This window comes from Rutidosis leptorrhynchoides, chromosome 1, assembly GCF_046630445.1.
Source record: "Rutidosis leptorrhynchoides isolate AG116_Rl617_1_P2 chromosome 1, CSIRO_AGI_Rlap_v1, whole genome shotgun sequence".
Lineage (NCBI taxonomy): Eukaryota > Viridiplantae > Streptophyta > Magnoliopsida > Asterales > Asteraceae > Rutidosis > Rutidosis leptorrhynchoides.
In genome coordinates this window covers 387198869-387270957 of record NC_092333.1, presented here as the reverse complement: position 1 = coordinate 387270957, position 72089 = coordinate 387198869, and positions in this window count along the sequence as shown.

The window sequence follows — 72089 nt, the reverse complement described above, 5'->3', positions numbered from 1 at the left end:
TTCATGGCTTCCTGCCATTTATCCTTATCAATCCTTAATAAAGCATCTTGGTAGTTTGTTGGTTCATCCAAATCAACCACATAGCAACCATCCATGAGAAACCCATATCTCTCAGGAGGATTACTAATCCTACCAGATCTGCGAACGTCTTATGTATTTTGATCATCCATTTGATCACTCTCAACATTTTCATGTTGAGTGCTAGTGTCAACCAATTGTGTATCATCTACTTGATCTTGAACCTCTTCAAGATCTATCTTCCTTTCACTATTTCCTTCTATTAGGAACTTAGTTTCAAGGAATTTAGCCTTTTAAGCAACAAATACATTTTGCTCGGTTGGATCATAGAAATAGTATCCCATATCATCCTTGGGATATCCTATGAAGATACACTTTGTGGATCGAGCATTCAACTTATTAGGGACGTAACGCTTAGGATAAGCTTCACATCCCCATACCTTTAAGTATGATAGAGATGGAGGTTTTCCAAACCACATCTAATGAGGAGTTCGTTCCACTTTCTTGGTTGGGGCCATATTTAGAATACGAGCCGCGGAGCATAGACAATAACCCCAAAATGATAGAGGCAACGAGTTTCTAGCCATCATAGATCGAACCATATCCATTAGGGTTCGATACCTCCTTTCGGAAACTCCATTAAGTTGGGGTGTTCCAGGAGGAGTGAGTTGCGAGATAATCCCGCAACTTTTAAGATGATCTTGGAAATCATCGCTTAGGTATTCACCTCCTCTATCGGTACGAAGTACCTTGATTGTCTTATTAAGTTGATTTTGTACTTTGTTTTGATATTCCTTGAATGCTTCAAAAGTTTTGTCCTTATGTCTTAACAAGTAGACATATCCGAAACGACTAAAGTCATCAATGAAAGTGACGACGTATCTTTCACCTTTCCTAGTCATGGGCTTAAAGGGTCCACATACATCTGAATGTATTAATCCCAATAAGTCTTTGGCCCTTTCATAGGTCCCTTTGAAAGGTGCTTTAGTCATTTTACCTTGTAAACAAGATTCACATACATCAAACGAGTCTAGTTCATTTGATTTCAAAAGTCCATTCTTTTGAAGTGTATGCATTCGATTCTTATTTATGTGACCAAGGTGACAATGCCATAAGTAGGAATCACTCAAATCCCTTTTGAGTTTCTTGGTGTTTGCATGGTATATTGAGCTATTGTATGATGTGTCATCATGAACCAATTCATAAATACCATTCACAGGCGAAGCCTTGAAATAGAACACATTATCTAAAGAAACATGGATATCATCATTAATGAAATTAAGATTAAAACCACATTGTTTCAAACGGGATACAGAAATAATGTTTCGAGATAAATCGGGTGCATACAAAACATTTTTCAAAATAAGCTCCAAACCACTTGGTAGCTTCAAAACAAAGTCTCCTTGAGCTTTCACTTGCACCCTTGCTCCATTTCCCATGAAGAGACTTGTTGTTCCCGCATCTTGATCACTTCTTTTGAACCCCTGCAAAGAATTGCAAATATGAGTTCCACATCCTGTGTCTAATACCCATACATTAGACGAAGTAATACTAAGCTCAATGTATACCATATATACATTACCTGAGGTTTGCCCTGCATCCCTCTTTTCTTTCAACTCCTTCAGGTAGACCGGGCAGTTGCGTTTTCAGTTACCCATTTCACCGCAACCGAAGCACGGATCTTCCTTGGGGTTAGCTTTACCGGCAACCTTTTGCTTCTTGTTGTTGTTGGTTGGGGTAACCATCTTCCCCTTTCCCTTGCCCTTGCCTTGGTAGGCGAGTCCTTTCCTCTTAGCCGCCTTCGGCTTAGAAGTGTTATTGTTTTTGGACCCACCTTCATTGATCATAAACATGGGTGAAGCCTTTTTACCCATGCAAGCTTCGGCCGTCTTAAGCATGGCATGTAATTCGCCAATGCTCTTATCTCATCCATTCATGTTGTAATTCATTACAAATGTGTCAAACCTCTTTGACAAGGAATTAAGGATAAGGTCCGTGGCTAATTCATTAGACACGTTGCAGTTTAGACAGTTCGCTAGATCAATTAGGGTTTTCATCTTAAGGACATAAGATGAAACGGATTAGAAGTCGTCTATCCGACATGCATGAAGTGCTCGGACCGTTTCAAAGCGCTCGACACGAGCTTGTTGAAGGAACATCTCCTTCAACTGTGTGATCATGTCATATGCACTATGATGCTCGAAATCCTTTTGGAGTTCTGGTATCATAGTCCCAAGCATGAGGCAAGAAACTTGCACCGAATCGGTGCAATATTTCTCCCAATAAGACATGCCTTCCGTATCATCCTCGTCCGGTTGATCGGGAATGGGGTCTTCCAACACATACGCCATATCCTCTAGTTTGAGGACTATTCTTAGATTGCGAAACCAATCCATGAAGTTCGTATGGTTGAGTTTTTCCTTTTCGAGGATTGAACTCAACGATAGGTTGTTAAAGTTGATTGGTGCGTTTAGAATGTTGTTGTTATTGGCGGCCATTTACAAAATTTAGCAAAGTTGTTTAAGTATTAATTTTAATTTAACAATCAATACCCTTCAAATTCCATTGATATTTATTAAATTTTAGAATCCAACGGTAAACCAAATTTCAGTTAGGTGACCTTTATCCCGTCATTTGATTTAGCTAGGTAGTCATTATATGACAATTGCAATCCTTTTGCAACTTCTAAGTTATGGGATCATGCAATCCTTTTGCATGGCATATTTATCCCATCAACGCCTATTTGTTCCTCATGCTTTGGTGACCCTAAGTTCATGATTCCCAAATCAAGTCGTCCTACTTGTGTAAACGTGTAAATTCAACATACAAGTGGTTAGGTGACCTTTATCCCACAAGTGTGCGAAATTCACCTTAATCATATTAGTTTGCTCATAATGGTTAGGTGACCTTTATCCCATCATGAGTTCCCTAATATGCCTAAGCGTCACACAATAAGGATGGCGTTTAACTTGTTTACCTTGTTAATTAAGGGATTTTAAGTTTTCATTAAATCTAGTTTGAGAAAACTTTTATGCCACACACCAACATGCATTTAGTGTATGGTTCATTTGAAATCCATTTTCAAGTCTTGTAATTAAGCCAATTACTTGATATAAACCATTTTATATGTGTGATCCTTTTAGTGTTCTTAATAACCATTTATTAATGTCCTTTTGCCATTTCAATTTAACCATTTAAATTGTCGTTTTGCATGTAGTTAATAATGTCTAATTTAACCAATTAAATTGTCATTTTGCTTGTTGTTAACTTGTGATATACTTGTAGCAACCAAACATACAAACACAATAAACAACCATGCATGCAAAACAAATATGTTCACAATCAAGCCATTTAGGTAGACATTTGTTTAACCGAAAACAAATGCCACCGGTTAAAGGGTTATAACATAAAGTAGGAGATTTTAAATCTCCCACTTAATCTTTCATCCAAATGCTTCTTCTTGTGTTCTTCAAGTCTTCATCATCTTCATCATTTTTTACAAAATATATCCTAATACATTTTTCTCTAAAAAATGAAATTACAACCTAATCAATTTTACATACCAAATATAAAATAAATTACATAACTAAAATAATATTATTACAAACCAAATGAATGAATTAATATTACATACCAAATAAATGAATTAATTCAACCAAACATGCAACCATTCAAACACAAGGTTAAGGCTTGATTGTGAACTTTAACATACAACAAATATGACCAAAATGGAACAACCCAAAACCCATTTTGGGTGTCTAAGAATTCAGCCAAAAAACAACACCCACCCAAACCCTTTAATTTTTGCATTTTTCATTCATGCATGTACATAAAATGCAAAAAATAGTGGGTTTAAAAAAATCATCTCGAACCATATTCCATCAACTTCGGCTCTAGATACCATTGTTGGGATTTAACAAGTTTCATAATACTTAAAACATTTTAAGAATCAAATTAAGGCGGATGCATGTAAGTATTACTATTTAGAACTTGTTAATGTTCAACCAATTAAAGTTAAATCCCAATTAGGATCAAATTGTGAAACATACTTACAAACTACAAGCAAGTAAAGGGTTTATACCTACTCCAAGCTAGGTAGTGAATGATGAAGATGATGATGAAGAATGGAGCCTCAAATGGATGAAACCTCAAGTTGTTATACCCCAAGCTTATCACCAATGTAGTGACCCGAACTTTTCCATGTTTATATATATTAATTGAGATTGATATTTACATGATTAAATGTTTCCAACATGTTAAGCAATCAAACTTGTTAAGACTTGATTAATTGAAATATGTTTCATATAGACAATTGACCACCCAAGTTGATCGGTGATTCACGAACGTTAAAACTTGTAAAAACTATATGATGACATATATATGGATATATATATATATATAGTTAACATGATACTATGATAAGAAAACATATCATAAAGTATATTAACAATGAACTACATATGTAAAAACAAGACTACTAACTTAATGATTTTTAAACGAGACATATATGTAACGATTATCGTTGTAAAGACATTTAATGTATATATATCATATTAAGAGATATTCATACATGATAATATCATGATAATATAATAATTTAAAATCTCATTTGATATTATAAACATTGGGTTAACAACATTTAACAAGATCGTTAACCTAAAGGTTTCAAAACAACACTTACATGTAACGACTAACGATGACTTAACGACTCAGTTAAAATGTATATACATGTAGTGTTTTAATATGTATTTATACACTTTTAAAAGACTTCAATACACTTATCAAAATACTTCTACTTAACAAAAATGCTTACAATTACATCCTCGTTCAGTTTCATCAACAATTCTACTCGTATGCACCCGTATTCGTACTCGTACAATACACAGCTTTTAGATGTATGTACTATTGGTATATACACTCCAATGATCAGCTCTTAGCAGCCCATGTGAGTCACCTAACACATGTGGGAACCATCATTTGGCAACTAGCATGAAATATCTCATAAAATTACAAAAATATGAGTAATCATTCATGACTTATTTACATGAAAACAAAATTACATATCCTTTATATCTAATCCATACACCAACGACCAAAAACACATACAAACACTTTCATTCTTCAATTTTATTCATCTAATTGATCTCTCTCAAGTTCTATCTTCAACTTCTAAGTGTTCTTCATAAATTCCAAAAGTTCTAGTTTCATAAAATCAAGAATACTTTCAAGTTTGCTAGCTCACTTCCAATCTTGTAAGGTGATCATCCAACCTCAAGAAATCTTTGTTTCTTATAGTAGGTTATCATTCTAATACAAGGTAATAATCATATTCAAACTTTGGTTCAATTTCTATAACTATAACAATCTTATTTCAAGTGATGATCTTACTTGAACTTGTTTTCGTGTCATGATTCTGCTTCAAGAACTTCGAGCCATCCAAGGATCCATTGAAGCTAGATCCATTTTTCTCTTTTCCAGTAGGTTTATCCAAGCAACTTAAGGTAGTAATGATGTTCATAACATCATTCGATTCATACATATAAAGCTATCTTATTCGAAGGTTTAAACTTGTAATCACTAGAACATAGTTTAGTTAATTCTAAACTTGTTCGCAAACAAAAGTTAATCCTTCTAACTTGACTTTTAAAATCAACTAAACACATGTTCTATATCTATATGATATGCTAACTTAATGATTTAAAACCTGGAAACACGAAAAACACCGTAAAACCGGATTTACGCCGTCGTAGTAACACCGCGGGCTGTTTTGGGTTAGTTAATTAAAAACTATGATAAACTTTGATTTTAAAGTTGTTATTCTGAGAAAATGATTTTTATTATGAACATGAAACTATATCCAAAAATTATGATTAAACTCAAAGTGAAAGTATGTTTTCTAAAATGGTCATCTAGACGTCGTTCTTTCGACTGAAATGACTACCTTTACAAAAACGACTTGTAACTTATTTTTCCGACTATAAACCTATACTTTTCTGTTTAGATTCATAATATAGAGTTCAATATGAAACCATAGCAATTTGATTCACTCAAAACGGATTTAAAATGAAGAAGTTATGGGTAAAACAAGATTGGATAATTTTTCTCATTTTAGCTACGTGAAAATTGGTAACAAATCTATTCCAACCATAACTTAATCAACTTGTATTGTATATTATGTAATATTGAGGTACCATAGACACGTATACAATGTTTCGACCTATCATGTCGACACATCTATATATATTTCGGAACAACCATAGACACTCTATATGTGAATGTTGGAGTTAGCTATACAGGGTTGAGGTTGATTCCAAAATATATATAGTTTGAGTTGTGATCAATACTGAGATACGTATACACTGGGTCGTGGATTGATTCAAGATAATATTTATCGATTTATTTCTGTACATCTAACTGTGGACAACTAGTTGTAGGTTACTAACGAGGACAGCTGACTTAATAAACTTAAAACATCAAAATATATTAAAAGTGTTGTAAATATATTTTGAACATACTTTAATATATATGTATATATTGTTATAGGTTCGTGAATCAACAGTGGCCAAGTCTTACTTCCCGACGAAGTAAAAATCTGTGAAAGTGAGTTATAGTCCCACTTTTAAAATCTAATATTTTTGGGATGAGAATACATGCAGGTTTTATAAATGATTTACAAAATAGACACAAGTACGTGAAACTACATTCTATGGTTGAATTATCGAAATCGAATATGCCCCTTTTTATTAAGTCTGGTAATCTAAGAATTAGGGAACAGACACCCTAATTGACGCGAATCCTAAAGATAGATCTATTGGGTCTAACAAACCCCATCCAAAGTACCGGATGCTTTAGTACTTCGAAATTTATATCATATCCGAAGGGTGTCCCGGAATGATGGGGATATTCTTATATATGCATCTTGTTAATGTCGGTTACCAGGTGTTCACCATATGAATGATTTTTATCTCTATGTATGGGATGTGTATTGAAATATGAAATCTTGTGGTCTATTGTTACGATTTGATATATATAGGTTAAACCTATAACTCACCAACATTTTTGTTGACGTTTAAAGCATGTTTATTCTCAGGTGAATATTAAGAGCTTCCGCTGTTGCATACTAAAATAAGGACAAGATTTGGAGTCCATGTTTGTATGATATTGTGTAAAAACTGCATTCAAGAAACTGATTTCGATGTAACATATTTGTATTGTAAACCATTATGTAATGGTCGTGTGTAAACAGGATATTTTAGATTATCATTATTTGATAATCTACGTAAAGCTTTTTAAACCTTTATTTATGAAATAAAGGTTATGGTTTGTTTTAAAAATGAATGCAGTCTTTAAAAAATGTCTCATATAGAGGTCAAAACCTCGCAACGAAATCAATTAATATGGAACGTTTTTAATCAATAAGAACGGGACATTTCAGTTGGTATCCGAGCGTTGGTCTTAGAGAACCAGAAAATTTGCATTAGTGTGTCTTATCGAGTTTGTTAGGATGCATTAGTGAGTCTGGACTTCGACCGTGTTTTCTTTAAAAATGATTGCTTAACATTTTTGTTGGAAACTATATATTTTTAACATATGAATATTATGTGATATATTAATCTCTTAACGTGTTTGATATTATGTGATAGATGTCTACCTCTAGAACAAGTCCCATTGACTCACCTAATAATAATGAAGAGTCAAATGTAAATTGGAATGATTTGTGGACTGATTCACAAGTTCTCGAAGAGGAACCGGAAGAAGAGTCAGAACCGGAAGAAGAATCGGAACCGGAAGAAGAATCGGAACCGGATGAAGAAATAGAACCGGTGGGGGAAATAATAAAACGGTTAAGTAAAAGAAAATCCTTAACCAACCGACCAAAGTTAATTATGGTCAATGGTGTTTCCGCCAAGGAAGCAAAATATTGGGAGGATTACCAATTCTCCGATGATTCGGATTCCGACGAGAATTCCGATGATGTTATAGAAATTACCCCAACTGAATTTAAAAAGGCAAAAGAAAATAATAAGGGAAAGGGCATAAAAATAGAGAAATCTAATTCCAACCCCGATGAACTTTATATGTATCGTCAACCCCCGAAGTCCTTAAGTTGTAACAATGACCCGGGAACCTCTAAACCACCAGGTTTTTCTAAACCAATGTGGACAACGACGGATCGTATTAGGGGAACATCATATATCCCTAGAAACTTGGCAAAACAAACCAAAACCGAAGAAGAAGAAACGAGCGAGTCGGAATAAGATAGTTGTATTCGTGTGGTGTAATATATGTAATATAGTGTTCGTATGCTTTATAATATATATGTAAAAATTGCTTGTATTAATAAGTATTTTTTTATGAATCTAACTCTTGTCTATTTTACAGTTTAAAAGAACAAAATGGATAGACAACCCAATATTTTAAGAGACCTACCCGGAGACATGATTGATGAAATCTTGTCTAGAGTCGGCCAGAATTCCTCGGCACAACTATTTAAGGCGAGATCAGTTTGTAAGACATTCGAAGAACGTTCCAAGAATGTCTTGGTTTATAAGAGACTTTCGTTTGAAAGATGGGGGATATCACATTGGGAAACCCATAAGTTACGATGTGTTTACTTTGACGCATATATTGCGGGGAACCCAAATGCTATTTTACGCAACGGGTTAAGAAATTATTTTGACTCAATATATCCGAATATTGGACTTCGTGATTTAGAAAAAGCGGCTAACATGCAACATAAAGAAGCATGTTATGCTTACGGATTAGTAATGTTCGCTTCTCACCAAAGTGAGAACAAGAACATCGGGCTACAACTATTAAACAAAACGTTTCCACAAGTGACGGAGTCGGTAATTGGGGTAAGAAATGAGGTTTTTAGATTATTACGGGACTGTTGGACATTACGTAACCCTCATCCCTTTGATGATGTTACAACACGCTGTCTTATCAACGGCCATAACGGTTATGTTGCACAAGACCAAGGATGGGAAGTAGTCCTAGTAAAACCAGAATGCATGACTTGTTTCTGGACGTATGAATTACGTGTCTTTATTGCCTTTGCTGAACGACTTGTGTACTAGCTAGAATTGTCTTCACAACTATCTTGTATCAAAGTTATTGTGTGCTATATTTCATGCTTTATGTAAAATAAGCGGTATTGTAAGTTTGTAAAATATTGTATAAAAGTTTGAACGCGAAATATTATTATAATCAGTTTTTCATATAGAATTGTAGTAGTTGAATTGTATATTAGCTACTAAGTATGAACTTAACGGGTAGGTACTACCCGAATTTAAACTTATAAAACGCTAATATGAAGAAAAAGCTTTTATAAATGAGTTCATATTATGCTACGAAATACTATTAACTACTCTTAATATTCTGTATGATTAACTTGTTCCATTTAACTATTTTGAAGGAAATGGCACCGACTACTCGACACACCGTGAATATGAATGAAGAGGAATTCCGTACTTTTCTAGCTTCAAACATAGCCGCAGTACAGGCTGCGCTACATACCAACAATAACCTTGGATCTAGCAGTACAGGAAATCGTGTAGGATGCACCTACAAAGAATTCACTGCCTACAAACCTTTGGAATTTGATGGAACCGAAGGACCGATCGGATTGAAACGGTGGACCGAGAAGGTTGAATCGGTGTTTGCCATAAGTAAGTGTACTGAAGAGGACAAAGTGAAGTACGCTACGCATACCTTCACAGGTTCTGCGTTAACATGGTGGAATACCTATCTAGAGCAAGTGGGACAAGATGATGCGTACGCACTACCGTGGTCAGCATTCAAGCACTTGATGAACGAGAAGTACCGTCCCAGAACCGAGGTCAATAAGCTCAAGACAGAACTTAGAGGGTTACGAACCCAAGGATTTGATATTACCACGTACGAAAGACGATTCACAGAATTGTGCCTATTGTGTCCGGGAGCATTCAAAGATGAGGAAGAGAAGATCGACGCGTTTGTGAAAGGATTACCGGAAAGAATCCAAGAAGATATAAGTTCACACGAGCCCGCCTCCATACAACAGGCATGTAGAATGGCTCACAAACTAGTGAACCAGATTGAAGAAAGAATTAAAGAACAGACTGCTGAAGAGGCCAATGTGAAGCAAGTCAAAAGAAAGTGGGAGGAAAAGGGTGATAAGAATCACCAATACAACAACAACAGCAATTACAACAATAATCGCAACAATTATCCCAACAATCGCAACATCAATCGCAACTACAACAAACGGCCCAACAACAACAACAACAACAACAACAACAGCAACTACAATAATCATCCCAACAACAATAATAACCGCAACAACAACAACAATCAGAAGCAGCTATGCCAAAGGTGTGAAAAGAATCACTCGGGGTTCTGCACCAAATTTTGCAACAAGTGTAAAAGAAATGGTCATAGCGCGGCTAAGTGTGAGGTCTACGGACCAGGGGTTAATAGAACGAAAGGAACAAATGGTGTCGGAACGAGTAATGGCAGAGCAAGTAGTGTCGGAGCAAGTTATGCCAATGTAGTTTGTTATAAATGTGGAAAACCAGGCCACATTATTAGAAATTGCCCGAACCAGGAGAACACGAATGGACAAGGACGTGGAAGAGTTTTCAATATTAATGCGGTAGAGGCACAGGAAGACCCGGAGCTTGTTACGGGTACGTTTCTTATTGACAATAAATCTGCTTACGTTTTATTTGATTCGGGTGCTGATAGAAGCTATATGAGTAGAGATTTTTGTGCTAAATTAAGTTGTCCATTGACGCCTTTGGATAGTAAATTTTTACTCGAATTAGCAAATGGTAAATTAATTTCAGCAGATAATATATGTCGGAATCGAGAAATTAAACTGGTTAGCGAAATATTTAAGATTGATTTGATACCAGTAGAGTTAGGGAGTTTTGATGTGATAATCGGTATGGACTGGTTGAAAGAAGTGAAAGCGGAGATCGTTTGTTACAAAAATGCAATTCGCATTATACGAGAAAAAGGAAAACCCTTAATGGTGTACGGAGAAAAGGGCAACACGAAGCTACATCTTATTAGTAATTTGAAGGCACAAAAACTAATAAGAAAAGGTTGCTATGCTGTTCTAGCACACGTCGAGAAAGTACAAACTGAAGAAAAGAGCATCAATGATGTTCCCATTGCAAAAGAATTTCCCGATGTATTTCCGAAAGAATTACCGGGATTACCCCCACATCGATCCGTTGAATTTCAAATAGATCTTGTACCAGGAGCTGCACCAATAGCTCGTGCTCCTTACAGACTCGCACCCAGCGAGATGAAAGAACTACAAAGCCAATTACAAGAACTTTTAGAGCGTGGTTTCATTCGACCAAGCACATCACCGTGGGGAGCTCCTGTTTTGTTTGTCAAGAAGAAAGATGGTACATTCAGGTTGTGTATCGACTACCGAGAGTTGAACAAACTTACCATCAAGAACCGCTACCTACTACCGAGAATCGATGACTTATTTGATCAACTACAAGGCTCGTCTGTTTATTCAAAGATTGACTTACGTTCCGGGTATCATCAAATGCGGGTGAAAGAAGATGATATTCCAAAGACTGCTTTCAGAACACGTTACGGTCATTACGAGTTTATGGTCATGCCGTTTGGTTTAACTAATGCACCAGCTGTGTTCATGGACCTTATGAACCGAGTGTGTGGACCATACCTTGACAAGTTTGTCATTGTTTTCATTGATGACATACTTATTTACTCAAAGAATGACCAAGAACACGGTGAACATTTGAGAAAGGTGTTAGAAGTATTGAGGAAGGAAGAATTGTACGCTAAGTTTTCAAAGTGTGCATTTTGGTTGGAAGAAGTTCAATTCCTCGGTCACATAGTGAACAAAGAAGGTATTAAGGTGGATCCGGCAAAGATAGAAACTGTTGAAAAGTGGGAAACCCCGAAAACTCCGAAACACATACGCCAGTTTTTAGGACTAGCTGGTTACTACAGAAGGTTCATCCAAGACTTTTCCAGAATAGCAAAACCCTTGACTGCATTAACGCATAAAGGGAAGAAATTTGAATGGAATGATGAACAAGAGAAAGCGTTTCAGTTATTGAAGAAAAAGCTAACTACGGCACCTATATTGTCATTGCCTGAAGGGAATGATGATTTTGTGATTTATTGTGATGCATCAAAGCAAGGTCTCGGTTGTGTATTAATGCAACGAATGAAGGTGATTGCTTATGCGTCTAGACAATTGAAGATTCACGAACAAAATTATACGACGCATGATTTGGAATTAGGCGCGGTTGTTTTTGCATTAAAGACTTGGAGGCACTACTTATATGGGGTCAAAAGTATTATATATACCGACCACAAAAGTCTTCAACACATATTTAATCAGAAACAACTGAATATGAGGCAGCGTAGGTGGATTGAATTATTGAATGATTACGACTTTGAGATTCGCTACCACCCGGGGAAGGCAAATGTGGTAGCCGATGCCTTGAGCAGGAAGGACAGAGAACCCATTCGAGTAAAATCTATGAATATAATGATTCATAATAACATTACTACTCAAATAAAGGAGGTGCAACAAGGAGTTTTAAAAGAGGGAAATTTAAAGGATGAAATACCCAAAGGATCGGAGAAGCATCTTAATATTCGGGAAGACGGAACCCGGTATAGGGCTGAAAGGATTTGGGTACCAAAATTTGGAGATATGAGAGAAATGGTACTTAGAGAAGCTCATAAAACCAGATACTCAATACATCCTGGAACGGGGAAGATGTACAAGGATCTCAAGAAACATTTTTGGTGGCCGGGTATGAAAGCCGATGTTGCTAAATACGTAGGAGAATGTTTGACGTGTTCTAAGGTCAAAGCTGAGCATCAGAAACCATCAGGTCTACTTCAACAACCCGAAATCCCGGAATGGAAATGGGAAAACATTACCATGGATTTCATCACTAAATTGCCAAGGACTGCAAGTGGTTTTGATACTATTTGGGTAATAGTTGATCGTCTCACCAAATCAGCACACTTCCTACCAATAAGAGAAGATGACAAGATGGAGAAGTTAGCACGACTGTATTTGAAGGAAGTCGTCTCCAGACATGGAATACCAATCTCTATTATCTCTGATAGGGATGGCAGATTTATTTCAAGATTCTGGCAGACATTACAGCAAGCATTAGGAACTCGTCTAGACATGAGTACTGACTATCATCCACAAACTGATGGGCAGAGCGAAAGGACGATACAAACGCTTGAAGACATGCTACGAGCATGTGTTATTGATTTCGGAAACAGTTGGGATCGACATCTACCGTTAGCAGAATTTTCCTACAACAACAGCTACCATTCAAGCATTGAGATGGCACCGTTTGAAGCACTTTATGGTAGAAAGTGCAGGTCTCCGATTTGTTGGAGTGAAGTGGGGGATAGACAGATTACGGGTCCGGAGATTATACAAGAAACTACCGAGAAGATCATCCAAATTCAACAACGGTTGAAAACCGCCCAAAGTCGACAAAAGAGCTACGCTGATATTAAAAGAAAAGATATAGAATTTGAAATTGGAGAGATGTTCATGCTTAAAGTTGCACCTTGGAAAGGCGTTGTTCGATTTGGTAAACGAGGGAAATTAAATCCAAGGTATATTGGACCATTCAAGATTATTGATCGTGTCGGACCAGTAGCTTACCGACTAGAGTTACCTCAACAACTCGCGGCTGTACATAACACTTTCCATGTCTCGAATTTAAAGAAATGTTTTGCTAAAGAAGATCTCACTATTCCGTTAGATGAAATCCAAATCAACAAAAAACTTCAATTCATCAAAGAACCCGTCGAAATAATGGATCGTGAGGTTAAAAGACTTAAGCAAAACATGATACCAATTGTTAAGGTTCGATGGAATGCTCGTAGAGGACCCGAGTTCACCTGGGAGCGTGAAGATCAGATGAAGAAGAAATACCCGCATCTATTTCCAGAAGATTCGTCAACACCTTCAACAGCTTAAAATTTCGGGACGAAATTTATTTAACGGGTAGGTACTGTAGTGACCTGAACTTTTCCATGTTTATATATATTAATTGAGATTGATATTTACATGATTAAATGTTTCCAACATGTTAAGCAATCAAACTTGTTAAGACTTGATTAATTGAAATATGTTTCATATAGACAATTGACCACCCAAGTTGATCGGTGATTCACGAACGTTAAAACTTGTAAAAACTATATGATGACATATATATGGATATATATATATATATAGTTAACATGATACTATGATAAGAAAACATATCATAAAGTATATTAACAATGAACTACATATGTAAAAACAAGACTACTAACTTAATGATTTTTAAACGAGACATATATGTAACGATTATCGTTGTAAAGACATTTAATGTATATATATCATATTAAGAGATATTCATACATGATAATATCATGATAATATAATAATTTAAAATCTCATTTGATATTATAAACATTGGGTTAACAACATTTAACAAGATCGTTAACCTAAAGGTTTCAAAACAACACTTACATGTAACGACTAACGATGACTTAACGACTCAGTTAAAATGTATATACATGTAGTGTTTTAATATGTATTTATACACTTTTGAAAGACTTCAATACACTTATCAAAATACTTCTACTTAACAAAAATTCTTACAATTACATCCTCGTTCAGTTTCATCAACAATTCTACTCGTATGCACCCGTATTCGTACTCGTACAATACACAGCTTTTAGATGTATGTACTATTGGTATATACACTCCAATGATCAGCTCTTAGCAGCCCATGTGAGTCACCTAACACATGTGGGAACCATCATTTGGCAAATAGCATGAAATATCTCATAAAATTACAAAAATATGAGTAATCATTCATGACTTATTTACATGAAAACAAAATTACATATCCTTTATATCTAATCCATACACCAACGACCAAAAACACCTACAAACACTTTCATTCTTCAATTTTCTTCATCTAATTGATCTCTCTCAAGTTCTATCTTCAAGTTCTAAGTGTTCTTCATAAATTCCAAAAGTTCTAGTTTCATAAAATCAAGAATACTTTCAAGTTTGCTAGCTCACTTCCAATCTTGTAAGGTGATCATCCAACCTCAAGAAATCTTTGTTTCTTACAGTAGGTTATCATTCTAATATAAGGTAATAATCATATTCAAACTTTGGTTCAATTTCTATAACTATAACAATCTTATTTCAAGTGATGATCTTACTTGAACTTGTTTTCGTGTCATGATTCTGCTTCAAGAACTTCGAGCCATCCAAGGATCCATTGAAGCTAGATCCATTTTTCTCTTTTCCAGTAGGTTTATCCAAGGAACTTAAGGTAGTAATGATGTTCATAACATCATTCGATTCATACATATAAAGCTATCTTATTCGAAGGTTTAAACTTGTAATCACTAGAACATAGTTTAGTTAATTCTAAACTTGTTCACAAACAAAAGTTAATCCTTCTAACTTGACTTTTAAAATCAACTAAACACATGTTCTATATCTATATGATATGCTAACTTAATGATTTAAAACCTGGAAACACGAAAAACACCGTAAAACCGGATTTACGCCGTCGTAGTAACACCGCGGGCTGTTTTGGGTTAGTTAATTAAAAACTATGATAAACTTTGATTTTAAAGTTGTTATTCTGAGAAAATGATTTTTATTATGAACATGAAACTATATCCAAAAATTATGATTAAACTCAAAGTGAAAGTATGTTTTCTAAAATGGTCATCTAGACGTCGTTCTTTCGACTGAAATGACTACCTTTACAAAAACGACTTGTAACTTATTTTTCCGACTATAAACCTATACTTTTCTGTTTAGATTCATAAAATAGAGTTCAATATGAAACCATAGCAATTTGATTCACTCAAAACGGATTTAAAATGAAGAAGTTATGGGTAAAACAAGATTGGATAATTTTTCTCATTTTAGCTACGTGAAAATTGGTAACAAATCTATTCCAACCATAACTTAATCAACTTGTATTGTATATTATGTAATCTTGAGGTACCATAGACACGTATACAATGTTTCGACCTATCATGTCGACACATCTATATATATTTCGGAACAACCATAGACACTCTATATGTGAATGTTGGAGTTAGCTATACAGGGTTGAGGTTGATTCCAAAATATATATAGTTTGAGTTGTGATCAATACTGAGATACGTATACACTGGGTCGTGGATTGATTCAAGATAATATTTATCGATTTATTTCTGTACATCTAACTGTGGACAACTAGTTGTAGGTTACTAACGAGGACAGCTGACTTAATAAACTTAAAACATCAAAATATATTAAAAGTGTTGTAAATATATTTTGAACATACTTTAATATATATGTATATATTGTTATAGGTTCGTGAATCAACAGTGGCCAAGTCTTACTTCCCGACGAAGTAAAAATCTGTGAAAGTGAGTTATAGTCCCACTTTTAAAATCTAATATTTTTGGGATGAGAATACATGCAGGTTTTATAAATGATTTACAAAATAGACACAAGTACGTGAAACTACATTCTATGGTTGAATTATCGAAATCGAATATGCCCCTTTTTATTAAGTCTGGTAATCTAAGAATTAGGGAACAGACACCCTAATTGACGCGAATCCTAAAGATAGATCTATTGGGTCTAACAAACCTCATCCAAAGTACCGGATGCTTTAGTACTTCGAAATTTATATCATATCCGAAGGGTGTCCCGGAATGATGGGGATATTCTTATATATGCATCTTGTTAATGTCGGTTACCAGGTGTTCACCATATGAATGATTTTTATCTCTATGTATGGGATGTGTATTGAAATATGAAATCTTGTGGTCTATTGTTACGATTTGATATATATAGGTTAAACCTATAACTCACCAACATTTTTGTTGACGTTTAAAGCATGTTTATTCTCAGGTGAATATTAAGAGCTTCCGTTGTTGCATACTAAAATAAGGACAAGATTTGGAGTCCATGTTTGTATGATATTGTGTAAAAACTGCATTTAAGAAACTGATTTCGATGTAACATATTTGTATTGTAAACCATTATGTAATGGTCGTGTGTAAACAGGATATTTTAGATTATCATTATTTGATAATCTACGTAAAGCTTTTTAAACCTTTATTTATGAAATAAAGGTTATGGTTTGTTTTAAAAATGAATGCAGTCTTTGAAAAACGTCTCATATAGAGGTCAAAACCTCGCAACGAAATCAATTAATATGGAACGTTTTTAATCAATAAGAACGGGACATTTCAACCAACACCTTGTACTTTGGTTAGGATTTGTTAACACTTGAATTTAGCTTACAAAAAAAGGATTGAGAATCCTTTCTCCCTCCCTAATACTCACGGCCTGGACAGCAGAAAGTAGGAAGATTGTGCAGTTTTTTGAAGTGTATTTTGATGTGTATTGCATGTGTGTTGAGTCTCCAAGAGGTCTTGGTACATATGCACATGTACATGGGAAGTAACCACACTAAAATAATATTTATTAGCATGTTTACTTGCAACTCCAATGCCACTCCCATATTATTTTATAAAAGGATTTTATAACATTAGATTTTATAAAACATAATATATAAACTTCCATTTTATAAAATAGTTTTATAAAATTAGATTTTATAAAACATATTTTATAAATTTCTATATTATAAATTATGTATGTTATTTATAAAACCAATTTTATAAAATTCCATTTTATATGTTATGTATACTTTATTTTATAAAACCAATTTTATAAAATGTAACATAACTTTATTAATTATTTAACCTATAAATAATTAAACTCTTATTATATAAATTATTCCATAATTTATATACACATCAAGTAATATTATTTTAGAAAACCATTTTTCTTAAATTCCAAGTGTCGCGTAATTTCATTAACGATCCAATCGCTAAGATCAAAATACGATTAAGGTGTCGGTTAGCTTGTTATTGGGTATGACCCGACTTGGATCAAAACATATTAGCCACATTAATCTAATACGTCTCTCGGGCATACAAAATACCTTCAGTTTGGATGTATGAACTAGGAAAGAAAGTATAGTAATGGCGAGAATAATGGAACGGAAGAGTTTAATTTATAATGAAAATATCAGACAGAGTAATCAAGGTAGATCACCATATTTAATTATAGAGATCTTAAATTCCTTATTCGCCGAAGAATCAAATCTTTTAAATTTCGAAGATTTTCTTAAATCCCTTGAATTTCGAAATTCAACCAAGACAACGTCAAAAGTTAAAACGAAACTTCATTTATTCATTTCACTCTTTTGTGATAGCTTCATTCGTGCTCTTCGAATAATCGAATTATTTTATCTGTATTATTCAATAATGATAAAACTCTATTTATTAGCTAATATTCATCAGGAAAACATATTTATTGTTAGCCATGACGACCTCACTCAAATTTCAGGACGAAATTTCTTTAACGGGTAGGTACTGTGACGACCCGGGAATTTCCGACCAAATTTAAACTTGAATCTTATTTGATTTCGATACGATAAGCAATGTATGTAATATTGAGTCTCTAAATTTTTGAACTATTTTCATATACTCATTTAACCTGTGACTATTTTTGACGATTCACGAACAATTGGTTGTAAATAAATATATTTATATATAAATATAAATGTAGGTATATATATATATATATATATATATATATATATATATATATATATATATATAATAATAATAATTGGAAATAATAAATTATAATTTAAACATTAGAATTTAATATGTAAAATAGGATATAAAATAATTAAGTTGTAATTAAAGTAAATTTATATATAAATATATGATTTCTATATTATTATTATTGTATGTACATGGTGAGATATGTTAAAATGTATAAAATTTAATATTTAATATAAGTTATTATGTGATGCATATTATATAGTTATATTACATAAAAAATTATAGGTAATACATATATATTCAATTTATTTATAAATATAGTTGTTATAATAATATTGTTATTACCTTCAATATTAATATCAATACTAGTGTTATTAATATTATTTTGAATATATATCCTATAGATACGAATTTGATAGATCTATAAATTGTTATGGTATTATTATTACTATTATTATTATCATTAGTAATATTAGTATTATTATTATTATTTGTATTATTAATATTATTAATAATATTATTGTTATAAATCTTATAGTTATTACTATTATTGTTATATGTATATGTATTAGTTAATAATATTAATATTAATTATAATGTAAAGACAAATACTGATATATATAAAGTGAGGAGTATACTGATATATATTTAAACGCGTCAAAAAAAATTATTATCCAGCTTTATTAGATATCCCTTTCTTCTGCTTTCTGTTTACTCGTGGGATTCTGTTGACACTCACCTCTCAATTAAATCACGATATCAGGCTAAATTTTATTCAAATGATTCATCAATTTTTCAATTATCAGTTACAATTAATGTAAGCCAGCGGATTAATCAGAAATATTAAAGAAAAACAGGAGCCGTTCTTTTGTTCTTGAACTCGAATTGCAAGAATACGATTCTGTATTGTTTTTCAAAATCTATAAATGCAATTAGGTTAGTATTCATCTATTCAATCTTTCAGTAAAATCACACTTCCCAATTCTTTGTATCGAGTTAGAATTTAGGAGTCAAAGTTTTAGTTTTTAATAGTCAAACCTGTGTTCATCACTCAAATTCGAATTTTCTGTGAAGAATTAAGTTGAATTAATGATTCTGATACTTTCAAAGAGTGAATTGAAACCTAGTTCGTTTTATAACATTTGTCTAAAATGATCCTGAATTCAAAAACCATATTTATTTTTTATTTTTTATTTTTCGTGTTCACGACTGCTGTGCAGTCTGTTTATTTTAATTTTTTTTTTTTTGCTTAATCAGTTCAGCAACAACCGATTCTTCTGTCTTAATTAGTCATGGACCAAACTAGGTAACTCGCTGTTATGATATTGATTAGTTCCTGGTTGATCGAAATAAGCTGAAGAAGGAAAGGAAGAAACAGATAGTAAAATGAGTAAATATATTCACGTTACGTATTAAATCAGAAAGTAAGAATGGAGGAGTGGTCTTGGGAGTTTTGGTGTAACCGAGAGGTCTCGGGTTCGATCCACGCAAGGGCTGGTCTTTTTATTGGAAATTCATTTTTGAGGTAGTTTTTATTTATTACTTATTATTGATACTTTTATTACTCATTAATATTAATTAATATTACTATTAGTATTATGAATATGATTATTATTATTATTGTTATTAACATTAGTATTATAATTCTTATTGTTATTAATAATGATAATATAAGTAGTAATTATCACTTATTAGTATTATTAGGTGTTAGTGATATTATGAGTATTATTATCATTTTGTTATTATGTAACATCAATAAATATTATTAATGTTATTATTAGCTTTATTAATAGCAACATATGTATTATTATGATTAGGATTATTAATATGATTGTTATTATGAAAGTAATACAAACTATTATTTTTATGATTAATATTAGTATTATTATCATTGTAGATTTATTATTATTATTATTATTATTATTATTATTATTATTATTATTATTATTATTATTATTATTATTATTATTATTATTATTATTAACAAAAGTAGTATTATTAAAATTATCAATAGTAATAAGATTGTTATAATAATAATTATTATTAAGTATTATGTATTATTATCAAAAATTTTATTTTCATTATTATTATTATTAAACTTTTTATTTTTTTAAAAACTACTGTTATTATTAGTATTATAAGATTTATCATTAAAACTATCATTAATATTATTATTAATAAAATCATTAATATTATTATCATTATTATTAACACTAGTATTATCACTATTATTATTTTAATCACTACTAATATTATTTTTGTATTAATATAATTATTACATTAACAAACAAATGTTAGTCATGTAAAATATATATGTAATACACATAACTTAACTATATTAATATCTCCATATATAAAATAAAAATATATATATAATGAAATTTATTAATTTACTATATATACAGAAATTTCATCAATAATAATAATATATATATTTGTTCGATTACAACTATGTATATTAATAAATATACAAATGATATAGGTTCGTGAATCCGAGGCCAACCTTACATTGTTCATGAAATGTCCCGTTCATATTGATTATAAACGTTCCATATTAATTGATTTTGTCGCGAGGTTTTGACCTCTATATGAGATGTTTTTCAAAAACTGCATTCATTTTTAAAACAACCATAACCTTTATTTTATCGATAAAGGTTTAAAAGCATTACGTAGATTATCAAATAATGATAATCTAAAATATACCGTTTACACACGACCATTACATAATGGTTTACAATAAGAATATATTACATCAAAAATAAGTTTCTTGAATGCAGTTTTTACATAATATCATACAAGCATGGACTCCAAATCTTGTCCTTATTTTAGTATGCAACAGCGGAAGCTCTTAATAATCACCTGAGAATAAACATGCTTAAAATGTCAACAAAAATGTTGGTAAGTTATAGGTTTAACCTATATATTATCAAATCATAATAATAGACCACAAGATTTCATATTTCAATATACATCCCATACATAGAGATAAAAATCATTCATATGGTGAACACCTGGTAACTAACATTAACAAGATGCATATATAAGAATATCCCCATCATTCTGGGACACCCTTCGGATATGATATAAATTTCGAAGTACTAAAGCATCCGGTACTTCGGATGGGGTTTGTTAGGCCTAATAGATCTATCTTTAGGATTCGCGTCAATTAGGGTGTCTGTTCCCTAATTCTTAGATTACCAGACTTAATAAAAAGGGAAATATTATTTCGATAATTCAACCATAGAATGAAGTTTCACGTACTTGTGTCTATTTTGTAAATCATTTATAAAACCTGCATGTATATTCTCATCTAAAAAATATTAGATTTTAAAAGTGGGACTATAACTCACTTTCACAGATATTTCTTTCCTCGGAAATAAGACTTGGCCACGGATCGATTCATGAACCTATAAAAATATGTACATATATATCAAAGTATGATCAAAATATAATTACAACCATTTTTATTATGTTTTAAAGATTTGAGTGTATTAAGTCAGCTGTCCTCGTTAGTAACCTACAACTAGTTGTCCACAGTTAGATGTACAGAAATAAATCGATATATATTATCTTGAATCAATCCACGACCCAGTGTATACACGTCTTAGGTTAGATCACAAATCAAAGTATATATATTTTTGGAATCAACCTCAACCCTGTATAGCTAACTCCAACATTACTGCATATAGAGTGTCTATGGTTGTTCCAAATAATATATATACATGGGTCGATATGATATGTCAAAACATTTGCATACGTGTCTATGGTATCCCAAGATTACATAATATATTAGAATACATGTATAATACAATATAAGTTAGCTAGGATATGATTTGTATAGATTTGTTAAACATTTCCCGTAGCTAAAAAGATCAAAAATATCCAATCTTGTTTTACCCATAACTTCTTCATTTTAAATCCGTTTTAAGTGAATCAAATTGCTATGGTTTCATATTGAACTCTAATTTAAGAATCCAAACAGAAAAGGTATAGGTTTATAGTCGGAAATTTAAGTTACATGTCAATTACTAAAGAGGTAGTCATTTTCGTCGAAAGAACGACATCTTGATGACCATTTTGAAAAACATACTTTCACTTTGAGTTTAACCAAGATTTTTGGATATAGTTTCATGTTCATATGAAAATCATTTTCCCAGAAGAATAACTTTTAAATCAAAGTTTATCATAGTTTTTAATTATCCAAACCAAAACAGCCCCTGGTTTCACTACGACGGCGTATATCCGATTTTATGGTGTTCATCGTGTTTCCAGGTTTTAAATCATTAAGTTAGCATATCATATAGATATAGAACATGTGTTTAGTTGATTTTAAAAGTCAAGTTAGAAGGATTAACTTTTGTTTGTGAACAAGTTTAGAATTAACTAAACTATGTTCTAGTGATTACAAGTTTAAACCTTCGAATAAGATAGCTTTATATGTATGAATCGAATGATGTTATGAACATCATTACTACCTCAAGTTTTCTGGATAAAACTACTGGAAATGAGAAAAATGGATCTTTCTTCAAAGGATCCTTGGATGGCTTGAAAGTTCTTGAAGCAGAATCATGACACGAAAACAGTTCAAGTAAGATTTTCACTCGAAATAAGATTGTTATAGTTGTAGAAATTGAATCAAAGTTTGAATATGAATATTACCTTGAATTATAAAGATAACATACTGTAAATAACAAAGGTTCCTTGATCTTAGATGATTACTTGGAATGGATTAGAAAGCTTGGAAGTAAACTTGCAAACTTGGTAGTATTCTTGATTTTTATGAAACTATACTTATGGAATTTATGAAGAACACTTAGAACTTGAAGATGGAACTTGAGAGAGATCAATTAGATGAAGAAAATTGAAGAATGAAAGTATTTGTAGGTGTTTTTGGTCGTTGGTATATGGATTAGATATAAAGGATATGTAATTTTGTTTTCATGTAAATAAGTCATGAATGATTACTAATATTTTTGTAATTTTATGCGATATTTCATGCTAGTTGCCAAATGATGGTTCTCACATGTGTTAGGTGACTCACATGGGCTTCTAAAATCTGATCATTGGAGTGTATATACCAATAGTACATACATCTAAAAGCTGTGTATTGTACGAGTACGAATACGGGTGTATACGAGTAGAATTGTTGATGAAACTGAACGAGGATGTAATTGTAAGAATTTTTGTTAAGTAGAAGTACTTTGATATGTGTCTTAAAGTCTTTCAAAAGTGTAAGAATACATATCAAAACAAAACATGTATATACATTCTAATGGAGTCGTTAAGTCTTCGTTAGTCGTTACATGTAAGTGTTGTTTTGAAACCTTTAAGTTAACGATCTCAATTAATGTTGTTAACCCAATATTTATTATATCAAATGAGATGTTAAATTATTATATTATCATGATATTATGATGTATGAATATCTCTTAATATGATATATACATTAAATTATCGTTACAACGATAATCGTTACATATAAGTCTCGTTTCGTAATTCTTGAGTTAGTAGTCTTGTTTTTACATATGTAGTTCATTGTTAACACACTTAATGATATATTTAAATATCATTTTATCATGTTAAATATAGTGTATCAATATCTTAATATGATACATATGTATTTAGTAGACGTTATCATAACGATAATCGTTATATATATCATTTAGAGTTTCTTAACTTAGTAATCTCATTTCTTATGTATATCACATATTGTTAATATATTTAGTGAGATACTTACTCATCATAATCTTATGTCAACCATATATATATGTCCATATATACCACAACATGTAGTTTTTACAATTTTGTAATGTTCGTGAATCGCCGGTCAACTTGGGTGATCAATTGTCTATATGAAACTTATTTCATTTAATCAAGTCTTAACAAGTTTGATTGCTTAACACGCTGGAAACATTTAGTCATGTAAATATCAATCTCAATTAATATATATAAACATGGAAAAGTTCGGGTCACTATAGTACCTACCCGTTAAATAAATTTCGTCCCGAAATTTTAAGATGTTGAAGGTGTTGACGAATCTTCTGGAAATAGATGCGGGTATTTCTCCTTCATCTGATCTTCACACTCCCAGGTGAACTCGGGTCCTCTACGAGCATTCCATCGAACCTTAACAATCGGTATCTTGTTTTGCTTAAGTCTCTTAACCTCACGATACATTATTTCGACGGGTTCTTTAATGAATTGAAGTTTTTCATTGATTTGGATTTCGTCCAACGGAATAGTGAGATCTTCTTTAGCAAAACATTTCTTCAAATTCGAGACGTGGAAAGTGTTATGTACAGCCGCGAGTTGTTGAGGTAGCTCCAGTTGGTAAGCTACTGGTCCGACACGATCTATAATCTTGAATGGTCCAATGTACCTTGGATTTAGTTTCCCCCGTTTACCAAATCGAACAATGCCTTTCCAAGGTGAAACCTTAAGCATGACCATTTCTCTAATTTCAAACTCTATATCTTTTCTTTTACTGGCCGCGTAGCTCTTTTGTCGACTCTGGGCGGTTTTCAATCGTTGTTGAATTTGGATGATTTTCTCGGTATTTTCTTGTATTAACTCCGGACCCGTAATCTGTCTATCCCCCACTTCATTCCAACAAATCGGAGACCTGCACTTTCTACCATAAAGTTCCTCAAACGGCGCCATCTCAATATTAGAATGATAACTGTTGTTGTAGGAAAATTCTGCTAACAGTAGGTGTCGATCCCAACTGTTTCCGAAATCAATAACACATGCTTGTAGCATGTCTTCAAGCGTTTGTATCGTCCTTTCTCTCTGCCCATCAGTTTGTGGATGATAGGCAGTACTCATGTCTAGACGAGTTCCTAATGCTTGCTGTAATGTCTGCCAGAATCTTGAAATAAATCTGCCATCCCTATCAGAGATAATAGAGATTGGTATTCCATGTCTGGAGACGACTTCCTTCAAATACAGTCGTGCTAACTTCTCCATCTTGTCATCTTCTCTTATTGACAGGAAGTGTGCTGATTTGGTGAGACGATCAACTATTACCCAAATAGTATCAAAACCACTTGCAGTCCTTAGAAATTTAGTGATGAAATCCATGGTAATGTTTTCCCATTTCCATTCCGGGATTTCGGGTTGGTGAGGTAGACCTGATGGTTTCTGATGCTCCGCTTTGACCTTAGAACACGTCAAACATTCCCCTACGTATTTAGCAACATCAGCTTTCATACCTGGCCACCAAAAATGTTTCTTGAGATCCTTGTACATCTTCCCCGTTCTAGGATGTATTGAGTATCTGGTTTTATGAGCTTCTCTAAGTACCATTTCTCTCATATCTCCAAATTTTGGTACCCAAATTCTTTCAGCCCTATACCGGGTTCCATCTTCCCGAATATTAAGATGCTTCTTTGATCCTTTGGGTATTTCATCCTTTAAATTTCCCTCTTTTAAAACTCCTTGTTGCGCCTCTTTTATTTGAGTAGTAAGGTTAGTGTGAATCATTATATTCATAGCTTTTACTCGAATGGGTTCTCTGTCCTTTCTGCTCAAGGCGTCGGCTGTAGTGACCCGAACTTTTCCATGTTTATATATATTAAATGAAACTGATATTTACATGATTAAGTATTTCCAACATGTTAAGCAATCAAACTTATTAAGACTTGATTAATTGGAATAGGTTTCATATAGACAAATGACCACCCAAGTTGACCGGTGATTCACGAACAATAAAACTTGTAAAAACTATACGATGACATATATATGGTTATATATATAGTTAACATGATTTTATTATAAGTATTTATCTCATTAGGTATTTTAACAATGAGTTATATACATAAAAATGAGACTATTAAATTAAGAAACTCGAAAACGATATATATAACGATTATCGTTATAACGTCTTACTAGGTACATATGAATCATATTAAGATATTGATACACTTGGTTAATTATGTTAAATGATAAGTAAATATACTTAACAATGAACTACATATGTAAAAATAAGACTACTAACTTAATGATTTTGAAACGAGACATATATGTAACGATTATCGTTGTAACGACATTTAATGTATATAGATCATATTAAGAGATATTCGTACATCATAATATCATGATAATATAATAATTTAAAATCTCATTTGATATTATAAACATTGGGTTAACAACATTTAACAAGATCGTTAACCTAAAGGTTTCAAAACAACATTTACATGTAACGACTAACGATGACTTAACGACTCAGTTAAAATGTATATACATGTAGTGTTTTAATATGTATTCATACACTTTTTAAAGACTTCAAGACACTTATCAAAATACTTCTACTTAACAAAAATGCTTACAATTACATCCTCGTTCAGTTTCATCAACAAATCTACTCGTATGCACCCGTATTCGTAGTCGTACAATACACAGCTTTTAGATGTATGTACTATTGCTATATACACTCCAATGATCAGCTCTTAGCAGCCCATATGAGTCACCTAATACATGTGGGAACCATCATTTGGCAAATAGCATGAAATATCTCATAAAATTACAAAAAAATGAGTAATCATTCATGACTTATTTACATGAAAACAAAATTACATATCCTTTATATCTAATCCATACACCGACGACCAAAAACACCTACAAACATTTTCATTCTTCAATTTTCTTCATCTAATTGATCTCTCTCAAGTTCTATCTTCAAGTTCTAAGTGTTCTTCATAAATTCCAAAAGTTCTAGTTTCATAAAATCAAGAATACTTCCAAGATTGCATGTTTACTTCCAAGTTTTCTAAATCCATTCCAAGTAATCATCCATGATCAAGAAACCTTTGTTACTTACAGTAGGTTATCTTTCTAATACAAGGTAATAATCATATTCAAACTTTAGTTCAATTTCTATAACTATAACAATCTTATTTCGAGTGGAAATCTTACTTGAAATTGTTTTCGTGTCATGATTCTGCTTCAAGAACTTTCAAGCCATCCAAGGATCCTTTGAAGCTAGATCCATTTTTCTCATTTCCAGTAGGTTTATCCAAGGAACTTGAGGTAGTAATGATGTTCATAACATCATTCGATTCATACATAAAAAGCTGTCTTATTCAACGTTATAAACTTGTAATCACTAGAACATAGTTTAGTTAATTCTAAACTTGTTCGCAAATAAAGTTAATCCTTCTAACTAGACTTTTAAAATCAACTAAACACATGTTCTATATCTATATGATATGCTAACTTAATGATTTAAAACCCGGAAACACGATAAACACCATAAAACTGGATATACGCCGTCGTAGTAAAACCGGGGGCTGTTTTGATTGGGATAATTAAAAGCTAAGAAGAACTTTGATTTAAAAGCAATACTTCTGGAAAAATGATTTTTCTTATGAACATGAAACTATATCCAAAAATCATGGTTAAACTCAAAGTGAAAGTATGTTTTTCAAAATGGTCATCAAGATGTCGTTCTTTCGACGGAAATGACTACCTCTTTCAAAAATGACTTGTAACTTATATTTCCGACTATAAACTTATACTTTTTCTATTTAGATTCATAAAGTTAAGTTCAATACGAAACCGTGGCCACTGGAATCACTCAAAATAGATTAGAAACGAAGAAATGGCGAGTAAAACAAGATTGATAAAAACTACTCATTTTACCTACGTGAAAGTTAGTAATAAATCTATTCCAACCATAACCTAATCAACTTATATTGTATATTATGTAATCTTGAGATACCATAGACACGTATACAATGTTTCGACCTATCATGTCGACCCATCTATATATATATTGCGGAACAACCATAGACACTCTATATGTGAATGTTGGAGTTAGCTATACAGGGTTTAGGTTGATTCTAAAATATATATATAGTTTGAGTTGTGATCAATACTGAGATATGTATACACTGGGTCGGGAATTAATTCAAGATAATATTTATCGATTTATTTCTGTACATCTAACTGTGGACAACTAGTTGTAGGTTACTAACGAGGACAGCTGACTTAATAAACTTAAAACATCAAAATGTATTAAAAGTATTGTAAATATATTTTGAACATACTTTGATATATATGTATATATTGTTATAGGTTCGTGAATCAACCAGTGGCCAAGTCTTACTTCCCGACGAAGTAAAAATCTGTGAAAGTGAGTTATAGTCCCACTTTTAAAATCTAATATTTTTGGGATGAGAATACATGCAGGTTTATTAAATGATTTACAAAATAGACACAAGTACGTGAAACTACATTCTATGGTTGAATTATCGAAATCGAATATGCCCCTTTTTATTAAGTCTGGTAATCTAAGAATTAGGGAACAGACACCCTAATTGACGCGAATCCTAAAGATAGATCTATTGGGCCTAACAAACCCCATCCAAAGTACCAGATGCTTTAGTACTTCGAAATTTATATCATATCTGAAGGGTGTCCCGGAATGATGGGGATATTCTTATATATGTATCTTGTTAATGTCGGTTAACAGGTGTTCACCATATGAATGATTTTTATCTCTATGTATGGGATATGTATTGAAATATGAAATCTTGTGGTCTATTGTAAACCATTATGTAATGGTCGTGTGTAAACAGGATATTTTAGATTATCATTATTTGATAATCTACGTAAAGCTTTTTAAACCTTTATTTATGAAATAAAGGTTATGGTTTGTTTGAAAAATGAATGCAGTCTTTGAAAAAACGTCTCATATAGAGGTCAAAACCTCGTAACGAAATCAATTAATATGGAACGTTTTTAATCAATAAGAACGGGACATTTCAGTTGGTATTCGAGCGTTGGTCTTAGAGAACCAGAATTTTGTATTAGTGTGTCTTATCGAGTTTGTTAGGATGCATTAGTGAGTCTGGACTTCGACCGTGTTTACTTGAAAAATGATTGCTTAACAAATTTTGTTGGAAACTATATATTTTTAACATGTGAATATTATGTGATATATTAATCTGTTAACGTGTTTGATATTATGTGATAGATGTCTACCTCTAATACAAGTCCCATTGACTCACCTAATAATAATGAAGAGTCAAATGTAATTTGGAATGATTCGTAGACTGATTCACAAGTTCCCGAAGAGGAACCGGAAGAAGAATCGGAACCGGAAGAAGAATCGGAACCGGAGGAGGAGGAACTGGAAGAAGAAATAGAACCGGTGGGGGAAATAATAAAACGGTTAAGTAAAAGAAAATCCTCAACCAACCGACCAAGGTTAATTATGGTCAACGGTGTTTCCGCCAAGGAAGCAAAATATTGGGAGGATTACCAATTCTCCGATGAATCGGATCCCGACGAGGATTCCGATGATGTTATAGAAATTACCCCAACTGAATTTAAAAAGGCAAAAGAGAACAATAAGGGAAAGGTCATAAAAATAGAGAAATCTGATTCCAACCCCGATGAACTTTATATGTATCGTCAACACCCGTATTTCTTAAGTTGTAACAATAACCCGGGAACCTCTAAACCACCAGGTTTTTCTAGACCAATGTGGAAAACGACGGCTCGTATTAGGGGAACATCATATATCCCTAAAAACTTAGCAAAAAGAACCAAGTTCGAAAAAGAAGAAACGAGTGAATCGGAATAAGATAGTTGTATTTGTGCGGTGTAATATATGTAATATAGTGTGCTTTTACTTTACGATATATGTAAAAATTGCTTGTATTAATAAGTATCTTTTATGAATCTAACTCTTGTCTATTTTACAGTATAAAAACACAAAATGGATAGACAACCCAATATTTTAGAAGACTTAACCGGAGACATAATTGATGAAATCTTGTCTAGAGTCGGTCAGAATTCCTCGGCACAACTATTTATGGCAAAATCAGTTTGTAAGACATTCGAAGAACGTTCCAAGAATGCCTTGGTTTATAAAAGGCTTTCGTTTGAAAGATGGGGGATAGCACATTGGGAAACCCATAAGTTACGATGTGTTTACTTTGACGCATATATTGCGGGGAACCCAAATGCTATTTTACGCAACGGGTTAAGAAATTAGTTTGACTCAATGTATCCGAATATAGGACTTCATGATTTAGAAAAAGTGGCTAACATGCAACATAAAGAAGCATGTTATGCTTACGGGTTAGTAATGTTCGCTTCTCACCAAAGTGAAAAAAAGAACATCGGGCTACAACTATTAAACAAAACGTTCCCACAAGTGACGGAGTCGGTAATTGGGGTAAGAAATGAGGTTTTTAGGTAATTACGAGACTGTTGGTCATTACGTAACCTTCGTCCTTTTGACGACGTTACAACACGTTGTCATACTATCGGTCACAACGGTTACGTTCCACAAGACCAAGGATGGGAAGTGGTATTAGTAAAACCAGAATGCATGACTTGTTTCTGGACGTAAGAATTACGTGTCTTTATTGCCTTTGCTGAATGCCTTATTTATTAACTAGAATTATCTTCGCAACTACTTTGTATCAAAGTTTTATGTGCTATATTTCATGCTATATGTAAAATAGTGGTATTGTAAGTTTGCAAGTTATTGTATAAAGGTTTGAATATGATATATATTTTTTTGTGATTAGTTTTTCATATAGAATTGTAGTAGTTGAAATGGTATGTTAGCTACTAAGTATGAACTTAACGGGTAGGTACTACCCGAATTAAAGAGTATAAAACGCTAATATGAAGAAAGAGCTTTTATAAATAAGTTCATATTACACTACGAAATACTATTGACTACTCTTGATATTCTATATGATTAACTCGTTTCATTTGACTATTTTGAAGGAAATGGCACCGACTACCTGACACACCTTGAATATGAGGGAAGAGGAATTTCGTGCCTTTCTTGCTTCAAACATAGCTGTAGTACAGGCCGCGCTACATACCAACAATAACCTTGGATCTAGCAGTACAGGAAAATCGTGTAGGATGCACCTACAAAGAATTCACTGCCTGCAAACCTTTGGAATTTGATGGAACCGAAGGACGGATCGGATTGAAACGGTGGACCGAGAAGTTCGAATCAGTGTTTGCCATAAGTAAGTGTACTGAAGAGGATAAAGTGAAGTACGCTACGCATACCTTCACAGGTTCTGCGTTAACATGGTGGAATACCTATCTAGAGCAAGTGGGACAAGATGATGCTTACGCACTACCGTGGTCAGCATTCAAGCACTTGATGAACGAGAAGTACCGTCCCAGAACCGAGGTCAATAAGCTCAAGACAAAACTTAGAGGGTTACGAACCCAAGGATTTGATATTACCACGTACGAAAGATGATTCACAGAATTATGCCTATTGTGTCCGGGAGCGTTCGAAGATGAGGAAGAGAAGATCGACGCATTTGTGAAAGGATTACCGGAAAGAATCCAAGAAGATATAAGTTCACACGAGCCCGCCTCCAAACAACAGGCATGTAGAATGGCTCACAAACTAGTGAACCAGATTGAAGAAAGAATTAAAGAACAAACTGCTGAAGAGGCCAATGTGAAGCAAGTCAAAAGAAAGTGGGAGGAAAACGGTGATAAGAATCACCAATACAACAACAACAGCAATTACAACAATAATTGCAACAACTATCCTAACAATCGCAACATCAATCGCAACTACAACAAACGGCCCAACAACAACAACAACAACAACAACAACAACAACAATCATCTTAACAACAATAATAACCGCAACAATAACAACAATTAGAAGCAGCTATGCCAAAGGTTTGAAAATTATCACTCGGGGTTCTGCACCAAATTTTGCAACAAGTGTAAAATAAATGGTCATAGCGCGGCGAAGTGTGAGGTCTACGGACCAGGGGTTAACAGAATGAAAGGAACAAATGGTGTCGGAACGAGTAATGGCGGAGCAAGTAGTGTCGAAGCAAGTTATGCCAATGTAGTTTGTTATAAATGTGGAAAACCGGGCCACATTATTAGAAATTGCCCGAACCAGGAGAACACGAATGGACAAGGCCGCGGAAGGGTTTTCAATATTAATGCGGCAGAGGCACAGGAAGACCCGGAGCTTGTTATGGGTACGTTTCTTATTGACAATAAATCTGCTTACGTTTAATTTGATTCGGGTGCGGATAGAAGCTATATGAGTAGAGATTTTTGTGCTAAATTAAGTTGTCCATTGACGCCGTTGGATAGCAAATTTTTACTCGAATTAGCAAACGGTAAATTAATTTCAGCAAATTATATATGCCGGAATCGATAAATTAAACTGGGTAGCAAAATATTTAAGATTGATTTGATACCTGTAGAGTTAGGGAGTTTTGATGTAATAGTTAGCATGGACTGGCTGAAAGAGATGAAAGCAAAGATCATACATTACAAAAATGCAATTCGCATTGTATGAGAAGAAGGAGAACCCTTAATGGTGTACGGAGAAAAGGGCAACACGAAGCTACATCTTATTAGTAATTTAAAGGCACAAAAACTAATAAGAAAAGGTTGCTATGCTGTTCTAGTACACGTGGAGAAAGTACAAACTAAAGAAAAGAGCATCAGTGATGTTCTCGTAGCAAAAGAATTTCCCGATGTATTTCCAAAAGAATTACCGAGATTACTCCCACATCGATCCGTTGAATTTCAAATAGATCTTGTACTAGGAGCTGCACCAATAGCTCGTGCTCCATACAGACTCGCACCCAGCGAGATGAAAGAACAGCAAAGCCAATTACAAGAACTTTTAGAGTGTGGTTTCTTTCGACCAAGCACATCACCGTGGGGAGCTCCTGTTTTGTTTGTCAAGAAGAAAGATGGTACATTCAGGTTGTGTATCGACTACCGAGAGTTGAACAAACTTAACATCAAGAACCGCTACCTACTACCAAGAATCAATGACTTATTTGATAAACTACAAGGCTCGTCTGTTTATTCAAAGATTGACTTACGTTCCGGGTATCATCAAATGCGGGTGAAAGAAGATCATATTCCAAAGACTGCTTTCAGAACACGTTATGGTCATTACGAGTTTATGGTCATGCCGTTTGGTTTAACTAATGCACCAGCTGTGTTCATGGACCTTATGAACCGAGTGTGTGGACCATACCTTGACAAGTTTGTCATTGTTTTCATTGATGACATACTTATTTACTCAAAGAATGACCAAGAACACGGTGAACATTTGAGAAAGGTGTTAGAAGTATTGAGGAAGGAAGAATTGTACGCTAAATTTTCAAAGTGTGCATTTTGGTTGGAAGAAGTTCAATTCCTCGGTCACATAGTGAACAAAGAAGGTTTTAAGGTGGATCCGGCAAAGATAGAAACTGTTGAAATGTGGGAAACCCCAAAAACTCCGAAACGCATACGCCAGTTTTTAGGACTAGCTGGTTACTACAGAAGGTTCATTCAAGACTTTTCCAGAATAGCAAAACCCTTGACTGCATTAACGCATAAAGGGAAGAAATTTGAATGGAAGGATGAACAAGAGAAAGCGTTTCAGTTATTGAAGAAAAAGCTAACTATGGCACCTATATTGTCATTTCCTGAAGGGAATGATGATTTTGTGATTTATTGTGATGCATCAAAGCAAGGTCTCGGTTGTGTATTAATGCAACAAACGAAGGTGATTGCTTATGCTTCAAGACAATTGAAGATTCACGAACAAAATTATACGACGCATGATTTGGAATTAGGCGCGGTTGTTTTTGCATTAAAGACTTGGAGGCACCACTTATATGGGGTCAAAAGTATTATATATACCGACTACAAAAGTCTTCAACACATATTTAATCAGAAACAACTGAATATGAGGCAGCGTAGGTGGATTGAATTGTTGAATGATTACGATTTTGAGATTCGTTACCACCCGGGGAAGGCAAATGTGTTAGCCGACGCCTTGAGCAGGAAGGACAGAAAACCCATTCGAGTAAAATCTATGAATATAATGATTCACAATAACCTTACTACTCAAATAAAGGAGGTGCAACAAGGAGTTTTAAAAGAGGGAAATTTAAAGGATGAAATACCCAAAGGATCGGAGAAGCATCTTAATATTCGGGAAGACAGAACCCGGTATAGGGCTGAAAGGATTTGGGTACCAAAATTTGGAGATATGAGAGAAATGGTACTTAGAGAAGCTCATAAAACCAGATACTCAATACATCCTGGAACGGGGAAGATGTACAAGGATCTCAAGAAACATTTTTGGTGGCCGGGTATGAAAGTCGATGTTGCTAAATACGTAGGAGAATGTTTGACGTGTTCTAAGGTCAACGCTGAGCATCAGAAACCATCAGGTCTACTTCAACAACCCGAAATCCCGGAATGGAAATGGGAAAACATTACCATGGATTTCATCACTAAATTGCCAAGGACTGCAAGTGGTTTTGATACTATTTGGGTAACAGTTGATCGTCTCACCAAATCAGCACACTTCCTGCCAATAAGAGAAGATGACAAGATGGATAAGTTAGCACGACTGTATTTGAAAGAAGTCGTCTCCAGACATGGAATACCAATCTCTATTATCTCTGATAGGGATGGCAGATTTATTTCAAGATTCTGGCAGACATTACAGCAAGCATTAGGAACTCGTCTAGACATGAGTACTGCCTATCATCCACAAACTGATGGGCAGAGTGAAAGGACGATACAAACGCTTGAAGAAATGCTACGAGCATGTGTTATTGATTTCGGAAACAGTTGGGATCGACACCTACCGTTAGCAGAATTTTCCTACAACAACAGTTATCATTCTAGTATTGAGATGGCGCTGTTTGAGGCACTTTATGGTAGAAAGTGCAGGTCTCCGATTTGTTGGAATGAAGTGGGGGATAGACAGATTACGGGTCCGGAGATAATACAAGAAACTACCGAGAAAATTATCCAAATTCAACAAAGATTGAAAACCGCCCAGAGTCGACAAAAGAGCTACGCGGACAGTAAAAATAGATATAGAGTTTGAAATTGGAGAAATGGTCATGCTTAAGGTTTCACCTTGGAAAGGCGTTGTTCGATTTGGTAAACGGGGGAAACTAAATCCAAGGTACATTGGACCATTCAAGATTATAGATTGTGTCAGACCAGTAGCTTACCAACTGGAGCTACCTCAACAACTCGCAGCTGTACATAACACTTTCCACGTCTCAAATTTGAAGAAATATTTTGCTAAAGAAGATCTCACTATTCCTTTGGACGAAATCCAAATCAATGAAAAACTTCAATTCATTGAAGAACCCGTCGAAATAATGGATCGTGAGGTTAAGAGACTTAAACAAAACAAGATACCAATTGTTAAGGTTCGATGGAATGCTCGTAGAGGACCCGAGTTCACCTGGGAACGTGAAGATCAGATGAAGAAGAAATACCCGCATCTATTTCTAGAAGATTCGTCAAAACTTTCAACAGCTAAAAATTTCGGGACGAAATTTATTTAACGGGTAGGTACTGTAGTGACCCGAACTTTTCCATGTTTATATATATTAAATGAAATTGATATTTACATGATTAAGTGTTTCCAACATGTTAAGCAATCAAACTTATTAAGACTTGATTAATTGAAATAGGTTTCATATAGACAAATGACCACCCAAGTTGACCGGTGATTCACGAACGATAAAACTTGTAAAAACTATACGATGAAATATATAGGGTTATATATATAGTTAACATGATTTTATTGTAAGTATGTATCTCATCAGGTATTTTAACAATGAGTTATATACATAAAAATGAGACTATTAAATTAAGAAACTCGAAAACAATATATATAACGATTATCGTTATAACGTCTTACTAGGTACATATGAATCATATTAAGATATTGATACACTTGGTTAATTATGTTAAATGATAAGTAAATATATCATTAAGTATATTAACAATGAACTACATATGTAAAAATAAGACTACTAACTTAATGATTTTGAAACGAGACATATATGTAACTATTATCGTTGTAACGACATTTAATGTATATAGATCATATTAAGAGATATTCGTACATCATAATATCATGATAATATAATAATTTAAAATCTCATTTGATATTATAAACATTGGGTTAACAACATTTAACAAGATCGTTAACCTAAAGGTTTCAAAACAACATTTACATGTAACGACTAACGATGACTTAACGACTCAGTTAAAATGTATATACATGTAGTGTTTTAATATGTATTCATACACTTTTGAAAGACTTCAAGACACTTATCAAAATACTTCTACTTAACAAAAATGCTTACAATTACATCCTCATTCAGTTTCATCAACAAATCTACTCGTATGCACCCGTATTCGTACTCGTACAATACACAGCTTTTAGATGTATGTACTATTGGTATATACACTCCAATGATCAGCTCTTAGCACCCCATGTGAGTCACCTAACATATGTGGGAACCATCATTTGGCAACTAGCATGAAATATCTCATAAAATTACAAAAAAAATGAGTAATCATTCATGACTTATTTACATGAAAACAAAATTACATATCCTTTATATCCAATCCATACACCAACGACCAAAAACACCTACAAACACTTTCATTCTTCAATTTTCTTCATCTAATTGATATCTCTCAAGTTCTATCTTTAAGTTCTAAGTGTTCTTCATAAATTCCAAAAGTTCTAGTTTCATAAAATCAAGAATACTTCCAAGATTGCAAGTTTACTTCCAAGTTTTCTAAATCCATTCCAAGTAATCATCCAAGATCAAGAAACCTTTGTTACTTACAGTAGGTTATCTTTCTAATACAAGGTAATAATCATATTCAAACTTTAATTCAATTTCTATAACTATAACAATCTTATTTCGAGTGGAAATCTTACTTGAAATTGTTTTCGTGTCATGATTCTGCTTCAAGAACTTTCAAGCCATCCAAGGATCCTTTGAAGCTAGATCCATTTTTCTCATTTCCAGTAGGTTTATCCAAGGAACTTGAGGTAGTAATGATGTTCATAACATCATTCAATTCATACATAAAAAGCTGTCTTATTCAACGTTATAAACTTGTAATCACTAGAACATAGTTTAGTTAATTCTAAACTTGTTCGCAATTAAAGTTAATCCTTCTAACTAGACTTTTAAAATCAACTAAACACATGTTCTATATCTATATGATATGCTAACTTAATGATTTAAAACCAGGAAACACGATAAACACCATAAAACTGGATATACGCCGTCGTAGTAAAACCGGGGGCTGTTTTGATTGGGATAATTAAAAGCTAAGAAGAACTTTGATTTAAAAGTAATACTTCTGGAAAAATGATTTTTCTTATGAACATGAAACTATATCCAAAAATCATGGTTAAACTCAAAGTGAAAGTATGTTTTTCAAAATGGTCCTCAAGATGTCGTTCTTTCGACGGAAATGACTACCTCTTTCAAAAACGACTTGTAAATTGTATTTACGACTATAAACTTATACTTTTTCTATTTAGATTCATAAAGTTAAGTTCAATATGAAACCGTGGCCACTATAATCACTCAAAACGGATTAGAAACGAAGAAATGGCGAGTAAAACAAGATTGATAAAAACTACTCATTTTACCTACGTGAAAGTTAGTAATAAATCTATTCCAACCATAACCTAATCAACTTATATTGTATATTATGTAATCTTGAGATACCATAGACACGTATACAATGTTTCGACCTATCATGTCGACCCATCTATATATATATTGCGGAACAACCATAGACACTCTATATGTGAATGTTGGAGTTAGCTATACAGGGTTGAGGTTGATTCCAAAATATATATATAGTTTGAGTTGTGATCAATACTGAGATACGTATACACTGGGTCGTGGATTGATTCAAGATAATATTTATCGATTTATTTCTGTACATCTAACTGTGGACAACTAGTTGTAGGTTACTAACGAGGACAGCTGACTTAATAAACTTAAAACATCAAAATGTATTAAAAGTATTGTAAATATATTTTGAACATACTTTGATATATATGTATATATTATTATAGGTTCGTGAATCAACCAGTGGCCAAGTCTTACTTCCCGACGAAGTAAAAATCTGTGAAAGTGAGTTATAGTCCCACTTTTAAAATCTAATATTTTTGGGATGAGAATACATGCAGGTTTTATAAATAATTTACAAAATAGACACAAGTACGTGAAACTACATTCTATGGTTGGATTATTGAAATCGAATATGCCCCTTTTTATTAAGTCTGGTAATCTAAGAATTAGGGAACAGACACCCTAATTGACGCGAATCCTAAAGATAGATCTATTGGGCCTAACAAACCCCATCCAAAGTACTGGATGCTTTAGTACTTCGAAATTTATATCATATCCGAAGGGTTTCCCGGAATGATGGGGATATTCTTATATATATGCATCTTATTAATGTCGGTTACCAGGTGTTCACCATATGAATGATTTTTATCTCTATGTATGGGATGTGTATTGAAATATGAAATCTTGTGGTCTATTGTTACGATTTGATACATTTAGGTTAAACCTATAACTCACCAACATTTTTGTTGACGTTTAAAGCATGTTTATTCTCAGGTGAATACTAAGAGCTTCCGCTGTTGCATACTAAAATAAGGACAAGATTTGGAGTCCATGTTTGTATGATATTGTGTAAAAACTGCATTCAAGAAACTGATTTTGATGTAACATATTTGTATTGTAAACCATTATGTAATGGTCGTGTGTAAACAGGATATTTTAGATTATCATTATTTGATAATCTACGTAAAGCTTTTAAACATTTATTTATGAAATAAAGGTTATGGTTTGTTTTAAAAATGAATGCAGTCTTTGAAAAACGTCTCATATAGAGGTCAAAACCTCGCAACAAAATCAATTAATATGGAACGTTTTTAATCAATAAGAACGGGACATTTCATCGGCTACCACATTTGCCTTCCCCTGGTGGTAACGAATCTCAAAGTCATAATCATTCAACAATTCAATCCACCTAGGCTGCCTCATATTCAGTTGTTTCTAATTAAATATGTGTTGAAGACTTTTGTGGTCGGTATATATAATACTTTTGACCCCATATAAGTAGTGCCTCCAAGTCTTTAATGCAAAAACAACCGCGCCTAATTCCAAATCATGTGTCGTATAATTCTGTTCATGAATCTTCAATTGTCTAGATGCATAAGCAATTACTTTCGTTCGTTGCATTAATACGCAATCGAGACCTTGCTTTGAGACGTCACAATATATCACAAAATCATCATTCCCTTCAGGTAATGAAAATATAGGTGCCGTACTTAACTTTTTCTTTAACAATTGAAACGCTTTCTCTTGCACATCTTTCCATTCAAATTTCTTCCCTTTATGCGTTAATGCAGTTAAGGGTTTTGCTATTCTGGAAAAGTCTTGGATGAACCTTCTGTAGTAACCAGCTAGTCCTAAAAACTGGCGTATATGCTTCGGAGTTTTTGGGGTTTCCCACTTTTCAACGGTTTCGATCTTTGCCGGGTCCACCTGTATACCTTCTTTGTTCACTATATGACCGAGGAATTGAACTTCTCCCAACCAAAATGCACACTTTGAAAACTTAGCGTACAGTTTTTCTTTCCTCAATACTTCTAGCACTTTTCTCAAATGTTCTTCGTGCTCTTGATCATTCTTTGAGTAAATAAGTATGTCATCGATGAAAACAATGACAAACTTGTCAAGATATGGCCCACACACTCGGTTCATAAGGTCCATGAACACAGCTGGTGCGTTAGTCAATCCAAATGGCATAACCATAAACTCGTAATGACCATAACGCATCCTAAAAGCAGTTTTTGGAATATCATCCTCCTTTACTCGCATTTGATGATATCCAGTACGTAAATCGATCTTTGAATAAATAGACGAGCCTTGTAGTTGATCAAATAAGTCATCGATTCTCGGTAGTGGATAACGGTTTTTGATGGTAAGTTTATTCAACTCTCTATAGTCAATACACAACCTAAATGTACCATCCTTCTTCTTGACAAACAAAACAGGAGCTCCCCATGGTGATATGCTTGGTCGAATGAAACCATGTTCTAATAGTTCTTGCAGTTGGCTTTGCAGTTCTTTCATCTCGTTGGGTGCGAGTCTGTAAGGAGCACGAGCTATTGGTGCAGCTCCTGGTACAAGATCTATTTGAAATTCAACAGATCGATGTGGAGGTAGTCCCGGTAATTCTTTCGAAAATACATCGGGAAATTCTTTTGCGATGGGAACATCATTGATGCTCTTTTCTTCAGTTTGTACTTTCTCGACGTGTGCTAGAATAGCATAGCAACCTTTTCTTATTAGTTTTTGTGCCTTCAAATTACTAATAAGATGTAGCTTCGTGTTACCCTTTTCTCCGTACACCATTAAGGGTTCTCCTTCTTCTCGTACAATGCGAATTGCATTTTTGTAACATACGATCTCTGCTTTCATCTCCTTCAGCCAGTCCATGCCAACTATTACATCAAAACTCCCTAACTCTACTGGTATCAAATCAATCTTAAATATTTCGCTACCCAGTTTAATTTCTCGATTCCGGCATATATAATCTGCTGAAATTAATTTACCGTTTGCTAATTCGAGTAAAAATTTACTATCCAAAAGCGTCAATGGACAACTTAATTTAGAACAAAAATCTCTACTCATATAGCTTCTATCCGCACCCGAATCAAATAAAACGTAAGTAGATATTGTCAATAAGAAACGTACTCGTAACAAGCTTCAGGTCTTCATGTGCCTCTGCCGCATTAATATTGAAAACTCTTCCACGGCCTTATCCATTCGTGTTCTCCTGGTTCGGGAAATTTCTAATAATGTGGCCCGGTTTTCCACATTTATAACAAACTACATTGGCATAACTTGCTCCGACACTACTTGCTCTGCCATTACTCGTTCCGACACCATTTGTTCCTATCGTTCTATTAACCCCTGGTCCGTAGACCTCACACTTCACCGCGCTATGACCATTTCTTTTACACTTGTTGCAAAATTTGGTGCAAAACCCCGAGTGATACTTTTCACACCTTTGGCATAGCTGCTTCTGATTGTTGTTGTTCTTGTGGTTGTTATTGTTGTTGGGATGATTGTTGTAGTTGTTGTTGTTGTTGTTGTTGTTGTTATGCCGTTTGTTGTAGTTGCGATTGATGTTGTGATTGTTGGGATAGTTGTTGTTTTGGTGACTCTTATCACCGTTTTCCTCCCACTTTCTTTTGACTAACTTCACGTTGGCCTCTCCGGCCGCCTGTTCTTTAATTCTTCCCTCAATTTGGTTTACTAGTTTGTGAGCCATTCTACATGCCTTTTGTATGGAGGCAGGTTGGTGTGAACTTATATCTTCTTGGATTCTCTCCAGTAACCCTTTCACAAACGCGTCGATCTTCTCTTCCTCATCTTCGAACGCTCTCGGACACAATAGGAACAATTCTGTGAATCGTATTTCGTACGAAGTAATATCGAATCCCTGTGTTCGTAACCTTCTAAGTTCTGACTTGAGCTTATTGACCTCGGTTCTGGGACGGTACTTCTCGTTCATCAAGTGCTTGAATGCTGACCACGGTAGCGCGTAAGTAGCATCTTGTCCCACTTGCTCTAGATAGGTATTCCACCATGTTAACGCAATACCTGTGAAGGTATGCGTAGTGTACTTCACTTTGTCTCCTTTAGTACACTTACTTATGGCAAACACCGATTCAACTTTCTCGGTCCACCGTTTCAATCCGATTGGTCCTTCGGTCCCATCAAATTCTGAAGGTTTGCAGGCAGTGAATTCCTTGTAGGAGCATCCTACACGATTTCTTGCGCCGTTAGCTGTATTGCTAGATTCAGAGTTACTGTTGGTATGTAGCGCGGCCTGTACTGCGGCTATGTTTGTAGCAAGAAAGGCACGAAATTCCTCTTCGCTCATATTCAAGGTGTGTCGAGTAGTCGGTGCCATTTCCTTCAAAATAGTCAAATGAAACAATTTAATCATACAGAATATTAAGAGTAGTCAATAGTATCTCGTAGCATAATATGAACTCATTTATAAAAGCTTTTTCTTCATATTAGCGTTTTATAAGTTTAAATTCGGGTACTACCTACCCGTTAAGTTCATACTTAGTAGCTAATATACATTCAACTACTACAATTCCATATGAAAAACTGATTATAATAATATATCACATACAAATATTCTTCAAACTTACAACTTCGCTATATTACATATAACATGAAATATAGTACACTATGATACAGGACAGTTTTGAAGATAAATCTAGTTAATACGCAAGTTGTTCAGCAAAGGAAATAAAGACACGTAATTCATCAGTCCAAAACCAAGTCATGCATTTTGGTTTTACTAAGACGACTTCCCATCCTTGGTCTTGTGGAAAATAACCGTTATGACCATTAGCTAGGCAGCATGTTGTAATGTCATCAAAAGGATGAGGGTTTCGTAATGTCCAACAGCCCCGTAATAATCTAAAAACCTTGTTTCTCACCCTAACTACTGAATCCGTCACTTGTGGGAAAGTTTTATTTAAAAGCTGCAATTCGATGTTCTTTTTCTCACTTTGGTAAGAAGCGAACATCACTAATCTGTAAGCATAACATGCTTCTTTATGTTGCATGTTAGAAGCTCTTTCTAATTCATGAAATCCTATGTTGGGATATGTTGAGTCAAAATAGGTTCTTAACCCGTAGCGTAAAATTGCATTTGGGTTTCCCGCATTTAACGCTTTAAAGAAAACATGGTGTAACTTACGGTCTCCCCAATGTGATATACCCCACCTATCAAAGGAAAGCCTTTTATAAACTAAGGCATTTCTGAAAAGTCTTTCAAATGTTTGACAAGTTAATTTCGCCATAACTAAATGTGCTGATGAATTCTGACCGACTCTAGACAAGATTTCCTCAATCATATCCTCTGGTAGGTCTTCTAAAATATTCGGTTGTCTACCTTTAACATCCATTTTGTTTTTATAGTGTAAAATAGACAAGGATTAGATTCGTAAAAGATAATTAACAAACAATACAAGCAATTTTTACATAGAACATAAAAGTACAAGCACACTATAATACATATAATACACAACATGATTACAACCTTCTAATCTGAATCACTGGTTTCTTCTTCTTCGGACTTGGTTCGTTTTCCTAATTTTCTAGGAATATAAGGTGTTCCTCTAATACGAGCCGTCATTTTCCATAATGGTTTAGAAAAACCTGGTGGTTTAGAGGTTCCCGGGTCATTGTTACATTTTAGGAAATACGGATGTTGTCGATACATATAAAGGTCATCGGGGTTAGAATCGGGTTTCTCTATTTTTATACCTTTTCCCTTATTATTTTATTTCGCTTTATTAAATTGGATCGAGGTAATTTATATAACATCATCGGAATCCTCATCGTGATCCGATTCATCGGAAAATTGGTAATCTTCCCAATATTTTGCTTCCTCGGCGGAAACACCATTGACCATTATTAACTTTGGTCCGTTGGTTGAGAATTTTCTTTTATTTAATCGATTTACTATAGGTATCAATATTTCTTCCTCCGGAACCTCTTCTTCTTCTGGTTCCTCCTCTTTCGATTCATCCTCTTCTGCTTCCTCTTCTTCCGGTTCCTCCTCTTCCGGTTCCTCCTCTTCCGGTTCCTCTTCGGGAATTTGTGAATCTTCCCAAAATATATTCGACTCTTCATTATTATTAGGTGAATCAATAGGATTTGTACTAGAGGTAGACATCTATCACACAATATCAAACACGTTAAGAGATTAATATATCACATAATATTTACATGTTAATAATATATAGTTTCCAACAAAAATGTTAAGCAATCATTTTTAAAGAAAACACGGTAGAAGTCCAGACTCACTAATGCATCCTAACAAACTCGATAAGATACATTAATGCAAATTTTCTGGTTCTCTAAGACCAACGCTCGGATACCAACTGAAATGTCCCGTTCATATTGATTATAAACGTTCCATATTAATTGATTTCGTCGCGAGGTTTTGACCTCTATATGAGACGTTTTTCAAAGACTGCATTCATTTTTAAAACAACCATAACCTTTATTTTATCGATAAAGGTTTAAAAGCATTACGTAGATTATCAAATAATGATAATCTAAAATATACCGTTTACACACGACCATTACATAATGGTTTACAATAAGAATATATTACATCAAAAATACGTTTCTTGAATACAGTTTTTACATAATATCATACAAGCATGGACTCCAAATCTTGTCCTTATTTTAGTATGCAACAGCGGAAGCTCTTAATAATCACCTGAGAATAAACATGCTTAAAACGTCAACAAAAATGTTGGTGAGTTATAGGTTTAACCTATATATTATCAAATCATAATAATAGACCACAAGATTTCATATTTCAATATACATCCCATACATAGAGATAAAAATCATTCATATGGTGAACACCTGGTAACTGAAATTAACAAGATGCATATATAAGAATATCCCCATCATTCCGGGACACCCTTCGGATATGATATAAATTTCGAAGTACTAAAGCATCCGATACTTTGGATGGGGTTTGTTAGGCCCAATAGATCTATGTTTAGGATTCGCGTCAATTAGGGTGTTTGTTCCCTAATTCTTAGATTACCAGACTTAATAAAAAGGGGCATATTCGATTTCGATAATTTAACCATAGAATGTAGTTTCACGTACTTGTGTCTATTTTGTAAATCATTTATAAAACCTTCATGTATTTTTATCCCAAAAATATTAGATTTTAAAAGTGGGACTATAACTCACTTTCACAGATATTTCCTTCCTCAGAAATAAGACTTGGTCACGGATCGATTCACGAACCTATACAAATATGTACATATATATCAAAGTATGATCAAAATATAATTACAACCATTTTTATTATGTTTTAAAGATTTGAGTGTATTAAGTCAGCTGTCCTCGTTAGTAACCTACAACTAGTTGTCCACAGTTAGATGTACAGAAATAAATCGATATATATTATCTTGAATCAATCCACAACCCAGTGTATACACGTCTCAAGCTAGATCATAACTCAAAGTATATATATTTTTGGAATCAACCTCAACCCTGTATAGCTAACTCCAACATTACTGCATATAGAGTGTCTATGGTTGTTCCAAATAATATATATACATGGGTCGATATGATATGTCAAAACATTTGCATACGTGTCTATGGTATCCCAAGATTACATAATATATTAGAATACATGTATAATACAATATAAGTTAGCTAGGATATGATTTGTATAGATTTGTTAAACATTTCCCGTAGCTAAAAAGATCAAAAATATCCAATCTTTTTTTACCCATAACTTCTTCATTTTAAATCCGTTTTGAGTGAATCAAATTACTATAGTTTCATATTGAACTCTAATTTAAGAATCCAAACAGAAAAAGTATAGGTTTATAGTCAGAAATTTAAGTTACATGTCAATTACTAAAGAGGTAGTCATTTTTGTCGAAAGAATGACATCTTGATGACCATTTTGAAAAACATACTTTCACTTTGAGTTTAACCAAGATTTTTGGATATAGTTTCATGTTCATATGAAAAATCATTTTCCCAGAAGAACAACTTTTAAATCAAAATTTATCATAGTTTTTAATTATCCAAACCAAAACAGCCCCTGGTTTCACTACGACGGCGTATATCCGATTTTATAGTGTTCATCGTGTTTCCAGGTTTTAAATCATTAAGTTAGCATATCATATAGATATAGAACATTTGTTTAGTTGATTTTAAAAGTCAAGTTATAAGGATTAACTTTTGTTTGCGAACAAGTTTAGAATTAACTAAACTATGTTCTAGTGATTGCAAGTTTAAACCTTCGAATAAGATAGCTTTATATGTATGAATCGAATGATGTTATGAACATCATTACTACCTCAAGTTTTTTGGATAAAACTACTAGAAATAAAAAAATGGATCTAGCTTCAAAGGATCCTTGGATGGCTTGAAAGTTCTTGAACCAGAATCATGACACGAAAACAGTTCAAGTAAGATTTTCACTCGAAATAAGATTGTTATAGTTGTAGAAATTGAATCAAAGTTTGAATATGAATATTACCTTGAATTAGAAAGATAACATACTGTAAATAAAAAAGGTTCCTTGATCTTATATGATTACTTGGAATGGATTAGAAAGCTTGGAAGTAAACTTGCAAACTTGGTAGTATTCTTGATTTTTATGAAACTATACTTATGGAATTTATGAAGAACACTTAGAACTTGAAGATGGAACTTGAGAGAGATCAATTAGATGAAGAAAATTGAAGAATGAAAGTGTTTGTAGGTGTTTTTGGTCGTTGGTATATGGATTAGATATAAAGGATATGTAATTTTGTTTTCATGTAAATAAGTCATGAATGATTACTAATATTTTTGTAATTTTAAGAGATATTTCATGCTAGTTGCCAAATGATGGTTCCCACATGTGTTAGGTGACTCACATGGGCTGCTAAGAGCTGATCATTGGAGTGTATATACCAATAGTACATACATCTAAAAGCTGTGTATTGTACGAGTACGAATACGGGTGCATACGAGGAGAATTGTTGATGAAACTGAATGAGGATGTAATTGTAAGCATTTTTGTTAAGTAGAAGTACTTTGATATGTGTCCTAAAGTCTTTCAAAAGTGTAAGAATATATATCAAAACACAACATGTATATACATTCTAATGGAGTCGTTAAGTCTTCGTTAGTCGTTACATGTAAGTGTTGTTAACGATCTCAATTAATGTTGTTAACCCAATGTTTATTATATCAAATGAGATGTTAAATTATTATATTATCATGATATTATGATGTATGAATATCTCTTAATATGATATATACATTAAAATATAGTTACAACGATAATCGTTACATATAAGTCTCGTTTCGTAATTCTTGAGTTAGTAGTCTTGTTTTTACATATGTAGTTCATTGTTAACACACTTAATGATATATTTAAATATCATTTTATCATGTTAAATATAGTGTATCAATATCTTAATATGATACATATGTATTTAGTAGACGTTATCATAACGATAATCGTTATATATATCATTTCGAGTTTCTTAACTTAGTAATCTCATTTCTTATGTATATATCACACATTGTTAATATATTTAGTGAGATACTTACTCATTATAATCTTATGTCAACCATATATATATGTCCATATATACCACAACATGTAGTTTTTACAATTTTGTAACGTTCCTGAATCGCCGGTCAACTTGGGTGATCAATTGTCTATATGAAACTTATTTCATTTAATCAAGTCTTAACAAGTTTGATTGCTTAACACGTTGGAAACATTTAGTCATGTAAATATCAATCTCAATTAATATATATAAACATGGAAAAGTTCGGGTCACTACAGTTCAATGATGTTATATGTATTTTTACTACGAAATACAATAGGTGAGTTTCATTTGCATTTTTACACTTTATATTTTTGGGCTGAAAATACATGCGAAATTTTTATAAATGTTTTACGAAATAGACACAAGTAATTGAAACTACATTATATGGTTGAATGATAGAAGCCGAATATGCCCCTTTTGCTTGGTAACCTAAGAATTAGTAAACCGATCTACTAATTGACGCGAATCTTAAATATAGATCTATTGAGCCTAACGAACCCCATCCAAAGTACCGGATGCTTTAGTACTTCGATGTTGTTTTATCATGTCTAAAGGATTTCCCGGAATGATAGGGGATATTCTTATATGCATCTTGTTAATGTCGATTACCAGGTGTTCACCATATGAATGATATTTTTGTCTCTATGCATGGGACGTATATTTATGAGAAATGGAAATGAAAATCTTGTAGTCTATTAAAATGATGGAAATGAATGTTTATGATAAACTAATGAACTCACCAACCTTTTGGTTGACACTTGAAAGCATGTTTATTCTCAGGTATGAAAGAAATCTTCCGATGTGCATTTGCTCATTTTAGAGATATTACTGGGAGTCATTCATGACATATTTCAAAAGACGTTGCATTCGAGTCGTTAAGTTCATTAAGATTATTATTAAATCAATTATAGTTGGATATATTATGAAATGGTATGCATGCCGTCAACTTTTGATGTAAAGAAAGTTTGTCTTTTAAAAAGAAATGCAATGTTTGTAAAATGTATCATATAGAGGTCAAGTACCTCACGATGTAATCATATGTTATTGTATTCGTCCTTATGGATTAGGACGGGTCGTCTCACTCATACCCCTAAACATTACCGATAAATAATAACCCACACAATAAGGTATACTCACAACGCTCTGTGGGTCTCGAATACACATGAGGTAAAATAAATCATTTTCAATTACCTTCTCTTTGTTCCTACCTCGCTGTGTAATCGAGTTTGCTAAAAATCTATGGATCACTCTTAGCTCAGCTCTATTAATATCTGTATAAGAGTGAGTTCCCCCACGAAATCGGTTATGGCTAGTAATTCTACTCCAAATTCGATTCATATCAAAATTTTCATCAACCCTCTTACCATTAATTATCAACCTTTGACAATCAGTAGATGCTAGTTCCTCAGGAATATATATACACAAAGCCTGAGCCATATCTAATAGAGACATATGGTGCATCACACCTCCTCACAAAAATCTAATAAAGCTCCGATCGGTTAAGGTAGCTACCCGATCATTTATTTCAACACTACATAATAATTCCACACACCATTCTCTATATACAGGCCTACGTATATTGAATAATTATTCCCAATCATTAAAAGCAGAATTACCATACCTTTGTGTAAGTAATTATCTAATTGGCTCGGCTAATCCCACTGTTTCTAATAGTTCCCAATCTATCACCCTGGGTACTTCAACATTCTTTGACTGAAGAATGTGTAAGTTCCTCTGATATTTTGGATAATCTATCCAATGTCTTTCAAATCTTAAATTAGGGTGTAAATCTGCTAATTGTATATTTGAATATGAAATGAATTGATGCGGTAGATTTTGTCTGTATTGGTCGTTAATCTCATGTTCGTCTGCATTCTCAGGAGGAGCATTGTGAGCCTGGGATGCGGATGAAGATTCACCCCTTTCAGTCTGCAAAACACATTAAACATAATTTTTTTTGTGCATCCAAATATGCATTAGTGTTAGCAGAATCAAAACAATTATAATGACATGTTTAAACAATATTAAACTTATACACAATTTCATAAAATTAACAATTCTACACTTTTACAAATAAACATATATCAAAGTGTATACAATGTTTCTAAGCATTCATCTTCTAAAACATGTCAAAAATAATCATTATAGCATTTAAACAGGTTTCAAATGGCATTCATGTCAATTATATCAAGTTCATGCATTTTTGACTTAAAAAGTCAACAATCTTGCTCAAAAATCATGTTTAGGATCAAAGTTTTGATCATTTAGCAACCTAAACATGTTACACTACTTAATTAAGCATGAACTAACAATAAAATTCGGCCATAACCCGTTTATATCAAAAAGCCCCAATTTTGCTCAAGAACACAAACCCTAGATTACTCAAAATTTGAAGTTTAAGGCTTCTAATCTTGTTAAATAGCATCAATCTAGGTTATACAAGTATAATAAACAAACAATTTAAGCACAATTAAGCTAGAATTCATCAAAATCAAATTAGGTTAAAATATGCTCAAGAACACTTAAAATCCGGATTAAAGAGTGTTTAGATGTAGAAATTACCGATCTCCTTGAAAAACTTCTTGGTAGGATTCTTTTGAACATGTTTTTATGAAAGATTTGATGATTTATAGTGAAAAATCACGAATTTTAGAGTGTTTTGTGTGTGTTTTTCACAGAAAATATGGGATGGGTGTGTGTGGACTGGTCTGTCGACCAGTTTTACTGGTCTAGAAATTTAGAGCTCCGCGACTGCGGATGTGGGGACCCCAAAAAGCTCCGCGAGTGCGGCTTTTTTTATTAAATCCTTTAACTATTAAAACAATTAATTAATTAATTTTTAAAATTTTGTTTCCTTAGATTGAGGGCGTTTCGGTAAGTTTACCTAGTCCGTCCCTCGACAAAATTTTAAAATTTATCATTTTAAAGCGATTGTTTTAAAAGCAAAGATTTTTGGGTTTTTTCAATGTTTTTGGCATACTTTAGATCAATAAAATTAAAAATAATGATAATAAAATTTCACGTCCCGCCCTCGGGTAAAGCAATTTCGGTTCAACGACCTAGTCTTCAACTCACGACGAATTTTAGAAATCAATTTTTTTAACTTAATGAAATAAAGTAAATTTTGTTTTTAAATTCACACCAAACTTAAATTTAAAATGCATAAAATTTCATATAAATATTAATAATATTTATATACATTAATTTTACAATCTTAGATTTGAAAATAATATAGTTATACATTAGTTTTTTTAAAAACAAGGTAAAAATAAAAATAAAAATCTTTTTGGTCTTTTATCCCACTTTAATCAATCAAATATTAACAAAAATATACGTCCCTCTTTTGGGTAAAGTAATTTCGGCTATATTACCTAGTTTTATTCCTGACGAATTTCTGAAATATTTTGGATTGATTGATTAAACATATTTATACCTTATGAATAAACGGTAAATTTCACAGTGATGCATTAAATTTTTGTATGATATCAATAATTTCGGTTTCGCATACCTAATTTTATTGAATATCAATTTAATACTTTATAGCGAACGATTCAGCGTTTATTATCAAAAGGTTAAAAGCAATAAATAAAAACAAATAAAAACTGTACACACTTACTTGTGAGATAGAATTCTCAGAGACCTGCTTTAGTCGACTCATAGAAGAGTCATTCGATTTGGTTTTCCATAGCTACATAGGCGTAACCTCGATTCTTCAATAACTTTTCTTCTAAACATATGAATGGTCCTTCTCTGCATAGAGTAACGAATTCGTTATTGGAATGTGTTTGATTGTTCGAACATTTCCCTTCGTGTAACCATTTTCCGCATTTATGACATCTTTCAAGGTGTCGTGCTCTTCTTTTTGTTGCGGATTTTGATTTTCCTTTACCAAAATGGATCTTATGATGATCTTTCCTGACTTCTTTCCTCACTTCGTCCATTTTGCCTCTTATGAATGATACCAGTTTACTCGGGAAGATGTTATTATTACGTTTAGTAATCATAGCATGTAGTAGTAGACCATGGTTCAGATCAAAGGAATTCTTCATCTCATAAAACCTAAAAGAAATAAAAATTCAGAATTGAGGGAGAAGACTAGTTCTTTAGGGTCTGCTAGGGAAAGACTATTCGGATTCCATTCTCGAAAACTACACAAAAATAGAACATGTAATTCTAACAGAAATTCATATTACCCTTAAAAGATTCGAATATTCCCATACTTAGTTAGCTGTGGTGTCGAAATTGTGATTAACTTCATCTTCAACTTCCATTGGATTATCTATGTAATGTTTAACTCTATGACCATTAATCTTAAATTCAATCCCGTTTAAATTTATTAACTCTATTGTTCCTTACGGGAAAACTCTTTTGACTATGAATGGTCCAGACCATCTTGATTTCAATTTTCCAGGAAATAGCTTGAATCTTGAATTGAAAAGAAGAACTCCGTCTCCTTCCTTAAATTCTTTTGAACTTCTGATTCTTTTATCATGCCATTTCTTTGTTCTTTCCTTATAGATTAAAGAATTTTCATATGCCTCATGTCTTAATTCTTCTAATTCGTTTAGTTGACTTAACCGTAGACGTCTGGCTTCATGTAAATCAAGATTACATGTCTTCAAAGCCCAAAATGTTTTGTGCTCAATTTCTACTGGAAGGTGACATGCTTTTCCGTAAACGAATTTAAAAGGTGTGGTGCCAATTGGAGTTTTATAGGCGGTTCTAAAAGCTCAGAGTGCATCCTCCAATTTCATGGACCATTCCTTCGAATTTGATCCTACGGTTTTCTCTAGAAAACGTTTTAAAGCTCGGTTGGTATTTTCAACTTGTCCACTTGTTTGTGGATGATAAGCAGTGAAGATTTTATGAGTTACACCATATCTTTTAAGAACTTTTTCAAGTTGATTATTACAAAAATGAGTACCCCGATCACTTATTAAAGCTTTTGGTGTTCTGAACCTTGCAAAAAGACGTTTTAAAAAGTTGACTACAACTCGTGCATCGTTAGTTAGGAGAGCTTATGCTTCCGCCCATTTAGATACATAGTCACTGGCAACGAGAATGTAGAGATTATTATGAGATTTTGGAAATGGACCCATAAAGTCAATACCCCAAACGTCAAAAACTTCACATACTTGAATGACATTTTGTGGCATTTCATTACGTTGACTTATTTTTCCGGCACTTTGACATGCATCACAGGATTTACAAAGAAGGTGTGCGTCTTTGAAAATGGTAGGCCAATAGAATCCAGCGTCGTATACTTTTCTTGCTGTGAGTTGAGGCCCATAATGCCCTCCTGTTGGTCCTGTGTAACAATGGTTTAAGATTTGACTAGCTTCATCTCCGAATACACATCAGCGTATTATTCCATCGGGACAACTTTTAAACAAATGTGGATCTTCCCAAAAATAGTGTTTTATATCACTAAAGAATTTCTTTCGTTTTTGGTACGACAACCCTTTTTCAAGGAATCCACATACTAAGTAGTTTGCATAGTCTGCAAACCATGGAATTTCATTATAATCGATCTTCAAAAGATATTCATCAGGAAAGTTATCTTGTATGGCCGATTCATTTAGAACTTCTAATTCAGGATTTTCAGGACGAGAAAGATGATCAGCTGCGAGATTTTCTGCTCCCTTTTTGTCTCGGATCTCAATATCGAACTCTTGTAAGAGTAAGATCCAACGGATTAATCGTGGTTTGGCATCTTGTTTCGAAAATAGGTATCTAAGAGCAGAATGATCGGTATAGACCACCGTTTTAGCTAGAACGAGATATGAACGAAATTTGTCAAAAGCAAAGACAATAGCAAGGAGTTCTTTTTCAGTAGTTGTGTAATTCGTTTGTGCTCCTTGTAACATCTTACTAGCGTAATAAATAGGTTGAAATCGTTTTTCAATCCTTTGTCCTAAAACGGCTCCCATTGCAAAATCACTTGCATCGCACATGAGTTCAAATGGTAGATTCCAATTTCGAGTTATCATGATCGGTGCATTAGTAGGTTTTTCTTTAAGAATATTAAAAGATTTGATGCATTCATCTGAAAAGATGAATGGAGCATCCTTTTCTAGGAGTTTATTCATAGGAGTGGCAATTTTGGAAAAATCTTTTATGAAACGTCGGTAAAAACCGGCATGCCCTAGAAAACTCGTAACTCCTCTAACATTGGTGGGATATGGAAATTTAGCAATTACATCTACTTTAGCTCTATCCACTTCAATTCCTTCCTTTGAAATTTTATGACCAAGAACGATGACTTCTCTAACCATGAAATGGCATTTCTCCCAATTAAGTACTAGATTTGATTGCTCGCATCTAATAAGCATTCGTTCAAGATTAACTAGACATGTTTCATAAGTATCACTGAAGACTGAAAAGTCATCCATGAAAACTTCCATGCATTCTTCTATCATGTCGTGAAAAATCGCCATCATGCACCTTTGAAAGGTTGCAGGGGCGTTGCAAAGTCCAAATGGCATGCGTTTGTAAGAAAAAGTACCATAAGGGCACGTGAATGTGGGTTTCTCTTGGTCCTCGGGTGCAATTGGAATTTGAAAGTATCCGGAGAAACCGTCAAGAAAACAATAGTAACTGTTCCCAGCTGACCTTTCCAACATTTGATCAATGAAAAGTAAGGGAAAGTGATCTTTTCTGGTGGCGTCATTTAATTTTATATAATCAATACAAACACGCCATCATGTTACAGTCCTAGTAGGAATAAGCTCATCTTTTTCATTTGTGATGACAGTCATGCCACCCTTCTTAGGTACGCATTGAACTGGGCTTACCCATGGACTATCAGAGATTGGATAAATTAAACCTGCATCGAGTAGTTTAATAATTTCTTTCTTAACAACATCTTACATATTTGGATTTAGTCTTCGTTGGCGTTGCACATATGTTTTATGACCTTCTTCCATAAGGATTTTATGTGTGCAATACTTTAATGTCATGAATCTTCCATGCAATAGTTGGTTTATGAGCTTTTAGCATAGAAATAAGTCGAGATTTTTCATTTTCAGTAAGAGAAGACGATATTATTACAGGTAATTCAGATTCACCATGTAAATAAGCGTATTCCAAATGGGTTGGAAGTGGCTTTAACTCTAATATCGGTGGTTCTTCTATCGATGATTTGTATCGATATCTGTCTTCCTCTTTTAACATTTGAAGTTCTTCTGTTGTTGGTTCGTATTCATTAGCCATGAGTGCGGCTAACATTTAAGCTTCATCAATTGGTTCAGTTCCTTATCCTAAAGAACATTCTCCTGTTCCTTGTAATTCTGGAAATTCTTCTAATAATTCTGCATGTGAATCTATAGTTTGAATATAATAATATGTATCATCTGCAGATTGTGGTTGTTGCATGGCTCTATCAACAGAAAAGGTAACACTCTCTTCCTCTATACTTAGGGTCAGTTTCTTACCGAACACGTCTATTATTGCTTTACCTGTGTTTAAGAATGGTCTTCCTAATATGAGAGGAACTCGAGAATCTTCTTCCTTGTCCAGAATAACAAAATCTACTGGAAATACTAAAGTACCAACTTTAACTAGCATGTTCTCCATTATCCCTCTAGGATATTTTACTGATCGATCGGCTAGTTGTATCCTTATTCTTGTTGGTTTCAATTCTCCAAGATCTAGTTTAGCGTATAGTGAATATGGCATTAGATTTATACTAGCACCTAAGTCTGTCAATGCTTCTATTGAACTAAGACTACCCAGAAAATATGAAATTGTGAAACTTCCTGGATCTGAGAGTTTTTCTGGTAGCTTATTCAACAGCACTGCAGAACAATTAGCATTCATTGTAATAGCCGAGAGTTCTTCCATTTTCTTTCTATTTGTGATTAGATCTTTCAGGAATTTAGCATATCTTGGCATTCCTCAAATCACATCAATGAAAGGAAGATTTACATTTATTTGCTTAAACATATCCAAGAATTTGGATTGCTCGGCTTCAAGTCTTTCTTTTCACATTTTACTTGGATAAGGAAGCGGTGGTTGGTATGGTTTAACATAAGGTTTAGCCTTAACTGTGTTATCTTTATTAAGCTTTTCAACTACCTGTTCTGTTTCCTTCCCTTGCTCAGGCAGTGGTGCCTGTGTAGTAGGAATAGAGTCATCAGAAATTACAGGCATTTCAGGTGGTTTAAGTGTAATACCACTTCTCGTGGTAATGGCTTTAGCCGTTTCATTTCGGGGGTTAGCATTTGTAGAGCTAGTTAGACTCCCCGGTTTTCTTTCACCTATCAACCTTGCTAGGTTGCTTACTTCTTGTTCTAGATTTTAAATAGAAGCTTGTTGATTTCTAAATGCTTGAGCATTCTGTTCATTAGTTTGTTTCTGAGATGTGAAAAACTGCGTTTGAGATTCAACTAGCTTTGACATCATATCTTCTAAATTTGACTTTTTATCATCGGTTTGTGGTGGTTTAATTGGAAAAATAGGTCTTTGCTGATTATAAGTATTATTAGATACTTGTTGACTGATATGACCATGTTGGTTGTTGTATGGAACATTTCGCTTATAATTCTGATTTTGATTGTAATTTGGTCTTGGTGGTTGATAATTATTTTGATAATTATTTCCAGGCCTTTGATTCATGTATGAAACATTCTCTCTTTGTTCCATTGTTTGTTCAATACTGAGACAATCTTTTATCAAATGTGGTCCTCAACACTGCTCACAACTAATTAGTATTGCGTGAATATCCTTACTCATTTTTTCCATTCGTCTCTCGAAAGCATCTAACTTTGCAGAAATGGAATCAAAGTCATGGCTAGAATCGGCTCTAGCCGCTTTAGATGATCTAACGATGTCTTTTTCTTGGTGCCACTCATGTGAGTGGGAGGTTGTGTTATCAATAATTTTTTAAGCTTCAGTTGCGGTTTTCTTCATAATGGAACCACCAGCTGCTATGTCGATGTCTTTTCGTGTAGTTATGTCGCATCCTTGGTAGAATATTTGTACTATTTGATAAGTGTCTAAACCATGTGAGGACATCCTCTCAACAACTTTCCAAATCTTGTCCACGCTTCATATAGAGTTTCATTTGGCTTTTGTGTGAACGTAGCAATTTCTCCTTGAAGTCTCACGGCTTTAGATGCCGGAAAGAATCTTTTAAGAAATTTCTCAACTAAAACATCCCATGTATCAATCGCCCCTTCAGGTAACGATTCTAACCAATCTTTGGCTTCTCCCTTTAAAGTCTAGGGAAATAAGATGAAATAGATATGTTCATCCTCAACTTCTCTGATTTTGAATAGAGTACAGATCTTATTAAAGGTTCGAAGATGTTCGTTTGGATCTTCTTTTAGCGTACCACTAAATTGGCATTGATTAGTTACCATGTGTAGGATTTGTCCTTTGATTTCATAATCTGGCGCATTAATGTCTGGTTGAGTAATTGCGTGACCTTGGCCAGTACATGTAGCTCTTATTTGATCTTCCATACTTAGAGGTTCCGGATTTTCCATGATTGAGTTTGTTGAATCTGAATCACAAGAGGATTCTGATTTAATGGTTTCTTCCTTGACAATCTCTGGTTGAATGATTTGTGGTTCAGGAGGAATGATTAGTGGTTCAGGATCTCTGAATTGTCCTTGAATATCCTCCGGGTTCTCAATTGTGAGGTCGGGTTCAAAAAATGAATTATCAGAAATTTGAATTGGAGTACTTGGTCGACTAGATGACGATTCTAAAGAAAAATCAACGGCGACAATATTGGCTAGATGTCTTGATCGAGTTACAGGTGGTGAACGTATGAAAGGTGGTGAACATTTTGCTCGGTGCATTCACTGAATATCCTATAGTTATAAAGATAAAAATTATATAAGTTATCAAATTAATAGACTTTTCTACTTTTTCTCACGTTTCGAATAGCCAAAAGATGCAGCAGGGAGCCAGGATCCTTTAAGTCGGAAAATCCACAAATCAGACACTAACAAATCCAACTATTACTACGAAGCAGAAAATTTTGGATATCTATCAATTTAACCGCTTAAAATAATTTTTTCGTCGAAGTTTAAAGAAAATAAAGAAAATTCTATGTCCTAAAAACTAGAGCGTAGAAATATGAAAGAAGAAGAGTGCGTCGAAAAACGTCGAAAAATAAATGGTCGAAAAACAATAATAAGAAAGTAGAGCGTCGAAACTTAAAAGTCTAAAAACTAAATATTAAAAGTTGCGTCTAAAGGAATTAAAACTTAAAAGGAATTCTATATCCAAAACGGCAATAACTTAATTAAGCACTAAAATCTATCTAAAACTAAAAGTGATGTCGTAAAATTCTAAAGCGCTTAAATCTTAATCTAAAGAAAAAGCACTTAAGAAATTTTACGGCAAAGCCTAAAAATCTAGAAATATAAAAAAATAACTACGGCAAAAACTAGAACTTAAAACTAGTTACGAATGAAAAATATACAAATTACAAATTAAACTAATAAAAAGATACAAAATATAAAAATAAAACTTAAAGTTATAAAAATACAATTTTTATAAAAATATTATTTTTATCTTATTATTTTATAAAAGTATTAATTTTATAATTAATAAAACTAAATAAAACTTAGAAATACAAATTTAATTAAAACTAAAATTAATTAGTATTTTAATTATACCCTAATTAGGTTAATCAATAATAATAAAACCCTAAACTGTAATTAATGCGCGTACCAGGTTTAGCCTGTCAGAGCAGCTCCGCGAGTGCGGATGTCTGCTGCCCAAAAAGCTCCGTGAGTGCGGAGTATGCAGGTTCAAATGATTGCTGGCTCAAAAATCGCAGGTTCAGCGTTTTTAATATTTTTTTATATGTATTCAGTTTTCTGATTTTAATCTTATAAAATTAAAACTTATAAAAAAAATATAAACTTTTTAACTTAAAAATATAGATATTTATTTTTCTTTTCTTTTTATATTTTTGTATTTTTAATATTTAAAACTTATAAACATATATTTTTACAAAAATAACTTAAAAACTAATTTTTTTATAGCATTTCGCTTCGGTGTTGATGAAGTTCCCCGGCAGCGGCGCCAAAAATACTTGATGTGTGCGGGGTGTAGTACGAAATAGATTATATTTTACTACGAAATACTATTAAATACGATACAATTTTACACAAGTTATTTATTTATTTATAGAACCTAAACCTTGCTACAACACTTATAGGCAGTGTAGTGTACCTAATCGTAGAGTAGTGTAGGTTTTAGTAAGTCCGGTCCGTTCCACAGGGAGCTAGCTGAGTCTATCGCTATATTTATTTTAAAGTATATTTGTATAAAAATATATATAAGTAATATTATTATTATTATAAAAGGGGGTTTTTACCGTTTAGTGACCGGTTTGTCGATTTTATGTCTTAAGTCACAATTAAAACCTAATGTAAAATATTAAATATAAATATAACTTAATTTAAAGTGTAAAGTAAATGACGATAAATAAAAGTGCGATAAATAAAAGTGCAATAATTTAAAGTACGATAAATAAAATGACGATAAATAAAATGACGGTAAATAAAAGTACAATGAGATATAAATTAAAGGAACTATGCTTATTTAAACTTTCGTAATCTTGATGTTCGATGTGCTGATTTTAATTTATTACCATGGGTTAATTGTCCTTTGTCCTGGATTATTCGATATGTCCATCTGGTTTTTGTCCGTAACAGTCCATCGGTCATAAATATAAAGTGCGAGTGTCCTCGTCAAATTACCCTTATACCCGAAGTCAAATATTCCAACTAATTGGGGCTTTAAACTGTAAAAAGGTCTTAATTCTTTGTTAATGATCACACCAGGATATCGACTGCGTGTAACCCAAGGTTTTAATACGTTGTTAACAATTACACCAAGTGTCCTTGTATGTAATCCACCCCTGTTTTAATGAGTCCATTGACTATTAATCCATTCTCGTGTCCGGTTAAATGAACGATTATTAGTATTTATAAATATCCCGCCCATCGTGTCCGATCGAGTGTATGTGGTTATTTATAATTACCTCAAATTGTAAATCTCTATATTAAATTAACGAACTATCATTCAGTTAAACAAATATAAAGTCCATTAATAGCCCATAGTCCAATTTCCACATGTGTCGGTCTTTTGTCCAAACCCCAATTATGGTCCAAAGCCCAATAAGCCCGTCTTAATATTTAGTCCAACATCACGATTACTTCGGCTTAAATAAGCATAATAATAATTTAGCTACGAGACATTAATTTAAAAAGGTTGATCATAACTTACAATGAGTATTAATCGCGTAGTGTTACACGGACAGAATTTTGACTTACAAACCTTAAAACCTTAGCTAAAATAACCTTATTATTATTATTAACTTAAATATTAAAATTAAAATTATAAATATAAATATAGATTGAGAGATTGAAGTAGAAAAGGTGTAATGAATCGAACAGAATGCGCGGCCTTTTATAGGCCCACTTTGAACTGTACAGCTCCGCGAGTGCGGTACTTTTGTGCCTTACAGCTCCGCGAGTGTAGAGCTTCGGATTCCAGCTCACCAAATTGAGTTAAACGTGGGCTGCTGAATATTATAATATATAATATATATATATATATATATATATAATAATATATAATTTTATATATATATATATATATATATATATATATATATATATATATATTATATTCTTGTGCATAATTGACTTATAATTTCAGCTCCGTTGAGTAGCACGTTGATAGTTGGTTCATGTCTCGGTTCCGGATTTTTGAACGCCTTTTCGTACAATTTAATATCTTGTACTTTGCTTTTTGCGGCTTGTACTTTTGTAATTTTGAGACGTTTCTCATCAATAAATTGAACCACTTGGATTGTACTTTGTACTTTTTAGCTTTTTGGTCGTTTGCGTCTTCAAATTGTCGAATCTGTCTTTTGTCTTCACCTTTTATTATTTAAACGAATATTACTTGAAATAGAACAATTGCAACTAAAAGCTTGTCTTTCTTGAAGGATAATGCTATGAAATATGTGTTCGTTTTTAGCATTATCAATAATTGATGATTCCCGGCATTTTGTATGGTAATTATTGTTACAAGATGTAGATAAATACACGATAGGGTTTTCAATGAATATGTTGTGAATTGTCGGAGAAACTTACGCCAGAAAATACTGAAGTTGCTGGTACATTTACTACTAATATGATGGAACATAAAAGGTTCTCCGATAACAATAAAAGAGCACGCATATATATCAAGGTTAAATAAGGTTGTTTCGAATGAAAAGTCAAAGTTGACTTGCTGGAGCTGTGACAAAACTGGCTACTGTGAAAAGGAGTTGCAAAATTATTTTCGATAAAAACAATGCCAAAGGAGCTAGCTCAGATACATGTTAAACGTTTACTTATGTTCCGAGAATTTTTCAGGTGCATAACTATGTGCATAAATATTTCCTTCCGTAGAAGAAGTGCGGTTGGTTCATCCTTTCAACTGAGGTGAAACAACCCAACCCGTATTAAAACCGGCCCATAAATTTTTTTTCCTTTTAATACGCGTTAAATAATACTTTAGGTCCCATTACACAATTTCCAAAACATATTTGTTACCAAAGTAAGTTCAACGAACTTAAAACATACATTAATAGCTTAAACTCCCTAATACAATGGTTCATTAATTAAATCGTAAACCGGTTATAATCATTATGACCCGACTAGTTACGTTTACACAAAACCGAGCATGGTGATTTGGGACTACGCTACCCAAATCCTAATCGAGTCAAAAAGCAAGATCTTCTAAAGCAACCTAGCCAAGATCTCTAATTCCCAAGCTTACCCGAGCCGCCAAGCATGCGAACCTATAAAAAATATCAACAACGAGAGGGTAAGCTAATGCTTAGTGAGTGAGAATAAACTACATACATATATTTGCATAAAATGGACATGCCACACAAATAATCAAATACCGCATACCGGAGCATCCAAGTGTAAAGGCAAGCTAAGCTAGGCATACCATACGATCACTAAGCAACAAGTTAATAATATCAACAAATATAAGTTCACCTACGACAATGTGAACAACGCCAAGAAGCTACACCCGGAGGGTTAGCTACATCACGACAATACAACAATATATATATATATATATATATATATATATATATATATATATATATATATATATATATATATATAAACGCCCAAGGTTAACCCCTTAACCCAATACCGAAACCCAATTTCCACAATGAAGATTGGCCGAACTACACAAGTCTTAGTAGATCCACATACACACGAGACTACTATGTTCAACAACACAACATCGAGGTTGGCCGAACTACACGAGCCTTAGTAATCCGAAACCACACGAGATCACTACCTCAATAAGATGACCTAACTACACGAGTCATCGTGAATCCGAACTACACGAGATTCACTTTCATGATACAATAAGATGACTAAAACTACACGCATCATCTTGAATCCGAATACACATGCGACTCACTTCTCAACATCAAAACCCTTCGCCATTGGGGTTATATCATCCACATCACAACCACGTGTGATAATGTATACACAAAACGTGTACCTCACCAAAGGTGGTCAACCAAAACGCACAACCGTGCCAATTGGACCCATACACAAGTCCATCAAATCCACCTATATGTAAAGTGAGCTCTATAACCGAGAATCACTTCACCCGACCCGCACCCATCCTATACATACATATGCACATAGGATATTAACACTCACCTTGTCGCCTTGATGAATGCTTCCAAGTAATCCGCAACTCGCCGATGGAATGTACCTATTCCATTAACACAAATACAACAACACAATTAGGGTGGATTTACAAATCGACCCAAATTGACAACTAGTGCAAATTCGACCTAAATTGCACTTCCAAGCTCAAAGCACGCCAAAACTAACCAACAATCACTAACACAAGTGAAAATGGTCCTAATATGCTAATTAAACCCAAGCGTAAGCGTTAAACACCAATCTTGCCCAATATGACACCTTAACCCTAATTTTGACCCATTTCAAAATTAGTTAACCAAAATACACCCAAAGTGATTCCAACACTTCTATAATCACTAATACTAGTGATTACACACAACATACAAGTCCTAAAAATGGTTAAATCATTAACCAACCCAAAACCTACCAACATCAACAATAACTAGTTACAATTACCCATTTCACCTCCTAAATGGGTTTTACAACTAACTAGCTCAAAACCCTAAACTTGAATATCAAATCACCAAGATGAAATTCGGAGTTAGAACTTACCAATACCGCCAAAATGATGTCGTTGACGAGTGGAACAACTTTAACACTTGAGGTTTAACCCGAAACAACCTCCTTCTTCTCCAAATGGAGTTCTCTCTCTCTAAAACTCTCCTCTCTCTCTAGGGTTTGAAGGTGAAAGTGTTTTTGAGTGAAAATGAGGATAATATGAGCCTTGAATCAGTCTTATGGCTCTAGAACCGGCCATAAGTGAATTTACCAAAACACCCTCAAAAGATTCCATTAAAATGGGTTAATAATGTCATTACAGCAACATTTGTCGCATTTCGCGACACCTTGTCGCGTTTCGCATCACCAATACGCGACACACAACACTCAAATGCGACAAAGTGGACAGAAATCACCATCAGAAGTTGTCTCGTTTCAAGCATGTTTGTCACGGAACGCGACGCACCAGAACGCGACAAACTACACTCAAACTCGACAGTTTACCTAATGTACTACAATTTCACTTTTAAAACATCCCAAAGTCAATCGTGGTCAATGCATTACATCCAAACTATTAAATAATCATTCTTGGACTTCAAATGACACCCCGAGCATCATGTTTAGAAAAACGGGGTGTTACATGAGGTGTTTTCAAGAATCATGAAAGGTTTGAACACAGATTGTAATCGTCAAGATACAAATGAGGTTTAAAATGAAATCAAGTGGCAAACTTGAAGAAATGTTTAGTTTCATATGTTATAATCAATATTTTAATTCATTTTAATTGTCTAATGTTATTAGTCCACAGTTAGTAGTCTGCAATTAGTAGTTCAACAATTCATATATAGTTTAATATATAATATTCGAATTAATTAATACGTGACGTGACCCATTATATACATGTCTCAGACTCGATCACAACTCAAAGTATATATATTATTTAGAATCAACCTCAACCCTGTATAGCTAACTCGAGCATTACCGCATATAGAGTGTTTATGGTTATTCTAAATAATATATATAGATGACGTCAATATGATATGTCAAAACATTGTATATGTGTCCCGATTTATACGACGATATTTAAAGTGCGTAAAAATAAATAACAGAAATTAAATGAGGATAAATAAAATTGCGAGAATTAAAATTGCGATAAATAAATTACAATAATTAAATTGCGATAATTAAAATTGCGATAATTAAACTGTAATAGGGAATTAGCAGTTAGCTAGGAACAATTAGCTTGGATTTTGTCAGCGTGGATTCTTAACAAAATTTCTCATAATTAATTTGTTTGTTTCTAACAAATTTTATTTTGTCCAACGTTTTCTTCATTATGCCACTTGTTGGATTCTGATAGGTCAAAATCCAAATATGAAATTAAATGAAAATGGTTATTCTGCGATGAACAGATTCGTATATCTGTGGATGTAAGTAGGTTAGTAAATGACTGTTGAATCAGATTGGAAGAATGTATAGTGTAACTTATTAATGTGAAATATAAATATTCCTCGAGTATTACCCACCCGTTAAAATATTTTGACCATTAACACTTTGTACAAAAGAATTTTTAATTACAATCTTTATGAAAACATATGTACATATATATTTTCTTCAGATGTAATCATGGATTTATGAGTTAATATGATATTAATCTCATCTGATTTTCGGTTGGAACTAGAATGAATAATCTCCAAAACTTTAGAGATTACATAATCGCCATGTCGAACGAGGATAAATGATGTAGAACGACATGTAGAACGATGATTATGCTTGAGGTATAGATTGTGATGTTGAGGCATGTGATGTTGAAACTTGGGTTGTTTGTAGTACTGGTGTTGATGCTAAAGCTGGTAAGTTTTACACCATATTCTCCAAATTGATTACTCGAGCGCGAAGCTCGTTGACTTCTTCCATTATACATGGGTGGTTGTCGGTTCGGACGAGCGGATGAATGAGATCTAGAATTGTAGATATTACGTAATCGTTGCGAGCTATTCTGGAAATGAGGGGAAAAATGGTGTTTTGGATTGGTTCGCCAGTAAGTGCTTCACCTTCTTCACCAAGAGGTGAATTCGGTTGGTGGAAAGGATCGCCTTCTTCTCGTCTCCATTGATTAAGTCGACTACGAACCTATACCCAATTCATACAGAATTGATGATGGCTGATTAGTTGATCCATTCCGGTTACACTGCTTTCGGAGCTCGAGTGAACATCCATGTCGGAATAGCTGTCGAATTCTGAAGAACTTGAACTAGTGGTGAGTTCCATTTCGTACGATTGAGTAAAGGATTTTTCGATATGAAATGATTTTCGGCTATCGGATGGTATTCTAATTATATAGAATATCTATATATATATATATATATATATATATATATATATATATATATAACAAAAGATTTCGTAGATTACGGAGGAATTTACGGAATATGCCAGGCAAAGTTTACAGTAACAGATACGCTAAGATATGAATTTTTGTCTATACACTATTCATGCAATTAATGCAGTAAGATGTGTCTAGACTAAGAATGATAAGCAAGTGATTCCCTAAGAATGATAAGCAGATAATTTTTGACACGAAATGATAAGCAAAACTTTTGACATGCAGACACGGTCGAAGTCCAGACTCATTAATGTATCTTATCAACTATCAGTTAGACACACTAATGCAAGACCTGGTTCGCTAAGACCATCGCTCTGTTACCAACTGAAATGACCCATTTCATGACCCGTCCTAATCCTTCTGGATGAATACATTACATTTGGTTACATCGCGAGGTACTTGACCTCTATATGATAAATTTTACAAACATTGCATTCGTTTTTTTTAAAAGACAAACTTTCATTACATCGACAATTGATGGCATGCATACCATTTCATAATATATCCAACTATAATTGACTTAGTAATAATCTTGATGAACTCGATGACTCGGATGCAACGTCTTTTGAAATATGTCATGAATGACTCCAAGTAATATCTCTAGTAACATGCTTTCAAGTGTCAACCAAAAGGTTGGTGAGTTCATTAGTTTTTCAATATCAATCATTTTCAATAATATAATAGACCACAAGATACCCATAATTAGAAAACAATCTGTGCAGGTCTATTCCTGCTGCAAAATCATTCATATGAAGAACACCGGAACCTTTCAAACAACTCACCAATGGTAGCTAATGCGTAGTGCAATGACAAAATCATCTCACCGTGGTAGTTAATACAATATAATTCTTACAACGGGGGCTAATGCGTATGCAATGCAAAATCATCCCTCCGAGGGTAGCTGAAATGGGGGCTAATGCGTACGCAATGCAAAATCATCCCTCCGTTACCAACTACAAAGTCGACTATAATACAATACAATACAATACATCGGTAGCTAATGCGTAGTGCAATGATGAAATCATCTCACCGATGGTAGTTAAAACGGTAACTAACGTGTAGTGCAATGACGAAATCATCTCACCGTTACTAACTACTAAATTGAACCATATCGGTAGCTAACGCGTAGTGCAATGACGAAATCATCTCACCGATGGTCGATAATACAATCTTTATAAAAATCGAACCTCTGAATCCAAATAATTCTATCATAGAATGTAGTTTTGAATATTTGTGTCTATTTCGTCAAACGTTTATAGAAGCAGTTCATGTATTCTCAGTTCAAAAATATATCTCAAAAGCATTTAGGAAACAGTTATAAAAACAGCGCATGTATTCTCAGTCCCAAAAATGTAAAGAGTAAAAGGGAATTAAATGAAACTCACCATACTGTATTTTGTAGTAAAAATACATATTACAAAACTCAACAATGCAGGGTTGGCCTTGGATTCACGAACCTATATCATTTGTATATTTATTAATATACATAATTGTAATCGAACACACACACACACACACACATACACACACACATATATATATATATATATATATATATATATATATATATATATATATATATATATATATATATATATTTATTTATTTATTAGTTATATCCTTTTTATATATATTTGTGGTTATTTAGGATTTATATTAAATTCCATTTAAAAACATATACTTATTTATATCTTAAATTATATGTTATATATATTTATTTTGTATATATATAAAAAAATGATTAATATTTATTCATTTAGTCATATTAATATATATATATATATATATATATATATATATATATATATATATATATATATATATATATATATATCCATATGTATATGTATGTATCTATACATATTTATTTTTATGTTTGAGAATCAATAGTTTGTTACATGTAATGATTTATCTAGCTAATGTTAATATATAGTTAAATGTAATATTAATATAGTTATTGTATATATGTACTGAGTACATTTTATATACAAAATTATTTATTTGTAAAAAAAATGTTAGTTTTTATTTTTAGTGAGTTACTAATAATAATAACTTTATTAATAATAATAATAATACTAATAATAGTAATGATAATGATAATAATAATTTTACTTATTGTGGTGATAATAATATTCATAATACAATATTAATCATGATAATAGTAATAATGTTAATAATTAAAATACTTTGTTTAAAAAGTTCATAACTATAATTTTTTTTATATCATAACCATATTCATGTCCTAAATCTTAAACATTTTATAACTTGACACATAGTCTTAATTATATTCTTAACCAATTCATAATGCTTACAATCTTATATTATCACAATCTCGTTCATAATATTACATTTATACTTAATCAATTCCTAATGAGGTTATTATCATTTTTTTATAACAATAATAATTGTAGTAATAATAATAATAAAAATAATGATATTTAATAATACTTATATTACTAGCCCTAATACTAATAATAATACTAATAACAATAATACTTATATAATAATAATAATAATAATAACAATAATGAAAATGATAATAATAATAATAATAATAATAATAATAATAATAATAATAATAATAATAATAATAATAATAATAATAATAATAATAATAATAATAATAATAATAATAATAATTAAAATAAAGATTTTTGACATTATAAACTACCTCATACGGCTTTAAAAAAAATAGTTGCTGCCTGCCGGGCTCGAACCCGAGACCTCCTGCTTATTACACACTCCTTTAACCATTGGACTGTTGCCCTTTTTTCTGAAATAATATCCCATTTAGTTTTATTTAACAATCGACTGTTTTCACCCATCTTCTTCGTTCAATCGTCGACCAGAGGTCCCAAACAAATCATGACAGATATATTACACCATGAAATTCAAACAGAAATGTTTCATTTTATAAATGACTTATGATTTCAAATAACCCTATTGTAAAATTTAAATTATATACAGCAAAAAAAATACTGAAACAGAAAAAATATATCGATGAACAACTCATTCATCAATTTCGTTTTTCAAACTGTTTTAAGTCATAATTCCTTCATGAAAAAGGTTGCAAATCTATTTTAGAAACTGACTGTATTCTTAATTGATCCTAAAACATCAATTGCAGATCGAATTTGGCTATGAACAATAAAGTTGACTTTTAAATTGGAAAGTTTGACTTGAGAAATTAGAAAGAACGTGATGATTTGCAGATAGTTTAAGTAGGCAATTCCTAACAATACTACATTAACACTTTTTGAAATTTAAATCGAATTTGAAGGATTGATTAAAAAGTATACGAGCAGGGGAACGGGTTTGAGTTTCTTTTATATTTCTGTTTTAATTCTTCGTGTAACAGACTGATAATTGGCAATTGATAATGATGATGGAATAATCGAAGGGTTGCCCACAATGTTGACTGATTTGGTTGTTTTATATCAAAGGGAGTCGATAGAATACTTCAATCAGATACAGAAGAAGAATAAAAAGCAGATAAGTATGGTAAACAGATTTTATTATCTTGTGTTTAACATGGAATCTAATTGTACTAATCTTAGACAGCAAAATATATTACATTTAGTTTGAAAACGATGGCAACTGAATCCATTCCATTCTATGCTCATATACATATATAATGTGTTTATATGTTTATATATACTTGTATGTATATATATATATATATATATATATATATATATATATATATATATATATATATATATATATATATATATATATATATATATATATATGTAATATGTATGTATCTGAGTTTTTGAATTGTAATGTCAAGATATTCGACTGGTTCCAATCTTTGTGATAAACACATAATTCTCTACAGCATGAATGAGATAGGAAACCGAATTTTACCATTTAAATTTATATAAAATAGTATTAGTAATTAATAAAACTAATAATAATAAATCTGTTAATATTAATAATAATAAATGATAATAACAATAAGGATAATAATAAATGTAACAAAAATAATAATGATAATAATTTGTATTATTTTTGTTAATAATCATAATAATATCTTTACTAATGATAATAACACCTAATTATAATGAAAATATTACAACTTACATGTTTCATTATTCATATCTATATATAGTATATATAGTAATATCAATAACTATATTTTAACTCGTAATTACTTCTAATATATAAATGTTAAAATTTATTATTTATGTAATGTTTTCTAATTATATAATATATAACTGAATATTTATACATTATATATATATTACAATGTACATTTAATTATACATAGAATCATATCTATTTATATATATATATATATATATATATATATATATATATATATATATATACTATATATATATAATTATGTTTCAAATGTTAACTAGATAACTATATATATATATATATATATATATATATATATATATATATATATATATATATATATATATATATATATATATATATATATATAATAAACAATTAACCACAAGTATAACATTATACATTTATTATCTTAATAACATTGGCAAATTATGTTTGAACCATGTATATACAATATACTTTATATATTCAAAATAATAAGCTTTAGTTATTTAAAGTCATCTTCCATAATAACTAAATTAATTAATAGTTCATTAATATATTTAATATAATTATTTACATATATAATTATTTATATTTACATTTCTATTTACAATTTAAGGTTCGTGAATCGTCGAGAATGGTCAAAGGTCAACTGAATCTATGTAAACAGTTCAAAAAATCTTAAGACTCAACTTTACAAACCTTGCTTATCGTGTCGAAAACATTCAAAGATTAAGTTTAAATTTGGTCAGAAATTTCTGGGTCGTCACAACCCGTTCATATCGATTATAAACGATTCACAATAGTTGATTACATCGCGAGGTATTTGACCTCTTTATGATACATTTTACAAACATTGCATTCATTTTTAAAAGACAAACTTTCATTACATCGAAAGTTGACAGGCATGCATACCATTTCATAATATATCAAACTATCTACGACTTAATAATAATCTTGGTGAGCTCAATGACTCGAATGCAATGTCCTTTGAAAAATGTCATGAGTGACTCTAAGTAATATCTCTAAAATGAACAAAACGCACAGCGGAAGATTTCTTTCATACCTGAGAATAAACATGCTTTAAAGTGTCAACCAAAAGATTGGTGAGTTCATAGGTTTATCATAAACAATAAAATTCATCATTTTGATAGACCACAAGATTTAAATACAGTACACCTATCTTATGTACTAAACCATTTTTCATAATGCTTGGCAGAGTAGGTTCGTATCCTTTTCTCCCCCGCAGGTTGCCTCGTGATTTTTAATAACCGTACACATATCTCGTGCACAAAAATAATCCACATAACCTGTGTATAAAAATCATTTTCTCGATACATAACATTTATTTTGAATTCATTGCTCAACATGGTAACCGACCTTAACATATAAGGCGCATCAATAATATCCCCAAAACAGAACATCTCATCTGTATAATATATAAACTTCGAAGTACTAAGCACCACGCCCACTAGCTCTTCCTTCTAGTGAACATTCTGGGTGGGGGTGTTAAACTCGGTCGCTACCTTTAGGATTCGCGTGAATTAGGGCCATACCCGTTTCTAATTCTTAGGTTACCAAGCAATAATAATCAGGTGAAATATTAACAACAATTAGTGGCAATTATAACGTCCAACTAATTCAATAATAATCCACAGAACTTCTGTCTGCATAATAATTCATTCGAAGAATGTTTTGCTTGTGTCTATCTCGTCAAACATTTATAAAAGCATTTCATGTATTCTCAGTTCAAAATATATTTCAAAAGCATTAATAAAGCAGTTATAAAAACAGTGCCCAAAAATGTAAAGAGTAAAAGGGAGCAAATGAACTCACGATCGAATATTTTATAGTAAAAATATTCATACTATGAAACTGAACAATGCAAGGTTGGCCTCGGATTCACGAACCTATATCATTTGTATATTCATTAAAACATATTCTTGTACTCGAATAAATCTATATATTATTATTAGTGATGTAATTGTTATATTTATTAATTTATAAATTTCATTGTTTATATATTTTCATTTTTATACATAATAATATTAATATAGTTAAGTTAAATATATTTTTATATGAGGATCACTTGGTTGAAATTAATAATTATGATAATACTAATATTAGTAATAATATTGATACTATATAATAATGATAAAAGTGATAATAATAATAATAATGTTAATAATGATTTTAATAATGATAATAATACTAAGTTGTATTAAAGTAACTATGATAATATTAATTATAATAATTCTTTTAAAACATACTTTAGTTACGATTTTAATAATTTTCATAATAATATTTATATCCAAAATTTCTATATTTTTAATCTTAACAATATTATTGAACCTGTGTAATCATAGTTATAATAATCATAACCTTCGTTTTTAATTTATAAACTAATGACTATAGTTTCTTTTAATATTAATTTGTATTCATAATCATAATCTACATGTATTCATATAATTATAATCAATTTTCTAATCTTTATCATAACACCTTTTATTATAAATTAACATTAACATGTTTAGTATTCTTGAAATCATAATAATATTACTAGCAAAAATAATACTATAATAATAATAATAATATTAGTAATGGTAATACTAAATGATAATACGAATATACTTAGTAATAATAACTAACATAATAATGATAATGATATAACCTGTATTAGTGTTAATAATAATAATAATCAACATAA